General features: G+C 35.6%; 1 protein-coding gene across 1 annotated transcript; it reads left to right on the top strand.

The window, feature by feature from the left end:
- The first annotated feature begins 42,380 nt into the window (after positions 1 to 42,380).
- Positions 42,381 to 43,058, top strand: LOC132561663 (uncharacterized). The gene has a single exon (XM_060226364.1). The coding sequence runs from the start codon at positions 42,381 to 42,383 to the stop codon at positions 43,056 to 43,058; it is 678 nt and encodes a 225-aa protein (XP_060082347.1).
- Positions 43,059 to 72,089: the final 29,031 nt, after the last annotated feature.

Raw genomic sequence — 72,089 nt, 5'->3', positions numbered from 1 at the left:
CGGATGAAAGTCCAATGCATCTGAAAACTAGCGGAAATTTAGCCACATCGAAATTTGATATTGCAAATGCTTTAGGATCTGCTTTTTCCAAAAAATTCGTTTGCAAATAATCATTCTAAAAAAATTCGAAAATTTAACACCACGCGAGAAAAAACTAAATTGAACATTCCTAAAACAATGAAACTTCCAATCAACCTTTCACAATGTAACAAGATCTCATAATATTCACTATCAGTTCCTAAACATCTTACAGGGTCATCATTAGAAAAACTTCTTGATATTCTCAATTATATTTTTAGATCGGGTAATATCCGAAAGTCATGCAAACTGTGATTCCCATCCCCAAACAAGGTGAAGACACGCAGATGCCTCCAGTTACCACTCAATATCACTCACGAGTTGCGTTTGAAAAACTCTAGAGCGGATGATAAATTCAAGATTAATTTGGTATCTGGAATCCAATCACATAATATCACCCCTACAAAGCGGTTTTAGATCTAAGCGAGGTACCAACGATCATTTGGTTAGACTTGAAACCTTTGTGCATGAGGCTTTTCTAAAGAAGGAACACTTGGTTGCTGTTTTCTTCGATTTGGAACATGCTTACGACACAACTTGGAAATACAGCATAATGAAAGATAGCACTATATAATTATTACAATTGTCTAGGCTAGAAAATGAAACATATTATGTTTGATAAGATGGTAAGTGGATTCCGTTGGAATTTAAAGGAAAATTGACAATTTCTCAGATCTATTTAGAATGCGAAATAACTTTTGTATTTTAAAATGAACTTGTATTTTAATTTTATTTGAATACAAATTCAATAGATATGCACTGTATATTCTTAAATTTAAAACAAATAATATATAAAAGTACAATAACCTGCTATAAACTTAGTCGAAAGGGTGTGCTTAATCATCGAATCCAGGCCCGTGTAATTTAAACATTGCACAGGTCCGTTACCCTCTATAAAAATCAGACGGACATGTTTTATAGTTAACAATGGAACGCTGTTCAACTCCTGCAGTGCCTATAATCGGGGTTCCGATGTTATGGGCGTTGACACGTTTTCTCGACACAGACGATGTTGGTAAGCGAATGCATGTTTAGATGTATCCAAATATCAATTACTTAATCAAGAACATGCCGCTTCATCATTTCATTGCTACACAAAAACAAAAATGCCACAGCCTATCGACAGTGTTGTTCGAATTCTACAGTTGCACGACAGTATGCATCATTTAAACATTTGGATGAGTTTGAGGAAAATGTACATTCAAGTGAAAGGTACCATTTGATACCGATATAGATAAGATACAGTTGCGGCAAGCACTTACTTTAATTGTATCATACAGCGCATCGTCCTTTTCGGACTCGTAAGTGATGCTAAGGGCCTAAATCTATAAACCTAAGAAGCTACTGAGGAAAATCCAAAGTGATAAAAAGAAATGTCAAAATCTAGATGACAAGGTGCACTAGCCCCATAATTTAGTACATTTCGTTAATTTCATAGATCTGATATGTTTAAAGACGTGTATATTCTGAACTGTGCCATTATTCCTATGGATTAAAACGTGTTATGCAGGTAACTGTCAACAACATTCAATAAGTGTTTGTTTTCCAGTGACTTTCACACTTTCCGTTTTTCACACAAGGCCAATTGTTTGATAGACGTTTTCCTGCAAGTCATTTTCCCACATCATACAGATCAATCCGTCGTAAATTCATAACCTTATTCACGCTTTGTTACCGTCCACGTCAGAGTGGGAAAATGTCAGCATATCAATTAGATTGATCGGTGGATATGTTCTACATGTTGTCAACATGTGATGAAAAGACTAAGTTATTTCGTCTGCCTTCAGCCACCCTAAGTATCCGGCGATTGCTAATTTGAATGGCTTATACAAAAGTTCACCAGAATATGACGCAATACGGGAAGACCGCATGTTCTTATGAGTAAAGAATAACGGAGTGGGAATTGGAAGATGTTCGCTTTGAAGGATTGGTTCTTTTTCTGATTTAAACAGATGGAGGCTTGGACAGATGATCCATTACTACCGACTGGCTCGATTTTATGTTCTATTGACGAGGCTCACTTTTGTTGGATTTTTTTCATTTTCTTCGTTTACTTTATATGCTTCTCCTTTCCCTTTACTTACAAAGTATTAAATTTTCTTGTGGATGTCATTCTAGCAAATATCACATTTCAAGTTCATAATAACTCTTTATGGCAAAGGTAATGGGATATTTGCCACTGCCCTGCCCCCTGGAAACAGTCATTTATGAAAAGAATGGTATTACATGTATTTATTTCATCACAAAGATGAAAAACCAGAGATAAGAAACAAAAATATATCAGGTTATATTCGCGGCACGTGGGAAGTATGGTAGATAATTATAACATGGAATATGCTAGTCTTCAGACTTCATATAAGATCTAGTATACAACTGTATAACGAGACCCCCAAGTATACTTTATACGATAAAATCACTAATGTCTTATACACAAGAAAACGTATTATTGCTTGAAGGCGTTATTGTACATCAAAACTTTTTATGGAGTTTGAAAATAATGAATTATTGGTGTTCACGTTGGAGTTACTACTCCACCTGGCTCAAAGGGCCATATGAATTGATGCCGTACCGCGCCGTCCGTCGTCCGTCCGTTGACTTTTTCACTATTTAATCTTCTTCTCAAAACCTACTGGGCCTGTTTTGACCAAACTTAAAATGGATAATCAGTAGGACACAGAGATATGAATTCATGAAATATATGCGGCCTCACCCCCAGAGGCCAAGTATGTAAAATGGGGTTATCTTTAAAAATCTTTTATACTGCAACAAGTAACAGAGAGTAACAGCACATTTAAATATAAGCACCAACTAGTCCACATAAGAGTGTATGAAATCTATGCCCCTTGGGTCAAGTGATAGGGCGGAATCAATATTGTTTATATGTAATATTAATATGTATTTAAACATTTTAATCTTCGACAAAACTATTGGGTCAATTTACACAAAACTTGACATTTATTTTTTGAACTTTATGTAGCCTCTTCCCCAAAGCACTGAGGGGCGGGGCCAAATAGGTAACAAAATTGTTTTTCAAAAGTTTAAAATCGAATTGAAAAATTCAAGTGATTTTCGTTTCAATTTACGAAACTACTGGTCCATTGGTGAAGGGGTTAAGTTGTAGGGCAATGTCAATATTACTTAAAATAATTACACAATATCTAGCAAACTATTGAGATCTCCATTACCTCATAATCATGTGGTTGGAATTTGGCCAGATCACTGGGACTTAGTTTCTTGGTTATATCTTTGAAACAGTTGGGATTCCAACCCCATGATCATATATAGTATTGATCGGCATCAAAAGACCCCGGGGTCTGGCCTGACCAGTAGGGATTTCGCATCTTCATTATATTTTTATAACGGTTTAGATCACCATTCTATAACCATACATGGCAATACTGAGAAAAAGGATATAAACACAATCATTTGTAAAAATTGGTCCTGGGATCTCGCTCCACCCCGAGACACAGTTTCGCAACCCGATAACCATATAACCTTACTGTGCATAAAAAGAAAAAAGCAATAATACAAGAATGTACCTATTGGTCTTGTCTTACCAAAGAGGTTATTTAAAATACCCAACAAAAAAGACATATATACCATTCCTGGGCTTTTTCAGATCCAGTTGATTGATAAAGGCTCTATTGGTCCTTTGTTTTCTGTCGATTGCGTTTTTCTTTTGCCTTGCTTTATATATCGAATTGTGGATACATGTGGGAGCCATCAACAGAAGATTCTCGTTCAGCAGCACCCCTCAAACCCAAGACATTCTAGATTTGATGGCCAAAATTCGCATTCATAATTAGATCAACAGTACGTGATCAAACACCAGAGAGGCGTATGTTATGGTAGGTATACAGGTATATCTGTATGCTGCTTTTCGACATTCTCTATTCAATATGCAATGATGTTTCGCTCTCGGATGTCGGGATAACAGAAAAATTCAGACATTTAAATAGAGCTTTAATACTTACATTAAAAAAGAAGAAATATATGGTCGGTCGTATAAAAATAAAGAGAGTAAACGTGTGTCAACATAATCTTAATTCATATTCAAATTTGTTTGATATCGTACAAAAGACACACAAGTAGGTCTAAATGCATGTATGAACAGAAGAAAGTGTTCCGGAAGGGAAAACATCTTCCTCTTCATCGATGACACCCGCAATGTAAATCAAAGTAAATACAAATTAATAATGTCACGTTCACATTTGAGAACAAGTATAAGTGCTAATGATTACGGGACCGTTACATATCCTCAAAACACCTCCGCAGTCGTAATTGATGTACATATCGTTAAATAGAGATTTATACGATATATGATAAGAATCGAACAATGAATTTCACCACGTACATCTTCGTTGTAGGGCAGCCAGTTTGTTCGATAAGAAGAAGAACTTATCGCTGTGCTTGTCATGCCAAGCAACAACAACTATGTACCAATGTTCACTTTAAATCAGACAATATGTAAATTTCAATCTATCAGAAAACAGACTCCATCATTGTGTTTCTAATGACCAATAACACTTATAAACCAATTGTCAAAAGACATCAGACGTGAAATATTCAGCTAATCAGAAGCCATAGTGTAGCAGCCATCTTGTCCAATCATGAATGTTACTATTAAGTTTATTGTGTGAACTCACACCTATGCACGAATTTTCATAGCAATCGATAATATCTAATTTTCAGCAAAATACTGACCGGTCAGATGACAGATCGAAAAACGAAAAAGCTTTGTCACACCGCCTCTCATACATAAACACTACATTTCATGTAAATTCTCTTTGAATTTCATCCAATATTTCCCATAACAGTGTCTGAGATCTCATCGGAAGAAAGTGGAAGTAATATTGTAATACTAATTGAACAAGTATTTTTAATAATAATCCAAGTTGAATCTTTTATCATTTACTATAGAAAACAGTCGATAAAACCCACGGCGCCGTAGTTGTATAGTTAAAAATTGTTGATGGTATGATGAGAGATATACAATCGTAAACCAAAGGCAAGTCGCACATGCATGAAGCTAACGGCATCTCTGTTGGGAAGTATGTATATCAGTATGCTGTATCTGTATATTATCCAGTCTAGCAATGTCCATTCAATTAGAAAGGCAGATTTCATATGCGTTACATATTGAATGTGTCGATATATAAATACATTTTAAGATCGTCATGATTAAATAGCTGTTGATATTGTAATCCGAATTTTGTGTTAATGACCGTAGCGAAAAAACAACATAGTTTTTTTTGTTTTTGTTTTTTTGTTTTTTAATTTTGCATGAAACTTGTGAATATACATCGTTTACCAAAACTCGTTTCCTGTTTTTATACGCCCGTCAAAAAATACAGAAAAACGCAATTTTATTGAAATAATGTTTTAATTCGTAATTGAATAATAGAATAGGTAATTAATCGCATAAGAAATGTTTGAAATAATGATATCCACGAAACTTGCGTCAATGACAAGGTTAAATGATCGCAAAATGAGGGCATCGTTCAGATAGTTCGAAGAGCTGGAACTTCCTTACACATATTTTTTTTTTCACTCTAATCATATCATTACGTTGACATGTTGGTATCTTCTTGTATCATGTATCAGACATCGTTTCCATGCACATTGTTTTAAGTATTAAAGTACAGTAGAAAGATCTACTGGGATACTTCCAAAAAACACAAAGAGAATAAGACGAGGTGTTCCGGAAGTGTAAGCGTATTCTGCTTTATCGACGACACCCATAATGTAAATATTGGTCAATCCATGTAAGTAATGCCGTGTTCTCAAATGAGAACAAAATATTAAAGTGAAAGGAGGGTCTAAAAAGATCTTTCGTGACATGTTTGTTATGCTCTTTGATAAATCCAGCCTTATTTAAAAAGGGAACAAGTAAGCTGATATAGTTATTGCAACCATTTGTCGGAATTTAATTATTTATACATTTGCGTCAGCGGTATGTTTTGGGTTTTTTTCCACAAAAAAAAAAAAAAAAAAATCATGATATAGCTAACAACTGCATATGTGTACCGCTATTCACATTTCCTTGAAAATAAATCTCTTAAAAACAGAAGGAAAACACCGTGTTGTTCTAGAAAATGTGGTACAAGAGAGTGTTAAAAATCGACCAATAGAGCATTGGAGTCGAAAAAGTTTTTGGAATACATATACCATCAATTCAATTTTTCGAGTAAACAGTATTATTATAATAGCATTGAAACCTGGATTTGATTTACTAAAAATGGCTGTAAAATCTTTGGTAAAGGTTTGGTTGAAGAACTAGACGAGCCGGCGATAAAACATTCTTTTAAATGGATTCCTGTGAAATCGAGATAATGGCAGAAAGTAACAGCTCTTCTTAGCGATATTAGATTTAGATCTAGGTAAAAGCAAGTTGTCAACAAGAGAACCGTTTACGTAGCTTCACAATCTGCTGTCGATTTGAGATAGGATGTTGTTACCACTACAAAAATACTTTTGCAAAATTGAAATCAAGTAAAAGGGAAATTGTGTCGTTGAAACAATTTTAAGTTTTCAAATAGATAAAAATAAATAACAAAAACAATAATAACACCATTATCTTAACATAGTCATTGTCACGATTCATATTTCGTCCGTAAGTATTTAATATGTTTTCCGGATATTTTATTGGCCGTATCCAATACCCGGGACGTTAGGCACGCGCAGGTGAGAAATCGGACAGTCACTACGATAAGACGTGTCAATCTTTACTGGCCGAAATCCAGACATTGTTTACGCAGAAACTACCCAAGAAACGGGGTAAGTATTGACTCTTTCTTGAGTTTTCTTATCTTTGAATCTATACCTGTATTTTTCCTTATTTTTCTGGGTTTTAGTATTATTACATCGTATAGAGTGTGCATGCATTGTTTAGGCTAGTAGGGTACAGGTGCGCGCTAATCATGCGTGACATGTTTACGTTTTTATTTCGTAAGAACAATACTATTTCTACCTTCTCATATATGCGATTGCCATAGTTTGTTTGTACTTTTGAATGGTAAATAGCTTTCTCCGAAGTCGATAACAAGGTTAATTTTGCTATCATGTATAAGAAATACTGGTCAGTTTAACTTGTATATGTATAGAATGAAGGTGATCAGTGTTAAGTCATTACAACCAAAGTATTACGTTCTCTTTCATGTAAACTACACTAATTTTCTTTTGGCATACATACTTGACTTTTGTTACGCTTATATAACCATGTTATAATGTCATATACTTACACATATGCGGTTAATAGTACATGTATTACATACATGACTGTTATCATAGAGAATGATAGTTGTGTTTCGTGTGTCATTTTGTGATTGTTGTTTGGAAGGTGTTTAAAACATTAGGTATTTCTATGTCTTTATGACATCTGTATTTTACAGATGTCTGGTTTCAACGATGGGCCTTTGACTCGTCCACGAACGGCCATATGATGTGGATAAGACAGTCAGCAGTGGTTTTGTGAGAATACTGGCTCCACGGATTCATCTCGCCAACTTCCTACCCTAAGTGCACGGAAGCAAGTAGGAGTCGGAGACTTAGGGACCCAAGAGCTGCGGCTTCAGTGGTCATCATAACTTGTCATGGAGCAGAACGACTTGTGTTGTCTATGCCATCGCTGGTAATATGGACCGCGTGTACAACCAGGTTTCCGTGACGTCATTGTGCGGAGATACGTCATAGTGAGGTGCTTTTCATGATACATGTATACGATATGAGCTCAGTAACGGGAAGACATACTCCACGACTAGGAGGACTTAAGGACTTGACCGCACCACATTGATTCTTCGGACGGCCGTGGTTTTCATAGTGACATTGATATTTGCATTGTAAATATTCATCTGTGTGGAAGTCATCATTTAGATGTGTGTGTGTTAGTGGATATGAAGAATGATACATTATGTATATAAATGTGTAATGTGTAGGTGTAAATAAATTATACATATTGTACGTGATTGTCTCCCTTGTTTGTATAAGTAGCGTCATCGCTCTCCCACACTACAGTCATAAACCAAAGTCAATAAAACTAAAACAACAAATTAAAAACAAAGATTTAAAAGACTCCAGAAAATGTACAAGGAAAATAAGACCAAGTGTTCCAGAAGAGGAAAATGAGAACAAAAGTAGACATTACTTATCTTTGAGTGAAATGGTTTTCACGTTGCAATAAGATTTAACACTGTAGCGACAACCAAGATTGATTCGGAGGAGATAAACTGTTAGATCACTCATGTTTAAGCAACCATAGAAATGAGCAAAATGGAAAGAAAATTCGTTCTTTTTGTTTAGATTATCAACAACGATCAAGTAGGCAGCGGATTTTGAACATCATGGTGTCACTGATTTCGAAGTCTATTTCGGCGTATACTATTGACATATTCAATATTAAAAAAAACATCAGACATGTGGAGGTGGAAAGGAGTAACCTTGCTATCTGTTCCTTTAAACTGTCCAACCCTTTACGATATTAAAGCTATTGTATTTGAGATTCCATATAGTAAAGGAATTCTCAATATTTTAATATCATGTATCATTCAAAGTCTCGCCAGTGAAGCCAATAAAATTATCTTAGAAGCCTTGGAGGTGAATGAGGAAAATCAGATAAGACAGCAGGAAATGTCAAAATCTACATGGGGAGATTCACTAGCATCTTAATTCAAGATTAATTTTATTATGTATATAATAAGTTTCAAATAATATATATATATATATATATATATCATTGCATTTCCACACTTGAGTAGATTATTCCTAACTCATTCAGTATGTGTACAGTGTCTCTCACTAAAGGTCGACTTATGTAGACAATGACAACATTTCCAATATCACAAGGTTATATTTGATATTAAAAGGCCACAGCATCATCCCATGCTCACCACGACTTCTCAATCTAGTTCACTTTCCATATCCAGGCCTACAACGTATAAGATTGTGCTTTCAATCATACTTTGCAAGAAACCGGAATGGTAGTCAAGTGCAATTTTTTTCAATTATATACGAGGTGAACGTTCACATCGACTTTTCACCGCCCCCTCCGTCGCTTTAACGAATACTCACTAGGTTTTGTTACTAGGTATTAAAATGTGTAGCAATTTTCAATTTCAAATCTTTAACTATACCTCTTGTTATATCAAATCTAACATCATAACACTTTTTGAAGGTTTTCATATAGACAAATGGTTAGTATAGAATTAGCAAGGACACATAAGTTTGCCTTATTATGTTTGAGAATAGCCCACTTGAATGCTTGTATATGGTTTAGCGGGCACGAGACTATCCATGTAAGAACTTAAGGTACTGTTAGTTTAAACATGTTTATTTGACAAAACAATGACAAAGGGATTGGTTAGTAAGTTTATAACATTATAATGGTAGTCACATGATGTTATTTAGAAAGATGATGATGGTGAGAGAGAGAGAGAGAGAGAGAGAGAGAGAGAGAGAGAGAGAGAGAGAGAGAGAGAGAGAGAGAGAGAGAGAGAGAGAGAGAGAGAGAGAGAGAGACTAGGACATCAGAAATCGTAAGAATTCTCAGGAACATACATTCAATTGACATATTAAATAAAGGTTAAAATAATTATACTAATATTAACAAAAACATACTTTTGAGAGTTTGAAAGAGTGAAGAAGCAATGTTGAGTATCAGGTAAATCTACCCTATTTTCTGTGCAGTTTTAGCAATTCCCGTGGTATCAATGGACGACATATTTGCAGTATATCCACAATAATATCACTTTCGTATCATAATAGTTCAGTATAAAGTACTGCACGTAGATTAGTGTACAAAGGGCAAATAATGAAAAAGTGGCAACAGTCTTCACAGTTATATATAACATTCGTAACATTCAATATATTTATAGCATCTGTAACTTCACAAGGTAAAATGATTATTTCAGAAAGAGACAGTACGTTTCTCAAGAAGTGTATTTCTTCGTCTAGATCACTTTCCGATAAACTACACGCAGAGCTGAAACAATTGTTCAGAAGCTCAATTTTTTATCATCGTCATATATTATTTCGTAAGTATTATTATCAAATAATGGAGATATTTATGAATTTATTCCTCTTTTAAGTATATTTCTTAAAAGCTTCAATATACCTTATAATTATTATTACATTTACGTATAACTGAATCTATGTTATCATAAATTTCTCTTTGGCTCTCTTTATCATATCATTTCCTTTATTTCTCATATACTTCAAGTTATTTTTATTGCGTACTGTATCCGTCCCTTTTTCTCATGTTTCTTGCAGTTAAAATATGAATAATTCTACATTTATATACTGACGAGTCAAATGATAATGATAAGGTAGCTGCGGCCATGGCTACACAAGATGAAACCTTTGGGTGCCGGCTACCAAACAACGCCTCTGTATTTTCGGCAGAAGCACGAACTATCTACCTCGCCTTTGAATATATTCAAAGAAACAAAGTAATGAGAGTTGTTATTCATTTAGACTCTCTTTCTGTTCTATAAAGTCTTAGCAATAGAAATATCGAAAGCATTTTCATTCGTAATACCTTAATAATATATCATAAACTTGCTTTTAACTTTAGTATTGCTTTTTGCTGAGTTCCTGGGCACATGGGAATATCAGGCAATGAAAAGGCAGATCGTGCCGCAAAAGAAGCTTTATCGCTACCACCTGTTGTCTTTAAACCTCATTTTACCGATTTTAAACCATTTATTAAAAGAAATTAAATGTTCAGTGGCAGTCCAATAAAAAATGTTTAACGGTGAATGACTCATCACATCCAATGCAACAAGGGTTATCTTCGCCTTTCAACATACATGAATGTGTAAGGTGTGTATGGCCAATCCGAAGACAGGCAAGGACAACTTCGTCTCGATGGTTGTCTCTATAGCCTTGAGACCATTCACCGATATCAAGTTTAACGGAGTGCATTCTGTTATTGGTATAGGTATTCCATTCCTGTTACCAAGCTATTAAAAATTGTTTGATAAATGGTTTAAAATCAGTAAAATAAAGTTTAAAAACAACAGGTGGTAGCGATATTATGAATGAAAATATTTTCGATATTCTATTGCTAAGACTTTGAAGAACAGAAAGAGAATCTGAATATATAACAGCTCTCATTACTATGTTTAAATATGTTCTTTCTTTTCAACCATCAGGAGCTAATATACCATGTAATAAACGTACTTTTTTGTGAAATATATATTCTATTTCGAACACACATCAAATTAGTCCAGCGGTATCAATTAAGACGACCAGAACCTTCACATTGTTTCGAAATGAACTCCTTTTCTTTACACGTATCACAAAATTGATCTTGCTGATCAAAACAAATCTGTTTTATGAAAATATGGAATTAAATAGGTGCTTTTTCATCAGTCTGTTTGATTTGTTTTTCGATTTACAAGTGGAAATCAATGAGTTAACATGACCTGGACATTAACAGCGATGATGCATTTGTTGCATTTAAATACAACTACATGTATCAATCAGGCGATTTTTCGTGATAAGATTTTGCATTGTTTTACGGCCCATCGACAAGTAATTTAGGATCTAACAACACTAGAAAACGAAGCGCGGTGATTCAGTATGATCCCCAGGCGGTGTGTGTGAAAGACAGTAGTCAGCAGGAGACATTGTATCGTGTAACTCATATTATTATCAAACATAAAGCCATTAGCATTTTGAAACTAACAAACAATCATTGGTCTTCCAATGGCATACTTAATTCAAGAAAAGCTACATCTCAACGAGGAGGGCGTTCGAAAAGTGTTCACCAAGTATCATATCAAAGCTCGTATACAGTACCACTACACAACTTGTATGCACATTATGATTTATTACTTCTAGATATACAGCCCTATAACCGTTCCCCATCGAAAATCTGAGACAAAACAAGTACCGCTTAGCTGTTTATCATGATGTTTGATTCACATGGTTGCAGACATATGTTCGCCCAACGTTAGCTGTTGATCGTTTAGTTGGCCCTTCACTGGTGTTATGAAGTCTGCCCAAAGCTAACAATTTATAATAAATCATAGTTTGCGCTCAGCCAGCAACAGCAACTAAATTAAAATTAAAAATTAAAACAACAATCATCATTTCATTTTACAAACTAATATCTAAAATAACACTCAGTGCTTTGGTATATTTCATCAACACTATAAGGATTACATAAAAATCGGATTCCCGTGAGCGCCATTTGATATATGTTGGAACAGACTTTGATTGCATATTAGATAACAGATAGATCATCCGATTTCTCCCAAGTTGGCACATCGGTAGAACGTGATTAGAAAAACAATGTTTGCCCAAACCAAACGTAAGAATTTGGCCAATGCACTTTTTGTGAGAAATTTGTCCATTTGACAACACAATAATGCATGCGAGTTTTTGGTGAATGCTTACAGTATTTGCATTTGAGTATACGCTTTATAGTTTCTGCAGTTGTGAGAGGGGGAGACAGCGGAGTGTGATCTACAAATCGTTGATTTGATCCATGGCAAGTTTTACGCAGTTACAACTTGTTTCATCAATTTGATTGTACCGGTGACCACCGCAATAAGCTTGATAAAGATATTTTGATTACTTTCTAGCAATATTACTCAAAGCTCACATAATTAGGTTTGTGGGTGTGCTTACACATGACCTATATTACAGATAAATACCGCAGTTCCTTGCGATGGTCATCTCGTGCAGAAAGGTATATCAAGGCGAAAATATTAAATAGGGTATAAATTCTCCAGGTCATCAGGTGTCGCTGCGCATGAATTAATTGGAATCTCATTGCCTGGGGTCTTAACACAAAACTGCCGCCTATACATACCTTAACAAACTTTGTTTTGTTAAGTATATTTCAAACTGATATAACAAAAACATGCAGGTTTATTGCTGTACCGTTTTAAAAGACTATAACTTGTTCTATTCGCTAACAGTGTTTTGCACATAATTACAATTAATGTGCTAGTTACGGGAAAAGAAATGTACTGCCTGGTGTTATCAGTTTCCTTCACCACAATTTATTTAAGCTTTTTGAACAAGAAGATATACTATGTGTCAATAATTATTTGCATCTTTCATCCCATTCTAATTGCATAGAGGTACCCAAATGAGAGACTGATATTTTCCATTTCAGAAACGGGACAATCATATTGGTATATGAGGATATTGCGTTAACATATTATGGCAGTACCGAGTACTTGCACAATTTGGTGACCATATTTACTAATTTGCCTTACTGCAGGAAGAAGTTAATAGGCATTTTTCCTGAAATGATTGGTCATGTTTTAGATATACAGGTAAAACAATTTAGGTTGAAAAATACATCATTACATGTATATATATATATAAACTACATAACGATTACATTAAAAGTAAAGATACAATTTATGTACTTAAAAAATAACTCTGATTTCTGATATGTGATTTCCATGGTTTCCCACTGAAAAATGCTAAAAATGCAAAATAATTTTAATTCCAACCTTTATTGAACACCTTTATAGAAGAAATTTATTTCTGAACACCTGTCTTAAAATCAACAAAACTGTCATGGTAACCACTTACATTTCAGCAAATTCCAACCAGGAAATCCTTCACAACATGACCACTTGTATACAAACTGGAATGCTCACTTCCTGTAAAGCTAGTTTTTGGTACGTAGACACAGATTCAAGACTGCCCAAATAGTAATCTCCATCACAAAATTAAAATATTATTCTGAAAAAAATGAAACCCCATATTTTCCATTTCAACATGACAAGACCAGTTTTAAAAAGGATTTTTTTTTTTAATTTTAATTCAAAATTTTGTGTAATTTATTGAACAAAAATATCACCCATGGCCACACCGAGAAACTGTGTTCTGCTACCAAAGTAAAGACAAACTCTATCTGACCATTTTCTGGTTTTTTTACATTAAAGAGTTCCTGCAGCCACTCCAATCTCTAAAATAGAAACGATATATTTACTGTCGGAGAAGACGTCTTTGCTTAGACGGAATGTGTTACCATTTTTCAGTCCATAAGAAGACAAATTTTTGCAACGTTTACAACATTACGTTGATTATATCATACTGCGGCAACTGAATCTCGGGTAAAAATTGTTTGTTATCCATTATTTAACCTCTTCTTTGTACAAGGTTGATCAGTAAATATCGCCTTTCAGTACAAATTTATAATAATATACAATAAAACTGAACGATGAATTAAACTCCATCTTACTGTTGTTTTGTTCTTCTAGGATCATTCAATGACGTAAAAGACCTTGATTTTGAAACCTAAGAGAGTACTAAGACGAGCGAAATGTTTTAAAAGAAATGGCAAACTTTACACGGGCAGATACACTCTTCCCATATCTCGATAAATTTCGTAATTGTCAGAAATCAAACCAATGGTCATTTGTCAGGCAAAAGATCAAAATAACATTTCGTTGGTCAATTGAGGATTTGATCTTTAAAATATGTACACAGTAAAACGTTGGAGCTTGTACTGCAATATCTATTGTTTCATCTTTAGGTATGGAAGTTTGTCATATGGAAATATTTACGGGCAATGTTCATGTGGAGCATCGAAACGCTAGCGCAATCGTTAATGCTATCTATGAATAAAGAACTAGGCTTGGACATACCAAATAAGTTAGTCTGGGCAGTGATGGAGCTGGAGGTACACAGACTGGGAAAGGCGGATAAAGATGATCAGCTGATTGCAAAGTAATGCCCACTAATGATTTACAGCCATTGTTTTCTGGATAAAATGGCTCTTGCCGTAAGTGATGTAATAAAATATAGTCCATTCAACAAACTGCAGACTTCCAGCTGTAAGATCAACAAATCTTGAAAAATTTCAAAAAGCTTCTGATTACCCATCTTCAAAAGTCAAGGAGTCACATCTTGGTGGTTTACAAACAGGGAAAGACACCTACATGTAAACATGATGATATATACAAACTCAAATTCAATAAAACTATGGTAAAATACAAATTGAATACAGATTTCCATGTGGAAACGTGGGGAAATATAAGACGAATAAGACCAGGCGTCTTCTGCTTCATCGGCGAAACCAGCCACGCCAAGGTTTGTCAATTTATGTAAATGGTGCTATGATAAGAAAACCATTGGACATCCTAACAAGCATCACATATGCTTCACGAATTGCGCTGATAGAAGTTATTTTGTTAAGAAGACGATGTCGAAGATTGATCAAATACACTATGAATTCCACTTCTTGTGTATCTCAATACAACTGTAATCCAGATTTGATAGTTACAAGGTTAAACAGCAATACACAGTTGTTTAAAGATTCTTGCGAAGTTTAAAAAATATAAATGTGGGAGAATCGTAATCCTTATCATCAAGAAGGCAATCCGAATGATTGTAATACCGAATAATGATCGGCATGTATTTCTTCTTTTGAAAGATTGCATACGGTATAAGTGAGGGTTCCTTCGTTATCATGGAATACTTGTTGTCATGTATACAGGAATTCTAGTTTGATTTATGATGTATTGGATGAAAGAAATCATATCTTATCCGAAAGGTTGGAATAGAAAGTACACTTAACCCATTTGTTTAAAACATATCTAGGACACTGATACCTTCGTATTTGTTTACAAATACAGCTCTCGGTAATCTTCGATCATGTCAATACAAATTCCAGCTTGAACCTGTCAAATAGAATGATATAATCTGTTATTTTATGTTTAATGATAACACCGTTTTTATATGTGTGATAAGTCCACTGAATTGATATGAACCCCTCTTTGAAACTGATATCATACCACCTCTTGATTTTTTTCATATTTTTATATTTTGCCGCTTCCGCTTATCGCTGTCTGTTTTAAACATAAATATCGCTGGCCTCAAATAAATGCCTTTGTTTTTCCTATGAAAAATAATTCAAATCCCATGCAAATTTCCGGATGGTGTCATTATCGGATTGATTTCCCTTATTAGTGATCCACCTGCAGCTGTCGTCCGTGAACGTAAACAGCTAAGCTTGGCAGCTAGGACTAATGATTGTGAGGCAATTTTAGAAGAACTTGCTGCAAGAATTGTCGATTTGGATGAGTTAATAGGCAAGGGTTTTTAATGGTTTGTGTATTTTATAAAAATGATCTTTACTATTATTATTATAAGTCTTATCACCCGTCAACACATAAAAGTTCATTAGGGTCATCAGCCGGTGAAACACAGCATCCAAAAAGGGATAAAACATCAAACAAAAAGGCCGTAGACAAATGCTAAAAATCTTAAATTGTTATATTTAAAAAAAATGATTAAAAGACTATTATATGACAAATATCAATGCTCTTTAGGACTTAGCTGAAGGTAGGTTAAATGTACAAATGTTGAAAATACCACGTGATGAAACTGCTAACAGAAACACGCGTATGGAATAGAGCAGGTCGATAATCCTTATATGAACAAACTGTTTACGCATACCATCACCTCAGTGGGCTCCACCAAAAGGAGCAATGTTGCTGTTTCAAACTATACAAGCCATAAGATCACGTTTTAAAACCCATCAGGTAGTCTTCAAACACGTAGTGAACCACACTTGTACAGCATCATTTGTAATTTTAATCGAAAGAAATAAACAACTATGTATCGATTGAGTGAAAATGACGTCAACCAAACAATTGTTTAATAAAGGCTAGATTTGTAGGAAATTCAAAAATATCGTTTTATTAAATGTAACTATATCGTTAAATATATACAACTGAACAATCAATTGAAATGCATTAAGTTGACACATATGCTTCATTGTAGAGGGAATTCCACTTTGTTTTTTTTCCAGAAAACTAAATAACCAGATTGTCTGCCAAGACTGTGCGAGGTGAAAGAGACATGTCCGGCACCAAGGGTAAACTATTGCGTTTTGACTGAACTAATATTCATCTTAACATAGATGTCTCTGGCCAAGGAATATTGTTATTCACAATTCCATTATCATAAACAAATACTTGCGCATACACGAACTCTTTGTGGTATTTTAACAAATCTCATTTTGAAATGGTAGCTGTCAGTCTGTACCACAATGCAAGTTGTCACGTACGATAACAATGCTTTATTTAACTATGTACATACGTGTTTTAATATTTGTTTTTTAAAGTTATGTTCGATGTTTCGTTTTGGACATTTTTATCAATTATTTGTTGACTATGATGACGTTTTCAAACGGAATTATAATTATTTGTGTGTAGACACTATTGGGACTTGTAGCGGGGACATCCTGTCAGTCGTACAAAGAATTTAATGTTGTATTGATTCAATACGTTTAAACTGCAAGGACGTGCCACGTTTTGTTACGACGAATCGGTTCGAAATTTATTCAATTAAGACGTCATGCAATACAATTGTACATTACTTAAGAAACCTCCCAGAAGAAATATTCACAATAAAACGAAGTTTCGCGAGCGACGTTTTATACTCGTAAATCTGGGGTAAACTTTCATCTAGAATGATTGGCATGCTTAACATGGACAAGATCAACAACATGACAATAGATTTGTCGAAACATTAGTCACTTAACAGGAACATACGATAGAGCGACAAAAATTAATTTAATTTTGAGACAACGAATGACTTTTCCTCTGTTTACAATTTGAAGGGATTGAAATATCATTTCGACTCGAGCGATTTCGAGACAAGGAGTTTCAACTATATTTGCCTTTGAGGGTTTAACCATTGACGATAAGAAACAAAACATTGATAAAGCAGAATTATTTGTTTTGGTGTTACAGTCAAAGTAATATGTAGTGGATACCAAGACGAAAAAACATTCCCAGTCATATTAACGGAAACTGGCTAACTTAACTTGTTTATATCCATCCCATTTAATCATGAGCTACATAAAAGAAACCTAAAACTATTATTTGTTATAAACATGTATTCGGCATTCATCGCACATGGAATGAAAACCCAAAACGTTGATCACGTGGTAGGGCGCTGACAATAAAGTTAAAAACAAGTATCGTCAAAAAAGAAGAGAGGTCTTTAAGTAAAAAAGAAAAAATAGAAAAAAAATTCCAAAAGACGTCCTCATACAGTGATGCAAAGGGGGGATTGGGGGACGAGGGTTGGTGCTCGAATGTAACTCGTACACCTTACCATTCTTCAATCAACGTCGAATTTGAAAGGTTTACTTAACGTACACAAATGAAATTCTCGTAGATAACAGAGTGGTCTACATTCTTCCAGTTACACCATAATTACATGCTAAAACCCTTTTCTATTTCCCGTAGTTGACCTTGAAATTCCTAATTGCATTTCTTTTTCCTCTCAGTATATATACGTGACATGTATAGATCCGACTGGCTAGGTCACCCGTGTAACAAATACAACACTTAAGATTCACCCAAGGTATGTTTTGTGTTTAAAAAATGATAGAAAATGAGAGTAATACAGAATGAAATTAAAATAACCTTCCTGATGGTATGATATATTAGATGATTCATTGCCGAGACATAAAAGACGTACATTTCAATGTTTTCTTATATGATGTATATATAACGAATGTCTGTACACTAAGGCTGGTCACATGTGGCAAAATGTAAACAAAACTCTCTAAATTATGAGTGTATATAACTAGTCAATCTTTGCCTAATTGATCTACGTGTGTCCAACATATATATATATATATATATATGTAATGGGATTGATTTTCACGTCTGTATTTTCATTCTTAATTTGTTTACGGTATTTTGCAATAACAGATACGTGTCATTCTTAATCTCCCGTTCTGTGTCATTTTCTGTGACAGACACACTTCGCACATTTTCTCCAGGTGTTAAACGGAAATAATTTGGTTCAGAGATTTCATTCAGTTTTCCTATCGATCGCACATCGTGTAACGTTATGCGAATGCACAACTGTATCCTCTCATATTGTTCTTCGCTTTCTAACATATTTGTCCTCCATTTGAAAAAAGTTCGGCCCAATTGACTTTCATTTCCACATATTATCTTCCATGGAAAAAAACCACTTCCGGTAAAAGAACAAATGAAAAGAAAACCTTTTTAGGTAAGATACACGTGGAATACAGACGGGAAATTTTGGTAGCGTAAGAAACGCCAATAGGAAACGCAAGTAAGCAAATGAAGAGTTTGGAGGGTTTGACTATACGTGTTTCAAACCAAATTACACTATAGTTATCAGATGTGAATAAATCACACATATTTACAATTTAGAATGACAATCGGATGAAGACGGTCACCGACAAACGTTGAAAATATAACTTCTGACATCAATGTCATAAACTCGTAACATCTGTATATCTCAAAGGTGTCATCTAAAACCATACGACAGCTGAAACGTATCCAGAAAACGAAGAAGAACAGCTGACTGACGTAGTTAAATCATTGTTAAGCTCTTCTGTATCTAATCAAAATTGGTTCGTAATGGTGCTATTCCTTTGTGCCTCTTTTGTACAATCTTCAGGATTGCAGGTGGTAGACAGTGCTTGACGACTCTTATTAGTCCTCCAGGTTTGCTGTAACTCGCATGTCACGTTGTAATTCATTTTTAATAGTGACACGCCTCAATATCCTTATTTACTTGGCATTCTTTATTATCAAATGTATGATAATGGCGACTGAATAATGGAGTTTGTCCATCTCCCCGTCTTAATTTCGACACTTCTTTATATCACATTGGATATCTCTGAGTCGCCTTCTATGTGTTTTAACAATTAGGGTTTTAGCATCACTGAATTATGCAGGTTGAATAATTATTTGGCTCTACTGTATCTTATCTAAACATTTGATAAATGATGCTCTTCACTTGCGCATCTTTGTTACCCCGGTATCTCTACAATAAGACTGAAGGTTCAATAATTTCAATTGATATGCCACGCCTGTTAGTTTTTATTTTTTTTTATTTTTTTCGAAGTGTCTTTAGTAATGTAACTACAATTAATCTTCTGTTTTACTTAAAGTTCAGATGATTCCAGAAAAATGATTGGTTCCGATTAGTCTCAAAATGGACAAAGCAGAACGAGTGTCCAATGAAAAAGAAAATAGCAACATGTCAACATATTCATAATCCAAGTTCAAATTCAAAACATGAGAAATATCTACACAGAGACTCCTGATAAAAGGCCTGGTGATTCGGAAGAGTAAGCGTCTTCTCCTTCAACGACGACACCCATATAAATCTTGGTAAGTTAACTCCTGAACTCCCAACTACGTAGTTCTACGCATTGTTAAGTTGGTGTAGGGAAAGAGTCCTATCTACCTTATTTGTGGAGGTATTGATCTACTGATGATATATCATGAAACTAGAGAAAAACTTTGATGAATATTTTTTTGCGTTTGTTTCGTATTGAAAATAGAAGAGATTTTTTCGCGAACATTTTGAATTGCTAACATCGTGTCACGGGGTAAGTAAATGTGTATTCGCGGGTCCGGTTTGTATTCCAAATAAATGTTCATAAAGAAGTAGATATTTCACTCGAATTTCATTACATTGATTTGTAATTTCCCAAATCCTTTGCATGTTCCATCACTTTCACATAATTCGCTGCAAATATTTTGATTTGACGAATAAAATGCATCCGATACTGCTCATACAGCCTCGTGTCAACCTGTACTACACACCTTCGGCCGATTCGTATGATATTGCATAAACATATTCAGTGAATCCTATTGTCATTTGAAGACAGACCTTTTTTGTCCATTCATAAAACACCAAAAACAAAGAATTCCCGAGTTTTCAAAAGCAATCACTGTACGTGAACAATCACCACATTAAGTTGACGAGCATCGGAGCAAGTATCAGTGGGATTACGATCACAGTTGTGCAATTGCTTTTATAATACGATATAAGCTGTCGTGTTGCCAGGAATATCTCATTTTACTCGCATGGGATACATAACTGTAATAAAAGAGATCTTGGAAAAAAAAGATTGACGAAAAGAAAGAACCTAATCATAGACGGCAAATGTTATTTTATAGTCTTCGGGTATTTCCAAAGTGACATCTTTCGATTTAAAAGAGCGAGCACATGTTTCACGGAACCTGACTTTAGCCGGGATAATTCGTCACTACAGAAAGATACGTTGGCAATTCTGTGCATATCACAAGCTATTACATGTGATAACTCAGCACAATAATGACATGTCACAATCAAGGGGAAAGGATTCACCCGTGTTGAGTCTGAACGTGAACTAAAGATCAAGACTACGACCTGTCAATATTTGCAAATAATGGAGTGATGAGGTAAACCTGTCCACCGTAGAGATTTACAAGGCGTTCATCTTGCCACCAAATCACATCATAAGTAGGTATTATGTGAAAACACAAATGTATTCATTTCATGTAATGTATGATGATATAGGTCTACATGTACATTAATTGAACGTGAACTAAAGATCAAGACTACGACCTGTCAATATTTGCAAATCATGGAGTGATGAGGTAAACCCGTCCACCGTAGAGATTTACAAGGCGTTCATCTTGCCACCAAATCACATCATAAGTAAGTATTATGTGAAAACACAAATGTATTCATTTCATGTAATGTATGATGATATAGGTCTACATGTACATTAATTGGTATGAGGCACAAAAAGGTAGATATATGTAAATACTGAATGTTACATATAAATAACCGTAAACAATCTGTAAACTCGACGATGTCGCTATACAGGGTCTGGTTTTTGTACGTGAATGGTAGCTTGGGAAAAATAACATTAGTTATCATAATGTTTTCATGTTTCCATGTATTCCACAGAATAACTGTTCATTTAGTTAATATTTCAGTTAGTTGGAACGATACAAACTCCACCCTGGCTCTTGAATTCACCTGAATTTGACTTTTCACTTCATGAAATGTTTAAATCGGACACTAACAGTGCACCTTTCGTTCATCATTCTCGAAATTGCAGTTAGAATAGCAAACATTCCTGCATTTATATACTGATGGTTCAAAAGATAATGATAACGTTGCCACGGCCAAGGTTGCACAAGATGAAACCTATGGACGCCGGCTACCGAACAACGCCTCAATATTCTCGGCGGAAGCGCAAGTTATCTCCCTCGTTCTTGAATATATTCAAAGAAACAAAGTACTGAGAGCAGTTATCCATTCAGACTCTCTTTCCTTCCTGTTCTATAAAGTCTTAGCAATAGAAATATCGAAAATATTTTCATTCGTAATACATTAATGCTGTATTGCTTTTTGCTGGGTTCCTGGGCTTATGGGAATACCAGGCAATGAAAAAGCAGATCCTGCAGCAAAGGAAGCTTTCTTGCTCCCAACTTTTGTTTTTAAGCTTCATTTTACTGATTTTAAACCATTTATTAAACAAATGTTAACAGCTCAGTGACATGGCAGGAGGAACTGGATACTTATACCAATAATAAATTGCACTCTGTTAACCACCGAGACGAAGTTGTCCTTGCCCGTCTTTGGATGGGTCATACGTACCTTACACGTTCATATATGTTGAAAGGCGAAGATAATCCTCGGTGCATAGGATGTGATGAGCCATTCACAGTTAAACATTTTTTATTGGGCTGTATTGACCTTTTGTCTACTCGAGAATATTTTTATCGTAACATTACATGTCTAAAAACCATTTTTGAAGCTGTTGAGATTTGTAAAATTCTTCATTACCTGAAAGATGTTGGTCTAGATAAAAGACTATGAGGTATCATTTTAATCTTTTGTGTTAATATACCCATTTAATATTTTTAGCATTTGTCTTTGGACCTTTTATGTGTTGACGGGCCGTTAAGAATGCAATAATAATAATAGTGATTGATATTTTAAAAATACCAGCTTATTTGAGCAAAATACAATACAAAATCTTCAAATACAAATATGAATCTTGATAGTGTATGTACTTATTTTATCCTTTACATGAATTAAACTTGGGTTAGAAAGTGTGTCAAATAATTCGATAGCTGTAAAATGTTTTGTTTATATTTACAATATGTACCAACAATACAGGCTAATAGTGCATTTACAAAGTTCAGTTGTCCAGTTACAGCAAATAATATCTATTAAACTTAATAAGACATACGAAACTGTGCCATTACATTTTGTCAGATTTGTTTGTGATATCTAAATTTCTTGAAGCGTGGTGTTTCTAAAAATATAGGGGTTGCTCACCAAAACGGTGGCTGGAAAAATGGGAAAAATTCATGTTGAGGCAAATAACAGATTTTCTTCACTTTGATTAAAAATTCCTGGGAATTAAGGAGTTAAGCAAGTGACATCCCGTTCTCGAATTTGAAGACAGTATACAATAACGGACCCAACAGTTTAACTAACGAGCATTACATATGTCCAGCTTCATATCGAACTGAGGAAAAGATATATTTCTTAATGATATTACTATGGCAACCGTAATTACCTGCTTCTGGTAAAACCTAGTTTTATGAGTTTTTCTGTCAGTTGATGACTTGCATCAAAATCGTGATAATTGAAAAAGAATTTGCACGATCTTTTTCTTGTTTGGATAAGCTCTTCGATATATTTAAACTCGTTTGAAAGCAAAATATGTCAAAAGAGGGGCAATTGTTACAATAGGTATGCCAAATTTTTGTTGAAAGATCTTACCACCAAACTCGACGAAGATGTTGTCAACCTGAGACTCAATCATTTTTCTGATTTCGTCGTACGTCTTTTTGATTGGGCATAATTCTCCAGAAGAAATAGCAATAAAATATTAAGATTCAAAATGGCTCCTCTTTAATATGTTGTTTTTCCAATTAGTTCCAAAATTGGACTATGCAGAACAAGGGAAGAAGAGGATGATTTACAAAAGGCAAACAGAAAATGAAAAGTTGTTTAAAACAAATTATTAATTTGATACAGAATTACCAACTGTTGTAATTGCATCATAAAACCGAGATATAACATTTGTTGGAATCAAATGGTTAGCTTAGCTATATTTTCATTCGATAGGGATTGTTCAACATTTGATTTTTTTATTCATTTTTTCTTACTGCAACATTACTATGACATTTCTTCTCGTCACTTTCTATACGTTTGGAAAGGATCATAGCTGTGGTTTCAGCAATAAATGTCAATATAAAGATATCAATCAAAGACAGCTCACCTTTTAAAAAAATGTCTAATCCTGTAGGACAAATCTTCCTCTGCTCAACCTATAGATGTATGACTTATGTTCGAAATGTAATGAATACGCCTATTCCACACTGATCTATAAAATATTTCTAAATATGTATCAACCACGACAGAATCACACATCGGTGCAATAGAACCTAACAAAGTATACATAAATTGCTGAACTTAGCTCAGTTTTTCTATCGTGAGAACATTGTATATTCATCATGCCCACATCATTTACGATTCCACAACTGTAATAATCCTTGGTATAGGTGTGTACTAACGATCAACATGTCTTTTTATTTCCTCTAAAGCTAAAGTAATGAACAATGCTTCTGGCAAGTTGTAATGATTAACAGCTTATCCCAGTCGAAAGAGACGTCATGTTTACCGGATTCAAGTCAGGTATTGACACTGAGGACAACATCTAGACATCATTCCAGAAAATTGAGCTTTAGCAGTATTTCGGATAGCAATGCTTAACCTGATGGGCCAAGGCATAATAGCAGCCAAGTCGATGATTTTTATCTTTATCTATTTAGTGAAAATGAAGGGATTGGTAGAGTTATGTTGAACCTGTTGGAAGCCAAATTATGGACGGGTCTGTTAATTATTTTAGGGAATTCTAGAATGTTCTAGCAATGCTTCCATGTTTACAGAGGACGACAAATTAAGGTTTTCATCGGCACTTACTGTAGAACTTACTCTTAAGGCTCGACTGCCATGTTCATCAATAATCTGTATACATTGTCTGTTAAGACAGAATATGAACTCCGTCTTCATATTTACAAGCGTTACAAAAGTAGAAAAATCTGCAATTAATCTGCTTTTCAGGAATAACATGACAAAGCTATTACAGTATTGGATAAGTATGGGGTTGACTTTTCTGCATTAGCTTTGCTTCTTAACTCGATCGTTTCCTACAATGAAACCAACATGGACAGCTGTATGGTGAACGTGATGATTTTCCTATGGTGTTTACTTGTCGTAGTTGATCCGATAATCAAAGGCCAAGTCATGGGAGTCGTCAACTGGTGTACAAACAACTGGTAACACGGAGTTTCAAAAGATGCAGAATGATGAAAATATGGGGACGTTTTATGGTCGCCATTGTGTGCCTGTTTGTTCCATTGTTGTATATCTGGTACTCATTGGAGGACGTGACGTATGAATTGACCTAAGTTTACATGGCGGGGGTCATCGATGAAGCTATGACGCTAACTCTTCTGGAACACATGGTCTTATTATCCTTGTGCTTTTCAGGAGTCCCAACGCAAATCTCCATTCTCTTTCTATTTTCACATAGTTTTATGGAATTTGAGATCAGATTTTGAATGTGTTGACATGCTCGTATATTTTTGATGTTTTGTGATAATACTCTGCTATCTTAACATTTAATCTAAACACATTATTCGCACGCTTGCAAGAATATACTATATAACCTTTTATCCACAAGCTATCGCTCTAAAGATTGTCCGTTACATGGAATAGGGGTAAATAATTTTGGTAAACTTTGCTTGCTTAACACTATTCGATTTAATTCAAACGTGCTGGTTACGGCAAAGCACGGATTCCAAAGTCCATCGGCGGTGTTACTACATAGAATCTAGAGTTTTGTACAAACAGGTAAGTGGTACATTTCAATAGAAGCAAAAGTTAAATACAGTAGAACCAAATATTGAAACAAATCGTCAAAGGAAGATATTGGAGTGAGAAAATCGCCAATTATATTTGTCTGATAAAATGTTGTCTTTATGAATGTTGGAGAAGTATTTCATTAATGTGATAACATAACATTACATATCTGTCTGTTTCATTTGAAATACAAGCAACCAACTAGTTAAACATTTTTCCTTTTTACCATGTATAATAAACCCCATAAATGACCAAGCTTGTTAAAGATTCACCTATCTGTTGGATTCAGGTTGCAGATACGTCCCCAACGCCGATTAAGCAGTTTAACTAATAGGAAAAGAACGTAAGAAGTTTAATAGGACATTCAAACAGCAAAATATCGACCTAACAACAAAATTTCACTTCAAACTCCTATTCGACGACACTAGGGGAAAATGGAGGAAAAGGGAAAATATGAGCACAAGGCAGATTTACAATGAGACTCATTAGAAGTATTAGAAGTATGATCAATCCAAGTAATATCTAATTCACTCATGGAAACAGTGTTAACATAACGACGGAGCCTCAAGGTATAGAAAAGAACTTGAAACACGTATAAACATTTCATGACCATTGCGCAGATATGTATTTCTTGATACATAGGATCTTATGTAATTGAGATTTTATAATAACAAGTGTTTCGTTTTATTTTTTCGTGTTTTTTTAAAAGCGAGTGTAATAAAATCTCGTGAAATGAAAACAGATTGACAATAACTTTTACCAAAAAGCCTAGAAAATTTATACTTTAATAAAGTCAAAAGGAGGAGGGCCATGTCAAACAGATGCAGCCAATTTGAGTTAATGTCAAATGTCCATATGACATCAAAATCAGTTTATATCTATCACGTAATTAAATTTGCTCCATGTTATATCACACTTGTGACAGAACTTTTGTACTTTCTATGATTTTTTTTATGTAACCGCGAATGCATTGAACATCTGAGCACTACCATAGCAAATATTGCCTAGGTACGACTATTCGCATGCCACTGGATTACATAATTAAAGCTGTCAATCAAATCTTCTTCAAAATATAGGAGGAATATAGGGATATTTTTTCAACAAATATAGGAGTGTTTTGCTAGTTTTGGGTCAAAACATATGAAGGTTTTTTCAAAGGAAAATTGTTTCATTCAAAGGCATTTATACTAACAATTCGTACCTTCACTTACTGTTTCTATATTAATCAATGATTAAAAACTATCATAAAGTAACCGTTTACTTCAACAGCATCACCATCGAGGCAGAGAGCTGCTGCATAACTCATCATCATCATCTGAATGGGTACCTAAAAGGCCAATATCCTGTTGTACATACAGGCGATAAAGAGATGCACTGAACCATTTTCTGGTGACTGGTGATGCTGTTAAAGACTTAAGAATTCTCTAACCTGTAAAATAAAGAATTCAAAAGCAGTGTAAAAGAAATATTTAAAAATTTATACATTTATTTGTGACAAATTTCCGGAAAAATAAAGGAAATATAGGAGGTTTTTAAAAATATAATTTTTTGAAGCTAAATATAGGATAAAATAGGAATCGGTTGACAGCCTGGTAATTGGTACGACGACACTGTTAAGACCAACGTATGCCTAATTGATCTAACGAAAACATTGAAGACATGAATTGGAAGAAACGTGTGTCCAAGTATGATTTAGACCATATATAAGTTTGACTAATTCGACATTCTTCTGAAATTATCAGGCAGACATTGACGTTCAAGCAGTGCTGTCACTAATTGATTATTTTCAAAATATTATACTTTTTTATTACACGTTAAAAATATCTTTCATGCCCTTGTTACTACAATTAGCACATCGTTGGTCAATATTGGTTTTTGGGGTAAATAGATTAAGTTTTGGACTGAACTAAGGTAAATCATAAACAAAAATCTTGATTCATTATCATTTTCAATACTGCAAGGGACATTCTTCCTCATGATATTTAATGTCTTTTCTCATTCACTATTTAAATAATTAATAATTGCAGCAGTACAGGTGACACGACGTCATATTTGATCAGATCGAAGCCAATCATACTTAAAACACCTTTTGTAATGTACTTATACATGCTTTTGTGTACGCCAATATCTTTGTATTTTCAACCCTCTTGAAATACGTTGATAAATGCAATATTTGTTTTCCAAATGTTCAGACGAAATAAATAGTAGAAATAAAATTGCCATGCAGGAAATCACAAGCTGAAAGAAATTATTTCCGAACAAGAATGTACTATTTAAAAGACGATTATTGAATGAACCTGTCATTGAAAACACAACTTTTGAAAGTGATCAGTTGGAAAACTTAAAATGTTAATCTGGACGGACGCAATACAACGGTTATAAATATACTAATGGTTTATGATTAATTTCTTCCGTTCATTCATCAAATTCGTATACGAATAAAGATTCTGTTAATCTATAAATACTTTCGCTATACTTTTTCTTGTTCTTAAGTTGTTGCAAATTGCAAGAATGAAATTAGCTGTTCAATTCAATAATATCATTTTCAAAACATGTGTTTGATACATTATTGTAGGGTTTACTTTCAAGACATGAAACGGACACAAAAAAGTATACCGGTCTCACTCGATGACGATGACAGCAAGATTTTTGTAGTCGAAAGAATGCGACTGATATCACTTCCGTTGATGTCCCTATTGTATTCATACTTTGCAAGCGAAAGACTAAGCATCTACAGCATGAAATTTTAATATAACATTATTTCATTATTTCATTCATATTAAGATTAATGTCTGTATGATTAAGATGTATAACTGAGATATACAAGCATCTGTAGATATGACTTAATTAAATATTTAATAGGAAGAGTAAGTTTACGTATCATAAAGGTCATGAAAGCAATACTTCGATATTGATATTTTTATAAGGGATTTACATTTCAGCAACAGCTAGGGTCATAATTATGAGGACGGATCTAGGGAGACGGCAACATAACAAAAAACAACGAAAGTTAAGACTTGAGAAAAAGATCCATAACATGTTTTGCTATGAAGGCAACAAATAAAATTTGAAATTTTTAATTGAAAATTCCTCAGAGATACAGCAAAATCAAATGGTGCAAGTGAATCATTTGTACAGGATGGTCTAGTTAGACCGATACAAATTTTAACGGATAGTGTTACAATCAAACACGTGCAATTACCTCAAATGACAACAACTGTTACTAGGACACAACGCAACATACAGCAAAACGCTTTACATCGAAATTCCAATCTGAATCCATCTGAAAGTCAGATTTAGGAAAATGTATTGGCTTAAACACCACCTTTCGGAACAAAGTTACAATCTTCAGCACAAACACACTTTTATTTGAAATGTTATTATTGCTGAAAATGCCATTCATCGTTTGTTTATTCAATAAACATCAGTGACGACCAGAAATCTGCTAGGCATGTCTTTTGAATCCATCTTCTCCGTCTATCGATTTGCCTATCAAGAGTAAAGCGTGATATGTTTTTGTCAAAAATAGCCATTTAATCTCCGCAATACTCACCAAGGAAGTAGTTTTTAATTCAAGGACCAAAGAGCGATATATTTGACGTTTATAATGTTCTTACTATGAGAGTTTTTCCATGAGGTTTTTGTTGTTTGTTCCGATGCAAGTTTAGATACCGGACACGCCTTGTTATAAAACATATAATTATATATGACTTAGAATTTCAACATTTTGTAATAATATAACCATCTAAGATTTTAAGCAAGTCTTTTACCTTTTAGTTCGTTTGATGTCATTTCCTTGCTGGGATCGCTCCATGTCTTCCACTGGTTGATAGCCGTAATAACCTTTTATGTGTTGATGTGCCGTTATAAATGTAATAATAATATATGATATACATTACTGATATTACTTTCATTACATTAACCACAAATGTCATATGAATTTAGGGATTTCGTATACGTTTGCTTCCACTGGAATGATTAAGTTTGATAGCAAAGTGTTTCACTCCTATAAACTTTTTTTTCTTTTCATTAGATATCATGATTGTAAATTGTCTGTGAAAACTTGTTTCCTTCTTTTCGATGTATTTAACTAAAAAGTACATCCAGGGAGGAGGGAGGGATGGAGGGGCGAGGGACGTTATTACGATGTAAACAAAATCGACACAACAGTCGTCACAAAGTTAGAAGAATATCTGCTTTAATTATATAAGTACTTGCATTGACTTGCTTAGAGATGGAATTGTGACTTGAAAGCATTTGATCTCACAAATAAAACTCGGAGTTCATTACTTTAAAGAAACTCAAATTGGAATTAAATTTCTACTTTTAAAGACATGTCCCACTTGGTGGAATGTTAATCCCTATCCGTATTCAAAACATTATCGCAAGCTTAGAAATGAACAAATATATGTTATGTATGTTATTATCTTATTGTGACATTCGCGTATGAATACAATTTCTGATGCTAATCTCAATTCTGACTAAGGATGGCAATTACTAATTAAAGAGTTCAACATTTAGCAGAATTGCAAGAGGCTATGCCCCTTAGGTTCGCCACATTTCTCATATCATGATAGCTGTTTTTATGACCAGCTGGTGGTAATGATTTTACATAGTATACTAATACATGTATATGTCAGTATATAGAAAAATACTGACAAATTGACCCTTTGACATCCGAGTCCTGCCCTTCAGGCCTGATGATGTCGACATCGGAATTATCATTCCATCTAACAGCTCTCCTTTTATACTAACACTTAGGTTAGAATTATTCTTAATGAAAAAAAAAAAAAAAAAAAAAGCGGAATAATAAAGATTATAATAATTAATTAAAATAATGAATGCATTCGCTCCCTGAATGAAACATGAGTACACGACCTACAATGGAAGCACTTCCAAAAAGCTGTAAATTAATGCATCCCCTGTAATAAGGGTTAGCTACAAATGAATGCAAATTACAAAATTATCCTTGTCATCTACAATATAAATCATCCTTATCATCTTGACAAACTTAGATAACTTTTAAAAGTTACATTTTGTTGGGGAGTGCCACAATTATAGTTGCTTCAGCCTGATCATGTCAAGAACAATATCACTGCATATCAAATTACCAGTATGCTGATAAGAAGTGAAGAGTGTTTGATTCCAGGATATGTGAAACCGAGGAGAAAAAACTGCAGATTTTAAGCTAATTTTACGTCTTTTTTTACCGACCCTTGAGTGCGTGAATTCACTCAGTCATGCATAGTCTCGTCCATATCTATACATAACTAGGAAACCCCAAAAGACACTTGGTTTTGTCACCTCATAGCATCATACAATCGCATTATATACTTCATCAGGTTTAGATGGTCATCATATACACTCATCTCGCAAACATAGAGAAGCCTTCCGTTAATGATGATAGCGTCGAATGTTAAAATGGAAACCTTTTGGGAATCCATCAACAACACTTTTCTTGTTCCATTGAAACTTGCCATGTGAGATTTGAGGGTCATTAAATTAACAATTTTGCTGAATCACCTTTACACGTTCCATCTATGAAGATTACTTGATTCTATTCCATTTGGGTCATGAGATGAAGATATTTTGAATCTGGTTTAATTTGACTCGATTCGTGCCCTCACTTCTTGTCTCTAGGATATTTTGTTTTAAATATTAGGTCATTAACGTTTCTCTGGAAAGAAATGCACTAAAATTAGTGTGAGTGTTTTTAAAAGGAAACAGTTAATCGTTTCCGTGTGGACGACGCACATTGGACAGTAGACGTTGCGAAAAATCACAAAAATTAAGAGATCCTAAATACAGTATCACTGGTGAAGGTATCATCTAATGTGAAACATCCCACAAACGTATATATGTGAGCAAATGTTGCTGTTGTTATGTCTCAAAGTCATTGATATGAGCCGAGATGTTATTTTAAATCAATGTTTCGGTGAATCTTCTATGTGCTATAGTAATGTATTGCCGATGCCTTCATTAAATCTTTGTAATACAAAAATGTGTATAGATAGTGTTCACCAGTATCACGAAAAATATAAATAGCTTAAAAGTTCAAACATATCATAGTGAAAGATAACATTAATCATAATTTCATTTCTCGTGTAAAATTATTTGTCAAAATCAAAAGTAACAAAGCATACATCAAATCAATTTAATGTGATTTAACGTGCGTCAAGCATACCAACAGCAGGGCTTGCATCGCTCACTTGATTTTGCTGCTCTCGCTGAATTTGCTTTATCTGTACTAAATAAAAAGTGTTTAAAAATTAATATCCATTTCCGCTATTAGGCACCCCCTCATGCCCCAATGGAGATCAGATGCATCGTTTATACAAAAGGTCGTTTATGACTAATAGCAAGTTGTAGAAAAAAGTTGATGCACGGACGCTGCGGTATGCCACAAAAGCTTATAACTGCAATTTAATCTATGAATTTGCATATTTGATCGCAACATGCCCTATTGGCATGTTGGTCTTTGATATTCAGCATTTCCTCATTTTGATCTAGTAAAACGAAGAAGGTACATGTTTTTGTACATCTGATTAATACGTATTATTTAGATGATTTACATGGTTATTATTTTCGTTAAAACGAGGGCACATATGTCAAGAGTTTCAAGAGGGATCTTGGCGATGCTGTTTGATCTTTATTTGTTCTTTAAAAGTTGGATCGTTTCCCTTTTTTTCGCTCTTAATGATACAAAATTAAAACATTCTTTTGCAGAAAGAGCGAGTATGATATTGAAGTGTCAAATCCAAGATGGCCATCTCTGCAATTTTGTTTTTTCTGGTCAGTCTAAAATCATACGGGCACAACCAGGTACCATGGGAAACCTTCATAGAGAATTTGGGTATCAAATATATCTCACGAAATAGCGATGACGAATATTGTTTATGGACGGGCGAAAGGCGGTTTTAATAACCCACCATCTGGTTGGCAATTAAGATTGATTACATCTTTCCGTTTACATAAACGAGACATGTAGTGGAGTGCTCCATGGGAAGATTGTACTTGTAATTGATTTCAAACATGTTTTCTTATGCCCCCAAAAGAGCAAAACAGAAATCACTGCAGCAGATGGGATGAAGATTTATGCACATCAAGTGTCAGTCGTTGTCTTGACATCTTACATCAGCAAACTATAATAATCAGGACTGCAGAAATCGCACAAGTTACTTATTTAAATTACGGAGTTGTAGAAAGTCTGCTACAGGTAATTAATTTATTACTATAGAAAATATTTACTTGCGGTTTTTAACGACGATATGATACACATTGTGGAGACACGCATAGTTACACAGGTGCTATATGAACAAAGCTTTATACTCGACACACTGGACTCAGTTCTCCATTCAGTAGAGATCAATCCCCATCATCATCTATGTTGGTAGATTATTAGCGATGCACCAAATAAAAATCCTAAATTTTTTTTTTCGGCTGCACAATCGAATACACGGTGAAGAATTATATGTGGTATACATTGTAACATTATGGTGTGCTCCTGAACAATAAAACCTAAAGAATGGGTCTGTGTTGCATTTTTAGATTGATGAAGACCAACGATTTTATTTATTGATATAAGTTACCTAATGATACTAACAAATTTTGATTCGGCCCACTTGCCTGAGAATTGAAGCTCTGCGAATGTCTTTGCGCATGCTTGCACCATCAGATAAACAATGTATACATCAAGTTTCGTTACCCTAGCAAATCTATGCTCTGGACACATTTTTAAAAAGTATAATAACTCTGTTGCACATTACTTAAAAATAACCAATGCACAGAATAGGGTTCATTATCTTTATTATAAATTCAAGCCATTCTTGCCAGGTGAGCTAAACACAGGTAAATAGAAAGTAAAGACTAAAGCACCGAAATATATCAGAATAAGGGATAGAGCATTAACATGCGGGGTAATCCCAGATGAGCAGCAACCCGACAAACTCTGGAAATTGTCCACTTTCCTCTAATGGTTTGCCAGTCTGTTCCTTGCTCGGGCTGCTTCGTATCGAAAAGTGTCAAGCCATACCTGATTGTTCTAAGTTTTGGGAACATCAGCTGTCTTTCACTCTTGATATTATAGAAAGATTTGGAAGTTAAACAATTGCAAATAATTGGAAACTACATTGATAATAGTTTAAACACTTCGAATGCAATGGATTTCATTCTTTTTAAATGTAAGAAAGATTCATTAATTAAGTTTCACAACTTGGGTGTTGGCTTTAAAGGTAACCCTTTGCCATACGCTTTTTTTTTAAAAAAACATAACTGCAATACTAATTTCAGCACCACATCCAGTACAGAATTGCCCTACAATTTGTTGGCATATGCTAAGTGTCCATAAAGAATATGCACATATATTTATTCTCGATTTGGTCATATTCAGGAATGAAACAATTATATCAAAGTACATCACACTATTGTAGCTATTGATGTACCTTAGAATCAATAATATAATACTAAGGGCCGTTGCTAGACAGCTAAAATGCAATCACTTAATATATTCCCAAACTCAATTTATTGAAATATTATGTTGTGTGCTTTTTGTTCATTCTGGAAATGCGGCTTGAAAAGGCCACCTACTACATAAACTCCTTTACCAATCCACTTTAATTTTTACTGCTCTTCTAAAGGTATATTGCTATTCCTTTTTAAGGTCACGTGACCCGTCGGATAAACGGTTTCTGCGTTATTCAGTGAAATAGCCCTATAGTTATTTGACAAAATAGTCAATAAAATCTTATCTTCGGTGGAACTGACTTGTTTAGGTGCTTTTTTATGTAGCATTTCACTAAAATACATACGATTGTCGACTTATGTTGAACTAAGAGGCTTTGAGTACAAAATCGTGTGACGAAACCCAGCGAATATATGTCAAAAATGACCGTCAACCTTATTCAATGTCACAAGTGTCAATTTTCTTCGTTCATATGTGAAAAAAAACCATTAAATACATGGGTGTGCGATTTTAAGATGAAGAATAACTAAAATCAGGGTCAAACAACGCACCTGCTTCAGCAGTTATGTAGATGAAAGTTGGCATGAATCGTTTATTGTTTGAGAGTATCATCTATAATACATTAACTCCAACTGTGACAGACGGAAGGTCAGAGAGGGATTGACGTCAGTACCGATTTTAGCACAAAACAGATCATCATATTTTTCTTGAAGACAACTCGTGCTACTATATCATTACTTGGTGATTTTTTTTTGATATGTCCAGTATTTGCAGACAGCAAAGGTAGGGTTTCATTGCATTATTTATCAAATTAAGCCTTTCAAAACAATTGCATGTCAATGCAAATGTCAATGAGGTTGACATCTTTTGTATTCAATCAGTGATTTAATACTAACTTAGTTCTTCTGATGTTTAGCTTAATACGTTATGGAGAGGAGTGAGTACTAGTCCTGTTACCTCACTCTTTCGATGATATTACAAATGTGTTGGTGGTATGTGACGGTATTAATTATCAGATCAACCGCATGATTTTTTGCTTTCAAAAAACACCAAATCGATACAACGAAGAAACAATGAAGTCCATTTTATTAGCACTACAATGAATCTATAACACATCAATTGTTACTTACTTCACATGAAAATAAACACTGTTTAAAGCGACATTACGATAAAACGATCTGTTTTCTTACTAAAAGTTTTATTATTGCATATACGTGTCAAGAGTATCAACTTCTGAACATTGATAGTTGGTTTTCGCCGATGTATGCACATATAAAGGTCAATTAGTACTTCAAAGGAAATCCCTATTTGTTGATCAACAGTCTGGATATGTAGTGTTTTTTCGCGTCGTATATATAATATATAGTGCGCGCTCAGTTGGCGACTAGTGTTACTTTCATTTCGTGATTCTGAATTGACTTAGATTTATCAAATAACATTTCCCACACACATAGCAAAAAACGAAGCTGGAAAAAACGGGAATTTACTGACTGTGTCACCACTGTCGCTTTCATTACTACCGCCATCTTGTATTCGTGTTTACAAAATGAACATACATGTGTATCTATACACGGAAACATGAATTTCAATTTTGGAAACATTTGTCTGTCGTCAATAAAGTGATAAAAAGTAATAAACTCCATGACGTGTGGGATACATACATACATTGATGGCAAATTCATGACTTTTTTATACAGTAGATTTCTTGAACATCCAATGTTGAACTCCCCCAACAGCCCACGTGTTTGCCTCCGTGTAGTGTAGCGACTCGCTGACATCACCACGTGTGTCTACACCAGTGTCATGACAAGAAACGTCACGTTATCACTCATGCTTAGTGTCCCAAAAATCTATTGAAACATGTGTGCCTTGTGGTGTCTTGAATGAAAAACAAAACCAAATACACACCAAACAAACAAAAAATTCAGATTTTTTATATCACTAATAATAACATACCCAGCCTACCACATCATCAATTATTAACGGAATGCAGCAGTGATAACTTTACCTGCACGATATCATGTTTGTGTTCTTTAAGGCATCGAACTAAGATGAAAAATTGGTTTACGCTCACTAACATGTTTGCAAAAATGCTTGTACACTTTACAGCATCATCAACTTCTATATATCGGAAAATATAGGTATGAATAGTCACACCATTTGAGGGTCTCGAGGTAAAAAGGACTAAATAGTTAGATTCCGATATTTTTTATCATGCGTTTGATTTCTGGCCAGCGTTCTAATACTGAAAATTACACTATTCACAGAATTACAACACTTTTTGATTTAGTACCCTTGAACAATCATTTGACAATATTTTAATATCTGGCAATTTTTTTTTATATCGGAACAATGAGACGTGCATTCATTGGTGTAGCAAAAATGTGTCTTTTCTTGTTTTTCACGACGTAGTGTTTATTAGTAAGATATTTTCAAAGATAGCTAAGGACAATTCACAAATTTGTATCTTTATAACGCAGTGTTTCTAAAATATTGTAATACTGTAAGATGTGTTTCAGAGAGTATAAATCTATTTTGATTCAATTGTCATTTCATTATATATAATATAGATAACTTTTTTTCCTACACTATATCTTAACATTTAATCCCTTGGTGTGATTATATGCTGATTCTGTTTGACTTCGAAAACTTTCTATTAAAAAACTGGGTTTATGTTTATGATAAATAAGAGAGCATGATTGTTTTTATTTACTTATGTTTAAAAAATGTTTATTCGTAAAATATTTTGTGATTCACCACCTAAGACCCAAACGTTGTTTAATTGGCAAACTCTTGCTTGACAACCATCATCGAACGATTTTCAGAAAGGATGCAGATATTTCACCCAGATGTGTCCTGAAGCATTTAAGGCAAAACTTGACAATAATCAAGCAAATGTGATATTTACTATACTAACAATGTCAGAAGATCCAGTGTTATTGGTTGTGCAAAAGACACACAAGTAAATTGAACCTTTCAACTTAATTGAGAGTTAGTGGCAGATAATAACTTAAACTACATCATGCATCTCTAGATAAACGGGCCATTACATATACTAAACAAAAAAAGAAAGGTAACACTACTTTATTCTGTGATTAATTAATTAACCCCTTCATAAATCATGTACGAATAAAGTAATTGATAAATTCTGATAAAACTGCAGTCATGGTTCGTTATAAAACTTTGCGTTCAGCTGATTTTATTCGACTGTAAAGGACGTTGGGGTCAATTTCAAAGGTAACACCATTAGTAACGAGTATGGCCACCGTTTGCGAAGTAAACAGCATTGCAGCGCCGTCGCATGGCACCGGCGGATAATTCGAGGAGAGATGTTGTTCCATTCAGCGATCAAGGCTTGAGCCAGCTCCTGCAAGTTTGACGACTGATTTTGACGTTCTCTCAGGCGTCGCCCAAGAACGTCCCAGACATGCTCAATCGGTGACAAATCAGGTGATTTAGATGGCCAATCTAACACCTGTACGTTATTCTGCTGCAAGAAAGTTCTGCTGACGCGACTGGTGTGCGCTGGTGCGTTATCCTATTGAAAAATGGCGCCAACGCCATGGCGTCTTAAGAATGGTAGAACCACTGGTCTTCAAATTTCGTCCCGATATCGAATGCCGGTTAAATTGCCATTTAACACAAGCCTGGTACGAGTCCCCCCACAAATACCACCCCAAACCATTACACTTCCGCCGCTAAAGCGGTCCCGTTCTGCGACGCAGCAGTTCGCAAAACGCTCCCCTCGTCGCCTCCACACTCTGCGCCTTCCGTCACCGTGTTGCAGACAAAACCTGGACTCATCTGAAAACGGAACATTGTTCCATTGTCGTAAAACCCAACGACGGTGAACACGGGTCCAGTTACGCCGATTATTGCGGTGACGTCGCAACAAATTGGGTCCAGTGTAGGGACGCCGCGCTTTCAATCGGTAGGCTCTCAACCTGTTGCGGACTGTTTGGGGAGACACACGACGCCCAAACAATGTCCTTGTAGTCTCTACTGCGGTTACGAATCGATTGCGCAAGTGTATCAATCGTATACGACGGTCATTCCTGGCGGTCGTTTTACGGGGTCGGCCGCTTCGGGGACAATCGGATGTTGACCCAGTTTGGTTTAAACGACTTACCAACTGGCAAATTGTCTTAATACTGCAACCAAAATGCCGTGCAACTCGACGGCGAGACTCCCCAGCCTGGATCATGCCTACAGCCCTTTCTCTCTGTACTTGTGACAGCCGGGGCATAATGATAAAGTTGATAGATTCGGTGATTTCTAAGTCCTCAGGATGTAAGGAACAGTTGTCAGTTTGAATGTTTATGAAATTCAAGCGAAGATACAAGTTAGTCGCAGAAAACCTCGTGCAGCTCTTTCGCTAATACAGACTTTCACGCTTGAATGATTTTGGTAACCCCCTTGGATTTTGTAATGTAAAACATTACCATTTTCTAATATTGCACAAACGTCATTTTGTTTTCACTCATTTACAGGTATTCGCCAAGGAAACATGTTAACCTTTCTTTTTTGTTTAGTATATATCCTTACACGTGGAACACTCTTTTTTTGCTAGCACTCGTCATATTTAGTATGATATCTTACATGGTATTACGATTCTGATGATCGCCCGTCTTAATTTTCGTTTTCATATAATCCGAAAGGGTTACTGTTTGCATTACGAAGGATTCTTCACTGGTATCTTTGGAAATTCATTCTTTTCAATATTTATTTCAATATTTATTTCAATATAATTAATACTTTCATCCGGAGACGTAGGATCCGTATCTTCCTTGACATTCTTTCTGGTACCTGACTCCTTTGACATCGATATGCATTTAGTAGAACGAGTATAATTGACTTTCATTGTATCGGTAAGGCCTAACGTATTAGCACTTTACTTGTCGATATACTCGTCAATGGTTCTTAGTAAATTCCATATTTCCAGAATTAGTTTGTAAAAGCTGAATTTTTGTGTCCCTAAATGTACATTCTGATATTGAACTAGGTTAAATGCTAGTGTTTGTATGTTGACTTTAATTATGAAACATTTCATAATACTTCTTAAATATGTGCGTTATCCTGCCAGAAGTCATCTTACTTTGTCAGTGTGACTCAGACCAGTTATAAACAGCGCCCGCGAACGATTACGTTTGTTGCTAGATCACTATGAAAGGCCGATGACAAGATAAAGTTTGAAAACATGTCAACAAATTTTCAAGGTCATGTCCACATTACAGAAGTGAGACTGGGTTTGGCTGCACTAAGTCCTGTCTGTCATTAGGCAAGGCTTATTTCTCCATCCAAAACATAGGAGGTGTCCAGTCAATAATGCTCGTACAAATGTATCGATGACACAATCATTAAGAACAGATTTTTGTTTCTTTAAATTGTCGTCTTCCTGGTTTTCCTACATTCACCAAGTCTGGCTTCAAATTCTCTTCTTGGTTCTGATATACCATGTATCAGAGAAATTGCTTCCAATTTTCTTTTAGTGTTACGATACCTTCTTCTTTGAAAGTTTGTCGAAATGTGCACTATGATATTAATGCATTGTCCTATAAGGTTTCACGAATGGTTTAAAGCGAAGTCCGAACAATGTTCTTCAAATGTTGTGCGGTAAAGTCGTTACATATAGTTATTACATACTTTTCTTTCATTTTAATCTTGTCCTGATATGAAAACACTTGCACTGGTCATAGCGATATTCAAATTATCAAATAACATTTTTCCTGTTCCACATTGACCGCCGTGACCAATTATTGATACAAACAGTGGGTATGTTGCGATTTCTTTCTACTTACAATCATATACCTGCTTACGTTGAAAAGTAACAAAATACGGAATAAACACAGGTTTTTTTTAAAGCGGCCGTCTGTTCAGCTGTGTTTAATTACATGGTTGCATAAAACCATGCAATTAGACATTCATTGAGCTGGTAGTGATGTATACTGCCAAAGTCTACACTTTATATTACTTCGTTGTAATGATAGGTTAATCCATTGCAAAATTTACAGCAATATTATCAATACCGCGAAAGATCATAAATAAATACCAAAATCGAAACGGGATACCGCGAAAGATCATAAATAAATACCAAAATCGAAACGGGTGCACAATAAACAATAGACATCAATCGATACTAGATATTACGATTTCTAATGGCATATTACATTTGTATTATCCTACCTACATGTTCCTTTACACTTTTTGTCCTACAATACTATAAAGACGACACTGCTCTGCGTCTGTCTACATTTTTCTGTTTTTTGTTTACAGTTACTTGATATACTAATATATTAGTAAGTTTTACCTATATGACAGTGACATTGCCAATAAAAAACTATTTCAAGTTAAGACCCTAAAATATCGTTGAAATATATTTGTGGTGTTAACAAATACTCTTTCACCTTGCTGAGAACACCCATTTCAGACAGAAACGTGTATAAAATACCGCCGCCGGTAGATGATAACGATAGCTGGATGTATGATATTGCATTTCGAAATATCATATACATTATTTACAACCAAGTTCTGTTTAGTGTATACAATAATGACCAGTAAGTGTTCAGTGTATTGATATTCTACGAAGCTATTTTGAAAGAATTATGATTTTGAACGATTTTTCTGTGTAAAACGTGATGTGACATGCAGACACTTAAGAGTTATAAAGCACCTGGTTGTTTTTAATGTGGATTTACAAGGACAACATTGTAGACAAGGTGTCAAAATCTGTTCCTGATTAATCTGGTATTCCAATTACTGTTTCATTAGAATTACTGTCCCTCAGAATTAGTAATCAATCAAGGCAAACATTTTCTTTCACAATTGTTGTCTTCGTCTCGGTTTGAAAATTGTCACGCAACCTTATCTACACCATTTGTCAATCTTATTTTGCATCATGTTCGTTTCCAAGTGTCCATTTAGTTTTCTCGGTGACATAATGTAATGAAAAAGTTAGTCAGATGTAATGAAAATACCATTTAGGAAGAAGTTTTAATGGTATGGTAGGTTCCCTATTCATGTATTACTTAAATCAGGACGGAAATAACAGACTCCAGTGACTTGACGCGTGTGTTAATTACTTACCAGGAATTTTAAACGACACCGAACAATCTTAACTCTGCCATTAGGAATTTAGGAATTTAAGATTGCACTGAACAGTCGTATATCTAAAGTGACGACGTAACCATTGCAAGTATTTAATGTGTTATTTCTAACATGTCAATCAAGCAGGCTACTGCGTGATAGACAATCATATTACAAGCATTTAGGTATTGTATCGTCAACATGCTTACTAGTACGAACAGGTATCAGCTGAGGATGTTATATTGGTAACTACATAACGTGTTAAAACATTGCATTGGTAGTCGTGTTGTAAACGCTATAATGTTTATGGGATAATTTACTTCAAGAAACAAGGGTATTGCAATATCTTTTTTTCGATGTTTGTGTTGGGAAAGTTTTTTTTAGTACTTAGTTAATGCAACGTGATACAAGTAGAATACAAATGAACGTCTACGGCAATGAGAGATAAATCCAAACTGCTGAAGTCAGTTGAAATTAAATCATATATATGATATTTCGAAATGCAATATCATACATCCAGCTATCGTTATCATCTACCGGCGGCGGAACAAATAAACCAACAAAGAAAATATTAACAAGAAAACTATTCAGGAAAGGTCAAGGTCATCTGGACCTGGTCAGTCGGTCTTTGTTTGGGCTCCGTGATTTCATCAAAGTTTCTATATTTCCGTCGGGAGAAAGATTTTTGGTACACGGTAGTCCGGTGAATTGTTAAAACGTATTCTGGGGACATTTTTGGTGAAAAGTCTGGACAAAATGCTGTTTTAGAGAACACACCAAGAACAATGGACTGACCACTGAAAACTGTTTACGCCGCGCACCCAGTGTGTGTACATATATATATATATTTACCTCACCTGCACGAGTGTCACCTGTCGATATTATTATTTTATTTGGACTTATAATCATCATGCCAGCTAACAGGAACAGTGTAGGAAGCGGGAGGACAGGAGTAAGGGGCAAGACCTTGGATCCTCTTTTTGAATCCTTAGTAGAGAAGGATAGAGAGGACGTTTTACTTGATAAGATATCGTCTCTAGTGACAAAGGATGATTGAGATAACATGATGGACAGAAAACTTGAGAGACTAAGAGCAGATATCAGGGAAGAGAACAGGGTTCTCGTGGAACAGTTAGAAGGGAAGATATTTGATTTAGAGAAGGAGAACGAATTTCTGAGGAGAAAGGTAGAGGAGCTGGAAGAACACACCAGGAATTCTGAACAGTCCAACGCCTCTTTGGACTACAAGTTAAACGACCTGGAGCAACACGGAAGAAAGAATTCCATTAGGATTGTTAGTGTGGAAGATAAAAACGATCGGGAATCGGTGGAGGAGTGTGTCGAGAAAGTCGTGACTTTGGTCAAGAACTCATTGAAAGTGGACATAAACGAGAATGATATAGACATTGCCCACCGGCTGGGTAGATTTAACAGTGACAGGCCAAGGACCATAATTTGTAAGTTCACACACCGAAGGAAAAAGACACAGATTCTCAGCAAGCGCCGGAACCTAAGAGGATCGAAAATTGTGATTTTCGAGGACCTGACCAAACGAAACCAGGACATCCTAAAGCAGGCGTATAGACTAAAGAGTGTGAAGCATTCATATAGTGTGAATGGAAAACTGTTTGTGGTTTTAGAGAACGGAAAAAAAAGAAGACTGGAATATGATACCGAATTATCGGACAGCTACTTAGCAGATGACAGAAACCTCCGATCCGGTAGTGATTATTATCAGTAAATTTATTCACATTTGGATTTTGTATATATGTGTATTTTTTCTACTGTGTGATCGATAGTGGACATGGGTACGTTATAGTACCGCCAGGGAAGGACACGCCCTGGTTTTATCGATCCAGTTATATAGTGTGAAGTACAGTGTGATTGTGTTTTTCTTTAAGATGTGACTTTTATTGTCAATGTATTCGATTGGGATGTTTACTGGAAAACTTGTAGACCGGTAAGTGCATATTTATTCTGTTTGTTTCTCATTAATGAAACGTCTTTGAATACAATTTTATAACTTTAAAGAACTAAATCAGGTGAATATTGATTTAGCATCTTCTATCGTTAAGCTTTTGGGCAGCTTGGATTTTAAATTCCATTTATCTATTTAAATTCCGGGAAATGGCAGTCCACTGTAAATGATTAGTATATTACTTCCGGTTTGCACTTACTTCCGGTTGTTCACATGAGGTTTGAAACAGGTGAAACGTGCGTGCGTAGGTAAACAGTTGTTTTTGACTTTGACAGTTTAGACATGATTTTTATCTTACTTTCTTTCTTATTCCTTCCTTTTCTAACTCTTTCCTCAAACGCTGGGCTAGTTAACATGTATTTGTCAATCGGGAATATAACTTGAACTGATGGATGGGATATCTATTCTGTCCGCTAACTGCCAGGGTCTCGGGGATAGCTTAAAAGAAAAGATGTTTTTTCGTACCTTAAAGCTAAGAGATGTTCCATTTACTGTTTACAAGACACACATTTCACTGAAGAAAACCAGAAATTTATCAGAAGTGAATGGTGATTTGAGTTTATTTTAACTCTTTTAAATCTAATTGCAGAGGAGTTGCTATTATGTTAAATAATAACTGTGAAATTAAGCTTAACAAGAAAAAGAAAGACTTGACTGGGAATTTTTTGGCTCTTGATTTATTAATAGAAGGTACAAAAATTACACTTATTTCACTGTATGGTCCAAATGCTGACACACCAAACTTTTTTGATAATTTAATTGACACTATTGATGATTTTGGTAATGACAAGGTTATTATATGTGGGGATTTTAATTTAGTTTTAGATCCAGAGATAGACTATGATAAGGGTAATAAAAATGTTAATAATCAGAAAGCAAGGGAAAAGGTTTTGGACATCATTGAAAGCCATGGTTTAGTTGATATCTTTAGGGAACTACACTCTGATAATAGAAGATATACTTGGAGAAAAAAGACCCCATTGAAGCAGGCGAGATTGGATTTTTTTCTTAATTCAGATAATTTATTATCAAGTGTAAACGGCTCAGAAATAGATCAAGGCTATAGATCAGACCACTCTTTTCCTATTTTGAATTTAAGATTTAATGAGTTTAGACGAGTTAAAGGATTATGAAAATTTAATTCGTCATTACTTTTTGATGAAAAATATCTTGATTTGGTTAAAAAAGTAATTTCTGATACAAAAAGACAGTATTGTCTACCAGTGTACAACAGGGATACTATTGATAATATTTCAGATACAGATATTGAATTTATTATTGATGATCAGATTTTTCTTGAAACATTATTAATGGAAATAGGGGGGGAAACAATATCCTATTCATCATATAAAAAGAAACTGCAAAATTTAAATGAAGATATCTTAAAGAAAACTATACAAGATTTGGAAGAGCAAGAGCAGGTAGATTCTGAGGAGTTAGAAACTAAGAAAAAGGAATTGGAAAATATTAGAGTTAGTAAAGTTAAAGGTAGCGTTAGTAGATCCAGAGTTAGATGGCAAGAAGAAGGAGAAAAACCAACTAAGTATTTTTTGAATTTAGAAAATAGGAATTTTGTCTCCAAGATCATATCAAAACTAGAAAAAGAGCATAGTATTATAACAAAACAAGATGAGATATTGGAAGAAATACGTAGTTATTATGAAAAATTATATGATGATAGTAGTTCAGAAATAGAGGATATAGACTTATCAGAATTTATATACTCATCGGTTGTTCCAAAACTAGATAAAAAGGAGGCAGAAGACTTAGAAGGATTAGTTACTATAGACGAGGCAGCAAGAACATTAAAACACGTGAAGAACAATAAAAGTCCTGGTAGTGATGGATATACTGTTGAGTTTTTTAAAAATGTTTTTGGAAGCAGATTGGTGTTTTTATTGTTAGATCTATAAATTGTGGATACAAAAAAGGCTTACTTTCCGTTACTCAAAGACAAGGTGTCATCATATGCATTCCTAAGGGAGATAAACCTAGACAGTTTTTAAAAAATTGGAGACCAATTACTCTATTAAATATTAGTTATAAAATTGCTTCAGCCTGTATAGCAAGTAGGATAAAAGCAGTTCTAGATAAGGTAATATGTGAAGATCAAACAGGGTTTCTTTCAGGTCGGTACATAGGGGAGAATACTAGGCTTTTATATGATATAATGCAGTTTGCTGAAGATATGAATATTCCAGGAATGTTATTAATGTTAGACTTTGAAAAAGCCTTTGATTCTGTGTCTTGGAAATTTGTTGATAAAGTTTTTGATTATTTTAATTTTGGTCCAGAGGTTCGTAATTGGGTTAAGTTATTTCATACTAATGTTTCAGCTGCTGTTAACCAGGGTGGTAACCTGTCAAATTTTATAGATATTAAACGAGGTTGTCGTCAAGGCGATCCGATCGCCCCTTACATCTTTCTTCTTTGTGTTGAAGTTCTAGGAATCAGATTTAGAAACAATAAAAAGATCAAGGGTATAGAAGTGAGTAATTGTCCAATCCTAATAACACAATATGCAGATGACACCTCATTAATACTTGATGGCTCTGAATTATCATTGAAGGAATCTATTGTTGAGTTGAATAAATTTGCAAGAATATCGGGTTTAAAATTTAACATTGATAAGACACAAGTTGTGTGGATAGGAAGTAAAAGTTACAGTAGTGATACTTTTTTACCTGAATTAAATTTACAGTGGGGAAAGGTTAGATTTACTTTACTTGGAATAGAATTTAGTGTAAATTTGCATGAAATTCCTAAGTTGAACTTTGATAAAAAACTAATTAAACTTAAAACACTAATTAAAACCTGGGCTAGAAGGTGTCTCACACCTATTGGGAAAATAGCTGTTATCAAATCTCTTCTATTATCTCAGTTCAATCGTTTATTTATTTCTATACCTAACCCAGATGAACACTTGCTGCAAAATCTTAACTCAATTCTTTCCAATTTTTTGTGGAATGGAAAGGTTGACAAAATTAAAAGGGATGTCATGACGCAGAACTATTATGAAGGAGGTCTAAAAATGGTAAATGTAAGTCTGTTTATTGACTCACTAAAACTTAGTTGGATACGGAGGCTCTATCAGAAATCATCTAAGTGGCAACTCATTTTCAAAACATTCTTTGATCTGCATAAATTATCTACATGTGGGACAGGACTTCTTCAAGATTGTGAAAAAAATTGTAAGAACAAATTTTGGAAAGATGTATTTAGAGCATGGGTAAAGTTTAATAATTCTAATGAAGTAAAGAAAATAAGTGAAAAGTATGTTTTGAAAATGCCGCTTTGGTCCAATAGAAACTTTACTATTGGAAAAAAAGTAATTTTCTATATGGCCTGGTTTAATAGTGGGTTAAGTATTGTTAATGATTTAGTTAAAGACCCAGGCTCTCTCACATTTTACTCCTTTGAAGAGTTTACTGAGATTTATAGAGTTAATGCAAACTTTCTTGAATATCAGGGTGTTATTTCTGCAATTAGATCATATTTACGGAAATCAAATATTTGTTTTAATCAACAGTCACTTGCTCTTCCATTAATTCCAGCTAATATTACATTTTTATAAACAGGACTAAGGGATGTAGGGACTTGTATAATCTTCTTGTTAAAAAATCTATTGTTTCTTCTGGTAGAAGTAAATGGGAAAAGACATTTGAAGATGATGAATTGAAATGGGTTGAAATATTCAGTACACCTTTCAAAGTAACAAGACATACAAAACTGCAATGGTTTCAATATAGGGTATTACAACACATTCTAACAACAAATTTTTTTGTTTAAATTAGGTCTTGTTAATATTCCATTTTGTAATCTCTGCAATTTACAACGAGAAACAATTATTCATGTTTTATGGGAGTGCCTTGAAAGCCAGAAATTTTTGCAAAGTTTAGAAACACTTTTTGATGCCCTTCTGATCCCATTCTCTTTTAATAAACAAAGTTTTATTTTTGGTATATTTGCAAACAATGGGAGAGAAACAGGAAATAAGACAGATAATGTCATTCTAATTTTGATTAAATTTTACATATACAAAACAAGGTGCCAACATAAGATATTAAACCTTGTTGCCTTCATTAATTTGATTAAGGATTATTTTATTTGTGAAAAAATACATTGCTAATATTCAAGGGGAACAATATAAACAGAAATTTGAGATTGAATGGAGAAAATGGAAAAAACTCCTTGATTGTGATTTTTCCTGAACTTTGTACATTATACAGCCTTATTACTTGTACATGCAGGTTTTAATTAGATTATTTAATTAGTTGATCATACAGCAGTTGTTGGTCTTGTTTTTCCTTCCACTTGTTAATGCATGTACAATGTTTTCATTTATTCCCTTTATATTTCCCTTTGAGACCCAAATTATATTGCTTATATAAAGTGCTTGGAAGTCTCTAGCCCAGCACCTCTATCCTCCCCCCCCCCCTCTCTCTCTCTCTCTTTCTCTCTCTCTCCTGTCTTTCTCATATCGTACATGTGGCCCTGTTACTCTGTGCTTGCCTTTCTTATATTTTTTTTTATCTTTTTCTCTTTCCAATCTTTGTTTCTGTGTATTTTTTTTTGATCGGGTGTACATGTATGTGTGGTAAAAGTATGCGAGTGTGTATGAATGTATGTAAACAAAAATGCATTTATAATTGATGATTATGATGATGATGATGAATGGATGATAGTTATAATCATGATTATATTGATCCTAATGATGATAGTAAGAACGATGATGATGATGATGATGATGATGATGATGAAGATGATAATGATGATGATGATGATGATGATGATGATGATGATGATGATGATGATGATGATTGTTATAATCATGATTATATTGATCCTGAATGATGATAGTTATAATTATGATGATGATGATGATGATGATGATGATGATGATGATGATGATGATGATGATGATGATGATGATGAATAGATGATGATGATTGTTATCTTTATAATGATGGTAATCATGATAGTAAGAATGATGATGATGATGATGGTAATGATAATGGTAATGATGGTTATTGATGATGATGAATGGATGATAGTTATAATTATGATTATATTGATCCTAATGATGATAGTAAGAATGATTTTGGTGATGATGATGATAACATATGTATGATAATAATTATTATCATTATAATGATGGTAATCATGATAGTAATAATGATGATGATGATTGTAATGATAATGGTAATGATGGTTATTGATGATGATGATGATGATGCTGATGCTGATGATGATGATGACGATGATGATGATTATGAAGCTAGACAATGATGATGATGATGATGATGATGATGATGATGATGATGATGATGATGATGAATGGATGATAATTATCATGATCATGGTAGTGATGATGATGATGATGATGATGATGATGATTACTGTGGTGATGATGATGTGTGTAAAGATGTGTGTATGGTTCTGTTTATTTGTCAATACATGTTGAAAAATGTTTTGAAAAAAAAAAACCAAGAAAACTATTTAAAACTGAAAAGTATTTACTTCCTATGGCCATACAGCGACTCGTAAATTATTCAAGAGATGCATCAGCTATTTTTCCTCAAGTAGCAAGTACTGGAATATCTATAGGACTCGGTTAAGACATTTTTCAGCTGTCCCTTGGCTATTTTTTTGGATATTTGAATAAAATATTATTCCTAAGACAAAGCTGCATTTCAAACACACTAATATGTAAATACTTACTAACGGTTAGCTTATAATAATACTAGTAATCTTTATTTTCCTGGGATAAATACATGTTAGGCCAAAGGCTTATCTAACACACGGGTTGCTTATCAGTGAAATATTCATATATGTACTGAGAGGAAAAAGAAACGCAATTAGCAGAAAGATAATATTGTAAATTAAATACTTGACGTACACCCTTGAAACTTGACAAATGTGTGCATGTGAGTTAGGTCCCTATGGTACCGTATAAAAATCACTGTTGCATAACTAAACTGCGCACGCAGCTAGTACAAAAAAAGAGAGAAAAAAACACGATATCTCGGTCCCAGTATAAAGGATTGGTTCAAAATCTGTGTGTGCGAATCTTCACATATATCCGTCTTGATTTCCCACATTATAAGCATAAACAGTTCACCGTTAAAAAGCCACCTCGACTGTCCGAAGTCGACAGGGGTCGTGCCATTGCACTTCTTATGCCTGAAGCGGTCGCCCTCGTGTGACGACGCGTCGGCAGGATATGGCAATGCGACTTTCGCACCTACGAAATCGCTTTCTGACGGCCACGGAAACAGCAAGGAACACAATTGGGCGTCATCATGTTCCAATTGATTCAAAGACGGTGCGTACTCCACTGCGTGCCTTCGGTCTAAGACCACGGCGGCCATATGTTGGACCACCGCTTAATGCGCGGCGACGTGCCAGACGAATGCAATGGCTGAACACGCATTCCGTAAGACGCTTCCCAATGCAACATTGGAGAAGGGTCCTATTCTCAGATGAGTGCAGGTTTTCGCTTTACCGGGCAGGCGGCCGACGTCGTGTCTATAGACGTACCCACGAGCGCTATGCAGATGCTTGCGTGATAGAGAATGACCGCTTTGGAGGAGGATCGGTCATGGTATGGGGAGGAATTGCGCATGGTATTAAGACTCCTCTGGTAATTATTCAGGGAAGTATCACGGCGGTCCGCTATAGAGATCAAGTCCTAGCGCTGTTTCTCTAGTACAGCAGCATCAACTGACGTTTCAGCAGGATAACGCCCGGCCGCATGTAGCAAGGGTTTGCCGTGGTTATCTCGCAGCAAACAATGTCCCCACCCTAGACTGGCCCCCATACAGCCCTGACCGCTCCCCAACAGAACACTTATGGGACGAGTTGGACAGAAGGATAAGACGAAGGCCGAATCCTCCAAACAACGTCGCTCAGTTGGCGTTGGCGCTGGATGACGATGAGGAGGGTTAATACCCTGATCAATTCAATGCACAAAAGAGTTCATGCAGTTACTGCAGCTCGCAGGGAGCACATACGATATTGATGGGTCCAGAACGCACTTCATTTTGAGTGGGATACTCTTAAATCAACGTCAAATTTGAAAGGTTTACGTAACGTACGCGAATGAAATTCTCGTAGATGACAGAGTGGTCAACTATCTTCCAGTTACACCACAATTACATTCTAAAACCCTTTTCCATTTCCCGTAGTTGACCTGGAAATTCCTAATTGCGTTTCTTTTTCCTCTCAGTATATAAATGGGTAAGTAAAACAACAGACAAAATAATAACATATAAATATTTAATAAACAATACACATTCACATACCTTGTTGATTTTTTGAAAGAGGAAGTTACTATATAAGATCAAAAATCTGTATCTGGTAAAATAATGTGTCTCCTAAATTCATGAGATAAAACATTCCAGTTGTTTGATACTGGAAATGGAAAGTGTTTGTTTTGACGCTTGTAGCTCTATTGTGACTAACTCTAACTTAAAATATATTGCTGGATCGCTGGTAGTCAAGGACTTCTTCATAAAGCTCTTAAAGACCTTTCCAGGATTTGCCATACGAATCTTTCTTTTGTTCATATTATTGAGTTTAAATTTGGATATGATTTGTATTGACATGTCAATAGTTTGTTTGCTTTCTGAAAAAAAGGGATAGGCTTGAAATAGGTAGGGTTTCTTCTAATATCGAGCTAGTGTATATATTTTTTTGTATACAGGGAGTGTCTGCCAAAATGGATCACGTTATCAGATGCCTAGTCCGCAGAAGCAATAACATACATGTTGTCATATTTTGATTTTCGTCCAGTTCATTGAAACCACAGCACACTTCAACGTTACACTGAAAAGAAGGCTTTTATTAGATCACATGACATCATTCAACTGGATTTATTAGATTTGCGTGAAATAATGAAAAACGTAATGGATTAAACTCACTCTTAAAAATATCCAACGCGGCATATTGTCGTTAACTCATTTCCTGACATCATTTTCTACTGAATCCATATGTATTAGAAACATAAGTTATACGTTTTAATTTACTATTGTACGGTAATGCCCTAACTGCTGTTTAGTATTTTCCGACATAGATATCATCACAACAATGCTAGTAAAATATTTTAGATTCAAATCATATGTATCTTATTATTACTATCTAGGCTTTTTGGTTAATTGTTAATCTTGTAGATCGGGCAGAGGACGTTTTATATTTGTCATTATGCCAATAAAATATGTTTATTTAGATTCATTTGACCCGAATGGTCAACATTGCTATCATGCATCGTTCGTCGTTGTGCGCCGTTTGAAAACGTTTCCTTTAAAACACTACTCCTGCTTAACGTGTAATAGGGTATATATTAATTATAATATAATGCTATTTGTGTAAGTACATACTCTATGCGCGTATATTGTCTGGTGTGATAGATGGTGTGAATCTGTCTGTGTATGTGATATGTACTTACCTGTGTATGCATGTGAGTATGAAAGTTGTGATGACACCTGACTTGGGACGGGCTTTACGATTGGTCAGGACGGGTGGCTCAACTTACCTGTGTACAGGTGTTGGCCAGTTTGGGCACTCCGTTCCTGACCAGCACACAAAGCATACATGTTAACTTTTATTGGGAGGTGGGAAATCATAAGACTTTTGACAGAATACTGGAAATATTCAGAATGTTGATAATAGAGGGAAAAAAGTGAAGGAAACCTGCACACCATGGCTGTGGGTTTTTTTTTAATGGAAAGAACATATAAATGTATAAATGCGAATAAATTACACCACGGATCTGGTTTCTGTTGGAACTGAGAACCCCGGTAACAAACGCCTGAGCTGATTTCAACCAAACTTGATCTGAAACATTATAGGGTATAGGGTAGAAAAAAAATCGTAAATTCAGAAAATTGATTCGGCCCCTAGGAACGTGAATGGAAAAAAATAAGACAATGATTTTGCTTCAAAACGCTATTCTTGCTTAATGCTTGAATGGATTTAAACCAAATTATATATCATCGCGGGAATTCATCAGATTTGCTAGACCACCACATGCAAATTATGTGTTTATTCATCCATTAATGACCCTCTTGTTTATATTGTTTTACCAATGATATCAGTTAAGGCTTCCCGATGTGCGTGGGAGGCTGCGATACTCCATAAAAGGCGTGAAAACATTATTGTGAAACGGAGCTGACACCACAATGTATTGTTACCTTGTTGAAACACATTGCCGCACGCAGCTGTTGACACCACTCTCGGTAACATTATACCAACAGGAGGCAAATCAGGGACTACACTACCACAAAACCGAGTGTGAAAAGCCGAGTAGCTACTTTAGCGATATAGTAATTAATAGTCCTGCGTCCATGGTCCATCCTTAAAATGTTTCTGACATCGGCATGCCTTAAGAAATACCAGATGGTTTTGTTTCCTAATTTCATATGAGAATTTTCTCTTTTGATAAATATGCCCTACTGATTTAGGTACCGATAAAAAAAACTGGTAAGCTGCCATCATGGATTTGACATTGCAAGTTTGTTATCACTATTGCTTGAGAATTAATGAAAACGAGTTCGACTGCAGAATACACTCAGCACTATTACCAAGTGATGGCTTCAGCGAAAATACCAATATTAAGACCATGGAAACAGGTTAAAGCTGGGATTTAAATAGGGTGTTCTGAGAAGCGGTTATGACCAAACATATAGTATCCCTTTTGCTAACATTTTCAGTCATTTAAACATAAAGTATTTAAATAAAGAGTATAATTTAAACGACTGATATGTAGCTGACAGGTGTATATGTTAGAACAGTATGATAAGCGAGATAAAAGGTAATGCAAAACTGGCCATGATATGAAGCTGGCCTTGGTAGTTAAATATCTGATATGGATGTTTAAGCACTTTGATCGGAAGGCTGTAGGTGTTATATTTTTGTTGTGTTTCATCGGTCGATGTGTGCTGCTTGCAAACTGGGGGAATTATTTCGAAAATTGAGTCTGTAACTGGAAAGGGGGATCACCCATTTCTTTAATGAACACGGTCACACTTTTCTCTTTAACGTCTGCCTGGGATTCACAAAAATTGTTCTTAAACTCTGCCGAAGAAGAGAGATTTCTTAATAGTGTCAATGCGACCCTAGAGACATATTTAGGGATTAGAATGCACGATTGGTCATATGTGTCTGCTTTCACTCTTCTTTTGTGCAACTCTATCACCATATTTTGTCGAAAACATCACTCGGACAAATGAATAATTTTGTTGTTCTAACCATTTGGGCCACTGAGGCAGAGCCTAATAGGTGAAATTATATTGTTCTGTAAACTCCTACTCCTAAACGTTTTAATTAAATCTAAAGCATCACTTGGACAAGGCTTATATATCTGTTGATAATGAAGTTTTATTAACATGGTATGCAGGAGGAGCAGGACATAAATGTGTACATGTTTATTCATTCTTCGGAATGATTGCATAGGTTCTAAATATATTTGGTTTGATGATCATAACTATGGACGGACATGTATAGTAAAAATATAATTGATAGATAAATGATCCCCGGAGCTCTATATTTATGACATAATAAGGACTTGGACAATTTGCTGTGAATCTGTACTTCATCAGTTAATATCTGAGACATGATCAATTTGTTATTGGTTGGTTAAGGGTTCATTGTTTACACCCCTATCGACACGCTATGTTATTGCAGGAAGCGCGAGCCATCTATTTCGCCCTTGAATATATTCAAGGAAACAAAGCAATTAGAGCTGTTATTCATTCAGACTCTCTTTCTGTTTTACAGAGTCTTAGCAATAGAAATATCGAAAATATTTTCATTCGTAAAACATTAACTCTGTATCATGAACTTACCTTTAACTTTGGTATTGCTTTTTGCTGGGTTCCTGGTCACATGGGAATACCAGGCAATGAAAAAGCAGATTGTGCCGCAAAGGAAGCTTTATCTCTAGCACCTGTTGTTTTTAAACTTCCTAGTACCGATTTTAAAATATTTATTAAACAAATTTTAAAAACTCAGTGGCAGGAGGAATGGAATATATATATCAATAACAAATTGCACTCCGTAAAACCTGTTATCGGTGAATGGTCTCCATGCTGTAGAGACAACCACTGAGACGAAGTTGTCCTTGCCAGTCTTCGGATGGATCATACTTACCTTACACATTCATACATGTCGAAAGGCGAAGATAATACTCGGTGCATAGGATGTGATGAGCCATTCACCATTTCTTATTGGACTGTGTTGACCTTCTCTCTCTTCGAGAATGTTTTTATCGTAACATTACAAGTCTTAAATCCCTTTTTGAAACTGTTGAGTGTTTTAAAATTCTACATTACCTGAAAGATGTTGGTCTATATAATAGACTATGACGTGCCATTTTAATTTTTTGTGTTAGCATACCCATTTAAGATTTTTAACATTTGTCTTTCAGCTTTTGTTTTGTTTAATGTAATTTCCTTTTGGATCGCTGTGCGTTTTACCGTTTGATGGTCCTAATGACCTTTTATGTGTTGACGGGCCGTTAAGAATGTCATAATAATAATAATAATGTTATTTAAAGACAGTCTCTCGATGTATGCATCTTCAGTTTGAGAAAAAAAAGAAAACCATTTGTTTCCCGTTTCTCGACCGCCCTGCTTTTTGTCATACATTCTTCCAACACTTTGGTAGATGGCGGTCACGATGTCATCATCAGTTTGGGTGATTGTAGTTTAAAACATATACAGATGCTTTAAAACGTCATGAATTTTCGCAAAGACAAAAAGTGTCTAAATGTATTCGGGGCAAGTTTTCACCTCATAATGTAGAAGTTTTGTGTTGCTTCTTTTTATGTTGACTGATATTCTTTTTGTTTTTCATTTTTCGTTTTTACCCATACCCTATCCCATCACGTGGGGTGACGTATAGGAATAACTTGTGTTTGCGTCTGTCCAGAATCGCATAAGCGAAACTCCTGCTACACCATTTCTTGGAGTTTTATCGGGTGTCTGAAAATAGATTGTGACATTCAACAGTTTACACGACATAAACCTACATGCGACACATACCTGATCATTAGGAATAATTAATTCCCCGATCAATATGCGGTACCTTACGAGTCAGTGTCAAAGGCAAGCAAATGATATTGAAAAAAAGTCCCTACCTGCAGATATTGTAAGGCAGAAATAGAAAAAAAGGATCAGTGTCTGGGGTCTTATACGGTTTCTTTATATGTTTCAACTAGGAAACACTACTTCAAAACATTTTATTGGAGAGTTGTCACCCTTTCACGTTAGGCATAATCGATAAGTTGATCGACCTAAAATAATTGGGGAGACAGCTGAATCTGACGGAATGAATTCCTGAAATGTTGTTTAATATAAGCATGATGGAAGAACTTTGGAAGATGTACATACGCTGTTCATGCTAGGTGCACGTAGTTAAACAGATAAAGCTTGTACGTGATGTCAGATATATTCGGACGCTACAGTCATTGTATCATTGTATGGCTCAGAATTACTTCGTTAAAAGATAAACATACATGTATACATCTTTCATACCTCATCACTCCATTACCCAACAGATCTTATAATTGCATTCGTATTTCTTGACATCAAATCAATAAATGGGATAATTTAGGGACTGCCTTCCGGTGTATTCGCGGTGAGTGCATTTGTTAAAATTGTTCTTTCTAATTGTGCGATATTTTGCCGTTAGCTTCCTTGTGAAAATTTGGAACTGAAGCAAACTTCATAGAGGTACCACATTGATGTATACTGCCACTTGCTTTATACTGTGATAATGACCACCAGAGATATTCATCTTCTTCGATTGTAAAGAGGGATCTTTGAGAAATATACTGGATATTGAAGACACAAGACGATTGTTGGAAGTGGACCTCCCGTTTTGCGTTTTTGTTCTTGTTAATGGTTAATGAGCTGAAACAATCATGTTTAGACTTTAGGTAGTCTCGGCCAGAGGACAGAACCCGAGACCTGCCTCGGATAGGCGAACGCTCATCTTAAGAACAAAGAAAATGCCAAAATATGCACATAATCATAAATCAAACTCAAATTCAATAATAATAATAATAACAAAAAGCATGTGAAAATAATCATAATCCAAATTCAATTTCTAGGGCAAAATATGACCACAATTTATGCGGAAGTCATCAATATACCCGAAACTGAAAATAAACGACTAAAAGTCTTTTTTCACCTGTTTCGATAAGCTCTCCAATTAACTCAGCCTCGGATGACAGTAGAAATAAGTCAGCCAAAAGAGGGGAGCTGTTAGTTGTAACGAGTCAGCCAATAGTCTTTTGGAAGATCTTGCCACCATACTCGACGAAAAAATCAACCAGAAACTGTGATTTCTTCTTTGATTTGAACGTAATATTCACGATATACGCTTTGTATGGTTAACAATTATATATTTGTACCGCAGTTGACCTTTCTTAGAATGAGGTATGGTGGTTCATGTAGATGTATTAAAACCAGAAGAAAACCAATAGGAGCTCAAAGGTATAAGTCTTAAAATGGGTACTGTAACAATTAACAGATTAAGTCAATTAAGATTTTTCGATACCATGATACAACAATATAGGTAAAAAAAGTATGGTATGACCAGGCAAATAAATCAATGTAGATGAAAACATACTGATTATCCATTCATTTAAAATCATAACTTGACTTGGTCGTGAAAGGACACAGCGTTAGTTGTAATAGAAGTAATATAGATATTGTGATGTTAAGTCATGTTCAGCTAGAATAATTTTGGCGTTTTAGATATTTCATCGTACGTTCTATTCTATAATTAGCATATTAACAATGTCATAATTATTAACTCTTTCATACAGTAATTACATCTATATCAAGCTTCATATTAGGGCATATTTACTTCTTTAAATAAAAAATCGGTTTCATCAGTATTAAATAGTGGACAGTGTAAGAGGGTAATGATTGCCATTGATATAACCATACTGACATGCCAAATTTTCTCTCAAAGTCAGCACTTATCAAATCTGTGTCTTACTATCAAGTATTATTTCTAAGTTGATAAAGTATTATACTGAGTTTCCGACCGCCTCCATATCAAGAAATTTAAACACAATTAATTGTGGATTTTTGAGTTAGTTCCTGGGTTTTGAAGTAATTTTCACGCAACACTTTGTACTTTGTACTGTTTCAAGAGTCTTCGTGTTCTGGGTGTTTTTTCGTAATTTGCCCTACTTTTATCGAGTTTGAATTGGAATTATTTGCGTTTTTACTTGTTGTCTTTGGATTTTGATTGGCAGATACAACAGACATGAGAGTTAAATTATTATTCAAATTATTTTTCATATCAGAGTCAATCTTTCATATTTAAGTGAGTTGTAGTCCTTTTTTAAAACCTTTATTGTCAACTACTATGTTTTTTTAGATATATGTATGATAGAGAAGAATACAATCAAGTATTTTGGAGCACCTTGGTTTAGTATTTTATGTGGTGTTATATATTGTGTGATCATTTTCTGTTGCTTTATTATCCCACTAAGTTTGAAAGACTGCTTTCTTTCTTAGACTGCTTCTAGGCGTAGTACTGCACAAATAGCTCATGTAATATCAGGCGTATTTTGAAATAAGTTATATGTTTTCTAGTTAGTTTACATGATTTTGCTCTTTTGTCTTTACTGTCAATGGCTCTGTTTTCTATCATTTGTTTTATACTCTAAGTGATTCTTTTTCTTACTTTCAATTTTTTCTCTTTCAATGATTATGGTATTTACTATCAATGATGCTTTTTTTTCTAAATGTATTTGAATCCGAATTTATCTACAGTTTCAGGGTTTCTATTTACTTAACTGGCAGCGTGGGTAGGGTAATTAGTTATTAGACAATACTATCATCAGAAAGGAGTTTGATATTATGTTAAACTTCGTCATCAAGGTCATTTATGTTAAGTTTGATTACATATCGGTCTAGCAACCAGAGTGGTTGCAAGATAAATATCAGATAGTTTATGTTTCAATGGTGACTGCTCAATAAAGAAAGGTGATCTGATCTTATATTAAAACCAAACCTGTTTTTTCGATGTTTTCTGTGATTGTGATTTTACATCACACTTTTGTAAATGCAAGCCGTGAGCAACAAACTAACATTTATTTCGAATGCTCATTTAGTATGTGATGGTTATTTCGACAGGCATCTCGCGTGAAAAAAATCAGCACCAACACACAATAGATTACTGAACATCATTTGTATGATATCCCAATGAACGCAAAAAATATGAAACGTACATGATTTAAACACCTAACAATAGAAATGATTATTTCTCTTTCTTGTGAAATTTCAAAGACCTGACAGATTATTTCAAATCAATTTGGTAAAACTTTTGCAAGAAATTGAAAACCAATTAATTATCATGAAAATTGCACTGCACATTCATCAACATGATGCCATATATTTTGAAATGTCAGATGTATTGCTTTACAGAAACGTGGTTTTCTTCTTTTTATGTGTATTTTGCAATATTTTAACATCATCCTTGACCAAGACGCACTGAGACCATGTACCGATGAGTTACATAATCATCATCATCATATAGCATCTATCAGTCATCATTAGAGAAAAAACTTCTTGACAGTTTTCATTAGATCGGCAAAATGTGATTCCTATCCCCAAACAGGGTAACGATACGAAAGATCCCGCCAATTAGCACTCCCGAGTTGCGTTGGTAAAACTCTGGATCGGATGATAAATTCAAAATTACTTTGGTATCGGGAATCCAATCATATAATATCACACCTACAAAGCGGTTTTAGATCTAGCGAGGTACCAACGATCATTTGGTTAGACTTGAAACCTTTGTGCATGAGGCTTTTCTAAAGAAGGAGCACTTGGTTGCTGTTTTCTTCGATTTGGAAAAGGATAACGACACAATGTGGAAATACGGTATAATGAAAGATCTCCACGATATAGATATCAGAAGTAACCTACCAAATCTTATTTCAAATTTTTTTATCAGAGAGAGTGTTTCATGTCCGATATTCATCAGCAGGAAATATGGGTGTACCACACGGCAGCATTGTCCCGGTTACACTTTTTGAAACTCTTATTGACAGTATTGCCAGTGGAGGGCGCTCTTGATGTCGATGGCTTCATTATATGTTATCGATATAAGCATATGAATACCAGTGAAAGACGATAACAATACTTGAATCGACGTCAAATTTGGGCAGATGGAAATGGTTTTAAATTTTCACGATCAAAAATAGTTTGTGTGTATTTTTGTCGAATTTTGTAACAACACGACGACCCAAATTTATCTCTTAGTGGTGTACCCATTCCGGTTGTTGAGCAAACCAAATTCTGAGGTATAATATTCGACAGGAAATTGTCGTTCCTTCCACACATAAAATACCTTAAAGCCAAATGCTGAATATTCTAAAGGTCGTTCCCCACACTGATTGGGGAGCTGATAGAAAAGTTTTACTAAGACTCTATACACCCCTTATTAGATCAAAATTGGACTAGGGTTCCATCGAAAATATTTTCAGTCGTAATACATAAATACTTTATCTCGGACTTGCCTTCAACTTTCCTATTGCTTTTCGCTGGGTTCCTGGGCACATTGAAATATTAGGCAATGAAAAAGCAGAACGTGCCATAAACCTGTTGTTTTTAAACTCCATTTTACTGATTTTAAACCATTAATTAAACAATTTGTATCAGCTCAGTCGCAGAAGGAATGGAATCAATATACCGATAATAAATTGCACTCCGTTAAACCTATCATCGGTGAATGGCCTCTTCATTGTTTTCGGAAGAGAATTTCAATTTAGTTTTTTCACGCATGGTCTTAATTTTTTTGATGTTTTTGGAATGATTATTTGCAGACGATTTTTTTGGAAAAAGCAGATCCTAAAGCATTTGCAATATCAAATTTCGATGTGGCTAATTTTCCATTAGTTTTCAGATATCCCATTGTTTTGAATGATGTTTTACCACTGATTCGGTTAATCATATCCCATACCTTTCGGTGGATGTATTGGAATTTAATTTGGACACATAAAATCTCCAAAACAATTTTTTGTGTAAGCGTAGAGCACGACGGGCTTTCGCCCGAATAATTTTGTAGTTGTTTAAGCTATCGCTTGTGAGGTTGTTTTTGAGAATTGCCTTAGAGCGGTTTTCCTATTTCGAATAGCTTAATCACAATCTTCATTCATCCAAAGTTTTCTATTGCGTTTCCTTTTTGATTTTGCTATACATTCTTCGGCTATCTCAAGAAGTTCGGTAGTAAAAGATTCTATCGGGGCTTATAAATTCAGGAAATCAATGGTGTTGAGAATTTTGGTACTGAGATGTTAAAATTTACAATCTGCTTTATATAATTTCCAATGGGGTACATGATAGCTCTGGTGAGCGTTTCTTGGAGACAGATTACACTAGGGTTATGTTCCTGAGATAGTCGAAGAATTTCATCAATATTGGATTGAAGACCTATACAAATCCATTGGATTATTGTATCCACATTGACTAACAAAAATAGAGATTAAGTGGGGGACCATTGATAATTAGCTAGACTATTTATTTAACCTAAGGTAATTTGACAGCTTTAATAGAGATCTTGGAGGATCTGGAACTAGTTACCTGGTACTCCATATCCTCCTAAGAGCCGAATTTGCTGAAAGTTTGAACTGGGTCGCCAGACTCTTTTTTCCTTCTTTGTGAGGAAATTTGATTTTTTTGTTTTGGTTGGTTTTTTCACTTTTTGAGTGTTCGGAGCAGGTTTTAATGGTGATCGAGGGTTCTGATTCTGTTTTGATGGTGATGGTGGTGATCGCGATGACTGTCGTTGATGCAGCAGGCCGAAGGCCAGAAAGATTGTCGCATGCCATGTCAGTCTGTGTACCTGCATCACATGTCTGTGTTGCAGCATCACGGGTCTGCACGGTCGTAATACCAACCTTTGTACGACTGGCATAGAATGGACCCGACACAAGTATTTCAACAGTATTTCTTGCTTCGGGGAATGTAATGTTGTTTGTATACTTGACGCGAAAGATTTCGTTTTCCCTGCGCCAAGCAGAGCAATCTCTTTAATATGCTAGATGTCTTCCATCACAGTTCGCTTAGTGAGCTCGACCATCACAAGCACCATCTGCCGATCCATCTTCGTGGCCCCGCAACTCCACATTTAGCACACACTTTCTGTTATTCACAGTTATCAGAATGATGACCACATTTCTGGCAACCAAAGCATCGCAGTGGATTTTGGATGTAAACATCCCACACCAGCACTTTCGAAGACAACCTTTACACGTTTTGGTAAAATTGGGGTTTTAAAGTAAGAACGAAAGTATCGGTGTCACGTATACTGCTATCTCGCTTTACCCTGATCCTGTTGTGTCTCTTTAAGGTAACTAAGGATGTTCTCCTCGCTTTCTCCCTGAAGAGATGGACAGCGTATAATGCCCTTTGATGTGTTCAGGGAGGAATGAGGGACAACGTGTACAACTATTTCGAAAAACTTTGCCATTCCCAAGAGGTTCTTTCCTGTTGTCCGCATGTTGACAGGATTGTTTTCTCTATAACAAAAGGTGAAACGGATGACATTGGTTTATCCTTTTCCAACGATTGTATTACGATGAATTGGTTGAAATCATGGTCATCATCTGAGTCTGATGATGAAGGACAAGGTAGTTAATTTTGGTTTTTGCATGCCCATAGTTAGGTGTTTAGGTTTTCATTACCCGTGCTCCTCACTCACCTCGGAGCCCAACAAGGGGACACTACTAACCAAGGACAGCATCGTCTCGGTGGTAGTCTCTATGGAATGGAGACCACTAACCAATGTCACGATCGCGTACATTCCTATACGTTATTCCGTATTTTATGTTGTTATGTGTCGTGTTTTGTGTCGTACTTTGACGCGTATGGAGTTCCGTAGCGAGGACAGGTGAGTTAACACTGGAGACGCACGAGCAGGAGCCATGGCAGTGCTCTACCTGGCCGTGTCGCTGAGTAAATAATTTATGGCGATGCGCATTATACAGGCACAGATTTAATACAGACTGTGGTAAGTGTTGGTTTATAGTACTTGTTGTCTTATTTTCTTTCTAATTTGGATTATTATTTTACTTTGGAATGTTAGTCAAGCATTATCAATCGTGCGGTCCAATCATGCGTATCGAATAGTGTTTATGATTTTGTATTTGTTTGTAATAGTTTTGTATAAGTTAGAATTTGATCTTCCTGGCCTGTTACTTATTATAGATTTTGAGAAAGCCTTTGATTCTGTGTCATGGAAATTTGTTGATGAAGTTTTACTCTTTTTTAATTTCGGACCTAGTATAAGAAAATGGATAACGACTTTGCGCAATAATTCTAAATCTGCAATAAATCAAGGTGGTAGTTTATCTCCCTTTTTCGACTTGAAACGAGGCTGTCGACAAGGTGATCCTATTTCTGCTTATTTATTCATATTATGTGCTGAAATTTTGGCCCTTAGAATCAGAAATAATAGAAAAATTAAAGGTATATCAATAGATGGGGAACCAATTTTATTATCTCAATATGCAGATGATACCACAGTTATTCTTGATGGTACAGAAATATCATTAAAAGAAACAATGAAGGAGTTAGATTTTTTTGCAAAACTATCAGGGTTAAGAATAAACGAATCAAAAACTGAGGTTATATGGATAGGAAGTAAAAAATATAGTAATGATACTTTCTTTCCTGAATGGAGACTACAATGGGGAAATACAAAGTTCTCGGTTTTAGGGATAGACTTCGATGTAGATTTGCATAAAATAACAAAATTAAACTATGATAAAAAACTTGTGAAAATCAAAAGTATACTTAAAATGTGGAGTAGAAGACTACTTACTCCAATTGGAAGACTAACAGTAATTAAAACTTTGGTAATCTCTCAACTAAATCATCTTTTTATTTCACTTCCAAATCCTGACGAAACCTTTATCAAGACTCTTAACACAGAATTATACCATTTCCTATGGAATAGTAAAGTTGATAAGGTTAAATGAGACATTGTTATTAAAGAATATTTAGATGGGGGACTAAAAATGATACATATTATTTCTTTTATAAATTCATTAAAATCTGTTTGGATTCGTAGATTACATTTTGGAAAAGGGAAGTGGAGAAATATTCTTCATCCTAAATTAAACAGTAATATACTTAGTAATTGTGGAAGTGATTTAATTCATGACAACATTAAGAAAACTAAAAATATATTTTGGAAAGATGTACTAAAATCATGGCTGAAAGTAATTCAGTCTAGCAGTAGTAATAACTATGAATCCTTTTTGAAGTCTCCATTATGGTTCAATAATGATATAAAAATAGCACATAAAACTGTATTCTACAATGATTGGTATCAAAAAGGGTTAAGGATTATTAATGATATAGTTGGTGATAATGGTAAGTGTCTTTCTTATGAAGTTTTCAAACATAAATATAATATTAGGTGCAACTTTCTAAAGTATCATGGAATCACATCAGTAATAGCAAAAGCACTACACAAATACCAACAAAATAATGAACACGTATCTATAAAATATCCTTATATCCCATTAAGTTTAGAAATTATCCTAAAAAGTAAGAAGGGAGCCAGAGACATGCATGATGTTTTAAGTAAAAATAATGTCACACCCACAGGTAAATTAAAATGGATTAACTACGATATTAATGATGACACATGGAAACAAATCTACATACTTCCTTTTAAAGTCACTAAAAATACCAAATTTCAATGGTTTCAATATAAAATTAATCACCACATTTTGACTACCAACTCTGTGTTGTTTAAAATGGGTTTATCTGATACCTCATTATGTTCATTATGTAAAACAAATAGAGAAACAATTGAACACATTTTGTGGGATTGTCAAGAGGTGAGACGACTGTTACTTAGCTTTGAGAGACTGTCTCAGATTTTTCGTATTAACTTTATATTAAATAAGAAATCTTTCCTTTTTGGTTTCTTAAGCAATGATAAAACAAAGGATGCAGTTGACAATCTGATAAGTTTAATCATTAAATATTATATATATAAAACAAAATGTCTTAAAAATAGCTTATCTATACTTGCACTTTTAAATGAGATTAAGGAAACTTATCAAGTGCAAACGTATATATCGAAAAATCAAAATGAATTCGAGAAATTTAAAACCTTTTGGAGAAAATGGTCAACTCTATTAGAATCTAATCCTCACACATAATTCTCTCAAAAGCTGCTTACTTAGTAATGATAGTCAACACTCCTGTTCCTTTCCTAAAAAAAATTCAAAATAGATAAGTATCACATTTTTTTTAGCACTGTACTATGTTACACTGTTTTTCTTGTTTTTTTTTTTTTTTTTGTTTGTTTTATGTCTATTATCTAGTCTATCTGTTTGATATCTCTTTTCTAGAATGTCACTTGTACAACCTATTTGTATGTCTGTCCTGCTTGTTTACCATGTTTTGTTGTTTATGTAAATATTTTTACTTGTTATGTCTGTCTATTTATATTAGGTTTACCAAAATATTTATTGTTTCTAATGGCTACATGTAAGTGTCTACATGGAAGTGTGTTTGTATGATGAATGAGAGGCATCCTGCGTGATGGCACTTATCTGTACGAACGCTGATCCCAGGGCTCCTCAACCCTGGCAGCCTCCTCCAAATTAATTGCTGAGGGAATAAATATTTTTCTAAACTTAAAAAAAAAAAAAAAAAGTTTTGTATAAGTTACTTCAATCGTACTTCCAAATACACACATACATCAAAGGTTATAATAGGTGTTTGGAAGGTATTTAGGTTATTTTATGTGTTATACTAACTTTATATAATATTGGTGCTAATGGAAATTTATTGTACGGAAGCCCATAGGGAGCATTATTTACAACTTGTAAGATATAGCTATCGCGCGGACCGGCACTTTTCAGAGCTACAAGCTTGTGAACTGTAGCTTTATATACTTGACTTCATTTACTAGTATCATATCTATGTTATTACAAACTGGTTTTCATATATTTTGACAATGTTTACTTCGAGATAGGGTAATTACATAATTCTACGTTATGTTCTATACTTCTGTGTGAATGTTGATGACTATCTATTGAGCGTGTTTGTGTTTTCAACAGCACTTATTGCGGGCCTGAGGATGCAGAGCTCAGAACTGAGTCATTATACTGGACAAGTTATCGTGCACAACTTATGAAGATGTGACATACCAAGAGGGCAGCTGCGGTGCCAGTGGATACACTATGTCATTGATGGACCATTACATTGTGGTATGATACTCACTTGCAACACGCAAGTTTGGTCTTTGAGCCTGAGGTTTTGGCTATGCAGACAGACCTGGAAAGGTCCTCAAACTTTTGTGTAAAGAACTTTGTTGCGTGTTTTCATCGGACAATTGTTGTCGACGCTCTTGGATCGGTGCACGTTGGATGGGGCCCGTGTAGAAAGACTTTATCTAGTAAGAAAGTTGGGTGAAAGCTGTGTGTGTGTGTGTAGTATTCCTGTTTTTTTTTTTTGTAATTATATATCTTGTCTTTGTATAATTTTGGTGTATATAAACGTAAGCTTTGTTGAACTTAATGCCGTTGTGTCTTCTGTTCCCAGTAAGAGACTTCTCAGCTACTCCCACGTTACAAAATTGGTGGCAGCGGTGGGATAGCCACGTTGTCTCTTTTGGGATTAGAACACCAGTAGCGTTACTTGATGATGCAGGAAAAACATTCCTTGGTTGTTAACCGTTATGAATTAATTTCTGCGGGTAAGTAGTTCTTTTAGACGTGCATGAAGACTGGCGTTGTATGGTTTTCCCACAGGTAAGTACGTCTACTGGAGATTATCTGGGTATCGGAAGGAATCGGAGTGGTAAGTACTCCCCTGTGGTGTCAGTTTGTCGATTTTCTGCTTTCTGTGTTGCATTATTTGTAATCCTCTGGTTGCTATTGACCATGACCACAATTAAGGATTTATTACAGGCTGGAAAGGATTTAGGTTTCTCGGATGAAGAACTCCAGAATTTTGTCACAGCTGAGCAAGCTCGAGAGAGAGAAGCAAGGGAAGAGGAAAGGAATCGGAGAAGAGATGAGGCAGATTATGTGTTGGAATTGGAAAAGACCAAGTTAGCAGCTGCTCTTGAACTGGACAAGGTGGAAAGAGAACGTATACAGCTCGAGGAAGCTCGTGAAAGAGAACGCAAAGAGCGTGAAGAAGTCCATGCTGAGAGGGATCATAAAAGAAAGTTAGAGTTATTCCTGGTAGGAACTACCGCTGAAGGCAGTAATGTAAGTAACCAAAGTCAACAGCAACAGGAATTCAGAAGTGCACGTGGTCCTAAGCTTCCATCCTTTGAAGAGGGCAAAGATAACATTGACTCCTACATTGAGCGCTTTGTTCGCTATGCAACAGCACAGCATTGGCCTCAGGAACAATGGGGAGCTAATCTTGTGCGCTTTTGAAAGGAAGGGCCCTAGATGTTTTCACACGATTATCGGTGGATGACTCTCTGAATTTTGAGAAGCTGAAGAAAGCACTGTTGCGAAGATTCGAGAAGACAGAAGAGGGATTCCGGAAAAGCTTTAGATCTGAGAGACCGGATCCTGGTGAAACATTTGGGCAGTTCGCAATCAGACTGGACGGATATTTGCAGAAATGGGTCGAGATGACAAACACGGAGAAGACATATGACAAGTTAAAGGATTTGATGGTGAGAGATCAATTCTTGCACTGCTGTGGAAGAGATCTAGCACTTTTTCTGAGGGAGCGTGTTCCCAAGTCTATGCAGGAGATGGCAAGATTGGCGGACCAGTTTGCCGAGGCAAGGGGAACGAAGACTAGTATGATGATGGCAAAACCAGATAAGGCAGGAGATAAGCAGCAGTACAACGCTACTTCTTCTACGTCAAAGTCTGGAGATAGAAAGGAGAGCTCCACAAGTGGCATTGTATGTTATAGATGTCAGCAGCCCGGACATAAATCGTTTGAGTACAAGAAGTCAGGAAACCGTGTGGCTGGTATGACAGGAGCTGAAGAGAAAACTGGCTCAGGAAACCGACAGAATCAGGGACGAAGTCATCGAACAGGAAAAGGAGGTCGTAAGAACCAAGGAAGGAAATCCAATGAAGGTTCGTCGTGTGCAGTTGACACTGGGACGCCTGCGCTCAGTGAGTCCCGCAGTGCTGATTTATCTGTCGCCACCAGTATGCTTGTTGTAAGAGGATGTATCGGAAAACACTGGGTGACCGTCTTGAGAGATAGCGGTTGTAGTGGAGTTGTTGTGAGGAAGGGTTTGGTGAAGCCTTCACAGATGACCGAGCGGAATCAGCTGTGTTCACTGGCAGATGGTTCTCGCATCCAAGTTCCTATTGCTGAAGTAGAGGTTGATACTCCTTATCTGACTGGATTAGTCGAAGCTTGGGTGTTGGACACTCCTCTTTATGACTTGATAATAGGAAGTGTGAAGGGAGCAAAGCCACCAGACAAGCCAAATGGAAACTGGAAGAAAAGTGAGGAAAGTTTGCATGCAGTAGAGACTAGGGCTCAACATCAAAAGAGGGAGCAAGGATATAAGCCATTGAAGGTGCCACAGTTGTTAGAGGAGTTGGGTGACCTGGATGATATAAAGAAGGAGCAGCAGGAAGATGAGTCATTGAGTAAGGTAAGGAAGCTCGCGGAGGATGGGAATGTAGTTGAGAGGAATGATGGTGGTAAGTCGGAACTTTATCATCGAAAAGGGTTGCTCTTCAGGAAGTTCCAAAGCCCGGGCGTATCGAACGGCAAGACATTTCGTCAGTTGGTAATACCACGGAAATATCGACAGACTGTGCTCAAATTAGCGCATGATAATATCATTGCGGGACATTAAGGTGCGAAGAGAACTGCAAGTCGTATCTTAGCGGAATTCTTTTGGCCAGGTCTGCAATCGGATGTGGTTCGTAATTGCAGATCATGTGACACATGTCAGAGGACTGTACCCAAAGGGAGGGTTTCCAAGGCGCCATTAGGTTCCATGCCTTTGATCGACGTCCCTTTTAAGAGGATCGCAGTAGATTTGGTTGGACCGTTAAAACCAGCAACAGACCGAGGGAATCGGTACATCCTCACCGTTGTGGACTACACCACCAGATACCCAGAGGCGGTAGCTTTGAAAGGAATCGAGACCGAGAGAGTAGCGAAAGCGTTGGTCGACATATTTAGTAGAGTTGGTGTGCCGTCGGAGATGTTGACCGATCAAGGAGCGCAATTCACTTCCGAGATGATGAGGGAGATCAGCCGTCTTTTGTCCATCCGTCGCCTTAATACCACCCCATACCACCCAATGTGCAATGGGCTAGTAGAACGATTCAACGGAACACTAAAGCAGATGCTTCGCCGTATGTGTGTGGAGAGGCCAAAGGATTGGGATAAGTACTTGAACGCCTTATTATTCGCCTACAGGGAGGTTCCTCAGGAACTTTTGAACTGTTGTATGGAAGAACTATCAGAGGTCCAATGATGTTACTGAAGGAACTGTGGACGAAGGAAGTACCTGATGAGGAGGTGAAGACTACATACCAGTATGTAATGGATCTTCGAGAAAGACTGGATGAGACCTGTAAACTAGCCCAGGAACAGCTTAAGGTGGCAAAGGTAAGTCAGCGGAAGTATTACAACAGGAAGGCTAAGGATAGACAACTCAGTGTGGACGACAAAGTGCTCATTCTTCTTCCAACCAAGGCCAATAAGCTGCTCATGCAGTGGAGAGGTCCACACCGTGTTACAGCCAAAGTGGGTCCTATGAACTATACAGTGGACATGGGAGGCAAACAGAAGACGTTTCACGTCAATATGCTCAAGAAGTATTTTGAGAAAAATCAAGAGGTGCAAGGAGACCTTGGAGGAATGTTGTGTTGTGTTACAGCGGTTGTTGTGCACGAGAATGAGATGGACCCAGAATGTCATCGGGAGTTGGAGTCATTACCGGTACGATCAGGAAAAGAGGGAATAGAGGATGTTAACGTTTCTGAACATCTTACAGCAGATCAGAGGGAAGATGTAGACACGCTTTTGTTGAATTTCGAAGATGTGTTGACCGACAAGCCTGGGAGAACAACTTTAGCTAGTCATGACATCTTTACAACATCCGAAGATCCGGTGAGGGTCAAGCCATATCCTCTTCCTTTTCAAACGAAAAATATTATCAAAGAGGAACTCGAGAAGATGATTGAGATGGATGTGATAGAACCGTCTACGTCACCATACTCTGAGCCAGTCATGATTGTTAAAAAGAAGGATGGGACCAATAGGTTCTGTATTGACTTTAGGAACTTGAACAGAATAACAATCTTCGACGCAGAGCCTATGCCCAACACGGAAGACATTTTCGCCAGACTCGCTGGATGTGCATTTTTCTCGAAGCTTGATCTCACCAAGGGGTACTGGCAAGTACCAATGACAGATAGGGCTAAGGCGATGTCCGCCTTTTCTACTCCTCAAGGCCTGTTTCAATTCAAGGTCATGCCCTTTGGTTTGGTCAACGCTCCAGCGACGTTCAGCAGACTGATGCGGAAATTGCTTGTAGGCATGGAGAACATCGAGAACTTCATTGACGATATCCTGATTTATTCGAAAACTTGGAGCGAACACATGGACATTCTTAGAGAGCTGTTGCTACGATTGAGGAAAGCAGGATTGACAGCGCGACCGACAAAGTGTTTTCTCGCACACAGAAGTTGACCTTGCTTGGGACACTCGGTTGGTGAACAGAGACTACATCCAGAACCTGAGAAGATAAAGGCAATTCTTGAGGCTCCGCGACCAGAAACAAAGAAACAGGTAAGGTCATTTCTCGGTCTCTCGGGATTTTACCGAAAATTTATACCCAATTTCTCGGCTATTGCGGTGCCACTGATAGAACTTACGAAGAAGGGGTGTAACCATAAGGTGATTTGGGGGGACAGTCAAGAGAGAGCGTTTGACACGCTAAAGAAGCTACTGACGTCTTAGCCCATCTTGAAAATTCCTGACTTGGATGAAGACTTCATATTGAGGACTGATACCTCTGACCAAGGAATTGGTGACGTGCCTCTCCAAGAGGAAAATGGAGAGAAACTCCCGGTGGCGTATGCAAGCCGTAAATTGCAGCAGAGAGAACAGAACTACGCAGTTGTGAAGAAAGAGTGCCTTGCTATTGTCTGGGGAATCCAGAAATTTGAGCAGTACATCTATGGCAAAGAATTTGTGTTGGAAACGGATCATCAACCTTTAGTGTACTTGCATCGAACGAAGACCGCCAATGGAAGGCTAATGCGATGGGCATTGATTCTCCAGCAATACAGGTTCAGGATAAGTGCCATAAGAGGAAGTGACAATGTCGGTGCGGACTATCTGAGTCGCACTTAGGCGACTACCTGTGGAATTTTTTGCTTTGCCGTGCACGCGATGTGATTAATTGTAAAAATGTACCCATTTTTCTTAGGCGGGAGGATATTGTCACGATCGCGTATATTCCTATACCTTATTTCCGTATTTTATGTTGTTATGTGTCGTGTTTTGTGTCGTACTTTGACGCGTATGGAGTTCCGTAGCGAGGACAGGTGAGTTAACACTGGAGACGCACGAGCAGGAGCCATGACAGTGCTCTACCTGGCCGTGTCGCTGAGTAAATAATTTATGGCGATGCGCATTATACAGGCACAGATTTAATACAGACTGTGGTAAGTGTTGGTTTATAGTACTTGTTGTCTTATTTTCTTTCTAATTTGGAATATTATTTTACTTTGGAATGTTAGTCAAGCATTATCAATCGTGCGGTCAAATCACGCGTATCGAATAGTGTTTATGATTTTGTATTTGTTTGTAATAGTTTTGTATAAGTTACTTCAATCGTACTTCCAAATACACATATACATCAAAGGTTATAATAGGTGTTTGGAAGGTATTTAGGTTATTTTATGTGTTATACTAACTTTATATAATATTGGTGCTAATGGAAATTTATTGTACGGAAGCCCATAGGGAGCATTATTTACAACTTGTAAGATATAGCTATCGCGCGGACCGGCACTTTTCAGAGCTACAAGCTTGTGAACTGTAGCTTTATATACTTGACTTCATTTACTAGTATCATATTTATGTTATTACAAACCGGTTTTACATAGTTTGACAATGTTTACTTCGAGATAGGGTAATTACATAATTCTACGTTATGTTCTATACTTCTGTGTGAATGTTGATGACTATCTATTGAGCGTGTTTGTGTTTTCAACAGCACTTATTGCGGGCCTGAGGATGCAGAGCTCAGAACTGAGTCATTATACTGGACAAGTTATCGTGCACAACTTATGAAGATGTGACATACCAAGAGGGCAGCTGCGAGGCCAGTGGATACACTATGTCATTGATGGACCATTACATTGTGGTATGATACTCACTTGCAACACGCAAGTTTGGTCTTTGAGCCTGAGGTTTTGGCTATGCAGACAGACCTGGAAAGGTCCTCAAACTTTTGTGTAAAGAACTTTGTTGCGTGTTTTCATCGGACAATTGTTGTCGACGCTCTTGGACCGGTGCACGTTGGATGGGGCCCGTGTAGAAAGACTTTATCTAGTGAGAAAGTTGGGTGAAAGCTGTAGTATTCCTGTTTTTTTTTTTTTTTTTGTAGTTATATATTGTTAACGTGGGACGAGCGACGGTTGGTGATCCGGGAAAAGAAAGCTGGAAGAACCGATCACAGTATAACAATGATGTTTATTTACAATGAAACAAATAAACTATATATTTAAAGATGTCACACTCGCTAACTCACACACTCATAAACCAAATAATGATAAGT

The sequence above is a fragment of the Ylistrum balloti genome, unplaced genomic scaffold (genome assembly GCF_031769215.1).
Source record: "Ylistrum balloti isolate Yb309-2 unplaced genomic scaffold, AGI_CSIRO_Ybal_v1 Utg371260, whole genome shotgun sequence".
In the NCBI taxonomy this organism is placed as follows: Eukaryota; Metazoa; Mollusca; class Bivalvia; order Pectinida; family Pectinidae; genus Ylistrum; species Ylistrum balloti.
Note: the sequence above shows the minus strand (reverse complement) of the source record. Positions and strands in the feature narration are given on the sequence as shown.

Bases quoted from the DNA above. Each gene is read 5' to 3' on its own strand.
- LOC132561663 (XM_060226364.1), top strand. From the start codon at position 42,381: ATGATGGACAGAAAACTTGAGAGACTAAGAGCAGATATCAGGGAAGAG.